This window comes from Euphorbia lathyris, chromosome 5 (assembly GCF_963576675.1).
Source record: "Euphorbia lathyris chromosome 5, ddEupLath1.1, whole genome shotgun sequence".
NCBI classification, from domain to species: domain Eukaryota; kingdom Viridiplantae; phylum Streptophyta; class Magnoliopsida; order Malpighiales; family Euphorbiaceae; genus Euphorbia; species Euphorbia lathyris.
In genome coordinates this window covers 1085886-1137086 of record NC_088914.1, presented here as the reverse complement: position 1 = coordinate 1137086, position 51201 = coordinate 1085886, and the positions used below count along the sequence as shown (strand labels likewise).

Sequence of the window (51201 nt, the reverse complement as noted above, 5' to 3'; positions counted from 1 at the left end):
GGAACCTCTTCATTCAGTTGAATATCAATCTTGTCAGCCGGCAAATTATCAGTTGGCCTTTCAGAAATTTTTTCCCCCGACACTTCACTTTGCAGTTGAATATCAATCCTGTCAGCCGATAAATTATCAGTTGGCATTTCAGAAATTTGCCCCAACACTTGTTCACTTTGCAACTTCTCCATCGTATCCTTTAAGAAGGGAACCTCCTCAGTCGGTTGAATATCAACCTTGTCAGCCGATAAATTGTCAATCGGCATTTCAGGAATTTGCCCCGACACTTGCTCACTTTGCAACATCTCCACCCCCATAAATGTGCTATTTGAGGCAACAGCAGCATCAAAATTTGCTCTATAACCTTCCATTTCAGCTAATTCTCCCAAATTATCATGAACTGGACTCCTAAAATCCATCTCGACAGCAATATAATTCCTGTGGTCCGGAAAATTGATATTGTAAGACCCGAAGTGGTCTTCAGCCTGCTGATTAGCATTCTGGACTGGAAAAGGTTGTCCATCAGCATCATTTCTGGAGGTAACAGTGCCCATGCCCCCTTCCATTTCTCTACCTTCATTATCATTTCGCCTAGCAGAATTTTCGGCATTCACCAACTCAAAAGAGGCCTGATTATTATTATCATTTACACAAACCCTGAATCTACTTAGATCAAATGCTTTACTATGCAAAAGTGTCAGTTCCGCTGACATACCTGAAAGACAAAAGCTTACTTAATGCTGTGCCTGTTACACAGATTTTCATGTAAAAAGAACAATTTATAATTTCATACAAGAAAGAAAAGAAAGACTTGTGCAATCACAAGCCCTTATTGAATTCCGGTCACCGAAAATACTGTGCTCACCCACCACCAAAAAAATAATAATTAAATTGAACTGAACACAATGAACTCACCAGTTAATACTGGTTCACTATAAATTTCGTCTTCCAAGAATTGTCTCTGAATCATCAAAATTTCAGTCTGTGTGCAAGGAGCCTTTTTTCGTTGGCGACGAATGTGCTCAGTGCTGGTCAACTGTTGACGTATAGTACTTCATACAAAATCAGGAAAACTGATCAGAACTTTGCAACAGAATACAAACTATTGGACACTCAAGGATTTTATTGTTAATGATATCATCAGGACAAAATGAACTATTTAGGAAGTAGCAATCTAAAATACTTCCTGGAGACGGGAAAATATAGAAAAACATCATTCAGCTAATTCATACTCTTCTACTATACTTGTATGCCCTAAGCAAACTACAGAATAAATCAAGGACAGCTTGAAGAAATCAGCAGCATATTACATAAATCTGTTTAAAATCTCATACCATGTGAGTAGGTATTACGGATGGAAAAAAATGTAAAAGCTCTAGACTGATGTATTTGTGAGAAACATTCTTCACAGGCAAAGCAATACTCCCTCCGTTTCACAATAGATGTCTTTCTAGACAATTTTTTTGTTCCATAATACATGCCATTTTGATTTAATCACATTAATTGAGTTTTCCCATATATACCCCTATTTAAGTTGCCTTCTTATTTTGGGAATAGATAAGAATTAATTAGTGGATGCAATTAATACAAAGGTAACATAGTCTTTTAGTTAAAATTAATTACATTTCTTAATTATTGTGCCTTAACCTTAAAAGACATCTATTGTGAAACAGAAGGAGTATTGTAAAACAAATTCTCATATCTATACCCCTATTTAAGTTGCCTTTTTATTTTGGGAATAGATAAGAAGTAATTAGTGGATGCAATTAATAAAGGGTAACAAAATCTTTTAGTTAAAATTAATTACATTTCTTAATTCTTGTGCCTTAACCTTAAAAGACATCTATTGTGGAACAGAAGGAGTACTATAAAACAAATTCTCATAGAAAAGATTAGAAAATATATCCTGTATAAAAGGAAACATAGTAGGTAAGAATAAATGCAAAGCAAGACTTACTCGCCATGTAAAACCATTGAATCGTCAATAACCAACTTCCTCTTCACCGCACTAGGTCGAGATGCAGACTTTGCACGGGGTGCAGCCCGTGCACGCTTTGAAGGTCGTACTTCAGGTGCAGGTGGACTGGGCTTGATTTTCATTACTGACAAATTTCTTCCAACTGAAAGCTCGGAAAATTTCATCTTGTCAGCAAAATGTTAATGGGAAGCGACCATGAAAAGCAAATGGTCTAGGTAATTTCAAGGAAAAGGAGTCTTCTTTTCTTGAATTTATATTTACTTCTTTTTTCCCATTTTTTCAGCAATAATGCAGATAATTACAATTGTAAAGGGATCATCACAGATAAAATACCTAATATTGAAGACAGCAAGTCATCATCACCAGGAATAGATCCCACAGTTCCCATTGATCTAGCCACTCCAAATGAATCAGCTAAATTTAAACTTGGCACGGTTGAAGAAGTTTCAGCAAAAGAACGTTTTTGTCCAGTAATTCTCGTTCCAGCTTCACTTCCATCACCCTCTTCTTGGACTCCCTTATAAGGTGTCTCAATTAGCAAATCACGTGGCTGATGAAGAAGACTCTGAGGTGCAGAAAGCAACTTCTCCGGCGCAGGAAACTCAAATGGCATAGAAGTAATCAAATTTTCACTGTGGTTATCCTTATATATCGCATAATCCAGCTGCCCATCTTGTTTTCCTCCGTCTTCCAGAATTGCCCCATTTAAAGTCGGTTCAGACATCCTGATTTTCTCAGACTGTATACCTTCAAAGACATGGCACTCTTCACCTGAACAGTAAGGTAATAAATGGAATGAACTACAAAGAATCAAGCTGCAGTGCACAAAACTAATTAACATCTAAATGCATACATATAGCTCACAGAACAAACCTTGCACCTTAGTGGAATTTTCCAAAACACGCCCTTCCTCCCTCTGAGCTGAATTCTCAGCATCCACTGATTGCAGTTCTGGAGCAACAAAAGAACTGTTCACTGGAGAAGATCCATTAAGCTGGCTTGGTTGGGAACTGCATGGCCTGAGAAAACCTGAGAAAGTAGACACTGTCTGTGCATTATCCTTATCGTAGTCATTTTGTATTTCACGATCTACCAGCCCCTGACAATCCTGAGCTTCAACATTTACACACTCTTGAGCACTAAACAATTCCAATGACTGGAAAGCATTTACTAGTGTAGCATTGCCATTTGAATGTGGTACTTCGAAGTCGCAACCAATTTTAACATTATCAGTTTCTTGTAATCTGACTCCAAATACCTCATGCTCTCCGTTGATTTGATCTATAGAAGACATAGTCTGCTCATTATTGCAAGAAACAACTTGACTTCTATCTTCAAACTTGTCCAACTCACCCACAGTGCAAACACTCTGATCTGCAGGAATGTGTTCTGCTGTCGCTGCTGTACAAAGGAACTCTCCTTCTGGAGCTGCCTGGTAGATCTCCAGCTCACCAGAAAGACTGTTGTTCTCAGCGGGCGTGCTCACCACAGTATCATGATTCACAGCATCACCCAAAGACAACTCTATAGCATTCTCCTGGTGAGTAAAATCTGACTCACTGGTTGTATTATTTGTCTTTACAACATCACCCGAAGACAACTCCATAGCATTCTCGTGGTGAGTAAAATCTGACTCGCTGGTTCTATTATTTGTCTTTACAACATCACCCAAAGACAAATCCATAGCATCCTCCTGGTGAGTAAAATCTGACTCACTGGTTTTATTATTTGTCTTTTCAACATCACCCAAAGACAACTCCATAGCATCCTCCTGGTGATTAAAATCCGACTCGCTGGTTTTATTATCTGTCTTTACAATATCACCCAAAGACAACTCCATAGCATCCTCCTGGTGATTAAAATCTGACTCACTGGTTTTATTATCTGTCTTTTCCATCAATTCTCTCAAATTATGCTCTTCTGGTTCTAAATGATCATCACATGCCAAACCCTCCTTAACACTGTTAACATTTGGCACTTCCACTAATCCCGGAGTACATGGGGCATCAGCATAATCAACAGCATCAAAATCATCAGCAAGATCAAGCATCTATTGACAATGGAGAACCATTTTCGTTAGACTGGGGAAGTGCATATCCTCCCATAACAAGAAAATTATCATTCCTTGTTTTTAACAAAAAGAAACATAGACAGGAGGATAAGTACTAAATAGTCTAGTATTTTTAGCAATAAAGTTATTTCGGATATTCATATCAACCTTGTCTGTAGTACCATCCATATCTCCTGAAGATCCGCTCATCCTTCCAGGACTTGCATATGTGTCTGGATATGGCGTTGAAACAGACGCCTGAGCATCATTTCTGCAATCAGAGATGGCAACCATGGTACATAAGAATTCTACATCATGCAAATGATCGTATAAACCAACAGCCAAACCAAGTATTAAAAAACATTTCAAAGATCAACTGTCAGAATTCTTTACATTGTTAATCATCCTGCAAACATCGTAATAGAATATTACCCACCACAACAATAACCTCAACATTGATTTTACCTCTCCACCACGAGCCAAAAAGCAATTGAAATTACAGGTGACCCATCCTTTGTTGCCTACCAGACAGTGAACTAATGATTCTATTCTAATTCTACTGATATGAACCCAAATAGTTCATATTTTTAGTACCATAATGACTTGTTTTATTAAATAATCCGAATATTCATTAATGAATTCAAGTATCATATCTTCATTACGTGTTTTATTTTACTTTCCAGGTAATTAAGAAGATTTAGGATGAACTTGCAACTAAAAGTGCAAAAGAACCAAGCTTATGAAGAAAGTTGAAATTGCAGATTGCGCGAGAGCGCAATTTCCAGATTTTGCAAAATTCACAGATGCTGCAGCAAACATTTTCCTTCCTAGATTTAAATATCATAACATTCCAGAAACATTCCAAAAGACTTATCTTCTTCCAAAAATGACATCTTATCATCCCAAAAGACATGTCCTTCTAGAAAGGATCTTGAAAAGACATGTCCCAATAAAGGAGTGCTTTCATTTTCTTATTTAAAGAAGCCATATACAGAGAAAAATATCTGAGAAAAAGATACAGAGAATTACATCAAAGAATTATTATAGAAGAATCAGAGAACTCATCAGTTACAGTTGAATTTTGGAAACAGAGATATCAAGGAAGAAGAAGAAGAAGACTACATGTAAAGGATAGAGAGATCATCCTTCTCCCTTTAACTTCATTCTTTCTTTCTTGAATCTCTACATTTATGTTTAGTGTTATGTTGATGTTTACAATTTTTCAATCAAATCAACATTCAGGTGTTCTTCATTACTACATAAATTCCATTACAGAGTTTCCTTATATGAATGTCAATCTTTTCATATATTGATATTCTTAAGTTAGGAAACACATTGAGAGATTGATCCTAACTAAGATTATAAGGAATTGATCATTCGGTATTCGTTAGAGAGATCAAGTTTGTTGAATGATTGTCATATGTTAACTTGTATACTTGTAATTTATGTCGAGAGAGTAAATTGGAACTATAATTAACTTAGCCTGTAATGTCAGAATAAATATTTATAAAAACATACTTTAAGCACATCCATTCCATTTAATTTCTATAAAAATAGTTCATTTATCAAAGTTGTTCTTAGTTTACTGTAGTTTGGTTTAGTTTATTAGATTCCATTGAAATCCAGATTTAATGTAAACAAAAGAAACAGATAAAAATGATAGTGAGTAATAACTTTGTTCCTCATGGGATCGATATCTTTTATTACTACAAAAAAACCATGCACTTGCGGAAATTCCTTAACAAGTTTTTGCATTCTAGACTGTAATTACCAACTTCCAAACAGAATCCAACAGAAAAAACTGAAAGATCCAGAATCCGATATATCACAAATTTCAGAGGTTTAATTAGCAAGTTGTCTATGGAAAGCAGCCCAACAAGTAACCAACCAATAAAAGCACAGTCAATTAACATGCATAGAATATCCACAGTCAATATTTATAAGTCCATTCAATAACACAAATCTGTTGTCCTTAATTGAAGACTTCAAAACATACAAGCTCATGACAACACTAAAAATGATTTCAATCTATGCAGGATAAAAGCTATCTACATATGAACAAAAATCAACACAAATGAATGCGTCTTATGAATGAGAAATCAAATACCACGCATGGACACCAAACCCAACAAAATAAAAGTTATTTGCACGGGTATGGAAGTCTTACTCTGGAACCTCATCTTGTCCCGTAGCTTCAGCCTTGTCCAGATACAGGTCCTGTTCATGATCAGCCAAAGAGGAGAATATAAATAACCAACATGCATGATAAACTGTAAGCTCATTCCATGGGCCGTTTGTTTTGGGGGTTTCGGGAAAAGGGAAAGGGGAGGTTTCATTCCTTTTGTTGGCGTTTGTTTTATCAATTCAATCATTCCCTTTACCCTCTTTTAGTTTTGGGTTTACCTCTAACTCTTCTAATCCCATTCCTCCAACCCCCCTAAGCTTTTCCATTCCCTTTCCACTCTCTCTCACTAATTTGAACATCTACTCTACTTATAAATTTTCATTTTAGTCTCTATTTTATTTTTAATTTTTATTTTGGTCCATATATTTATTTATTTTTACTTTTTTAATCCTCGGATTAATTTCACTTTTGATCCTTATACTTATATATTATTTATTTATTCTCAAAAAATATTTTTGACTAATTTTTACTTTTTGATTATTATTTTGATCCTTATATTTATTTATTTATATTTTTTTACCCCTAGACTAATCTCACTTTTGATCCTTATACTTATTTGTTTTTACTTTTTTATCCTGAAAAATAGTTTTGACATATTTTTCTTTTATCATATTATTCGGTTTTGGTATTTATTTTTAATTATTTTAAAATAATTATTTTCTTTTTAAAATAGAATAGTTATTTCTTTGATTTATTTTATTTCAGTTTCTTCAATTTCATCGTCTTTTGATTTTAATGGTTGAATAAATTGATTTTCGTTCTACATGTGATTAATTTATTAATATAAACACATGTATGTATAGAAATTATTGTTAAAAACACAACTATAGTTTATTACCTCATTTGAACCAAACAGCCACAAAGGGAAAATCATAGGTATATCATTCCCTTTGTGGAACAGAAACAAACATAGAAGGGAATTCAGGGTCATTCCATTCCTTTCTCCTTGTTTCCCTTTCATGATTCCATTCCGTTACCCCTATGCGAACCAATCGCCCCCTTATTTGTATAAAAACTTCACAAGGAAGAATACCCAAAAGTAATTATGAATACTTCCCTATAGACCAAATTCTACTCGTTTATCCAATTAGTTTCAAACATAAATAAATCTTAAGACAAATCAACAGCACTACCTCTTCAAGGTCCAATCCAACTTGAGATGTATCACCATCACCAAAGCGCTCTGAAACCAAATTATAATTCATATAATAAATGTCTTCGGCTAGCTGTATAATAATCAAAACTAAGTAAGATGACCAGTAAATGTATGCACTGACCATCCAAGCCAAATTGTGACGTTGAGTAAACAACACCATCCATGGTGTCTTGGAGTGTAATCTGCTCCCTCGTACTAATGTGATGGTCAACATAGTTACTGCAAAATATATACCAGGAATTATAATTAAGACCCATAACGAATGGAGAAGACAAAGCAATGATGCAAAAAGCCAGGCATTCAAAACAAAGGATAATGAATTATATTCATATGAATATCCAATTGTTTGAGCTAGGTAATTCAAATGGACAGATGATGTTTTCAAAGCCATTGATAGAATTTAGTGCATTAAAAGAGGACCTCGAAATTGAAAGCCTATACTACCATATCAGTTTATGCATGTCTACTGTCGATAAAACAGTTCAAATTGACATGATTTGGAAATAACAAGGACTTAGAGTTACTAGGATAACTATAGAGCGCCCTAAAGCTCTCCATGAGACACCCACCAAAAGTTCCAAACTTGTAACTATTGGTGGACAGTAAGTAACATATATATCATAGTTATTAAAGGTGCATGGCGCACTAAGGTGCTAGGGGTCCTAGAGCCTTGGCGCACGGCGATGGCGCGCGCCATAGCGAGACAAGGCGCACTTACAAAAACAAAAATTATAAAACTAACATAAAAATGCAATGAATAATAAATCATGACAATATTAAGCATAAATAAGTTTCAAAATGCAAAATAAACCTCATGTTAGAAAGCTAAAGTTGAATACTAAATCCTAAGTTCTACTCCTCATCAAAACTCTCCAAATTAATCACTCATGTTGAATTTAAATTCCCTCAGCTGTGTTTCTGTTTGAATTCGTTTTTTGTGTTTTGTTCTACTAAACTTCTTCCTGCCTCTTCTAATTAATTCAAATGTATAATCTCTCTCTTCATTTTTAATTTTTTTTTTCTCATTTTGGACCCTTCAAAACACTTGACTGTCAAAAAAACCATAAAACTGCCCCTAACTCACCAAGGCGCGCCTTAGTGCGCCTTTGGCAACTGCCCCTTGGCGCAAAACGGCGCACCAATGGAAAAAAGAAGGTTTTCTCAAATAGCATAAAGGTCCTTATTTTAAAGCAATCATAAACAGATGGTAAAAGTGAGGAGAAAGCATCTTATACAATCAAAGCAAAAGCGCATGTGATCACAAAATCACAACAAAGTCGATCGGGAAGTTCTACAAGAGCAGTAAACAACCAATCATGATATTCAGTAGCAAATATAGGATGATGAACAAACAAATGTAGCATGTAGCCAAACATGAAGCATCTGAGCAAGCTAAGATGCATGAATAAGAAAACAAAGTTGAACCAGACAGACAATTTATACATTTGTGGAAACTAGAAATGAGGAAGTAGTAGCAAACAAGGTAAAGTAGAGAGGAGAAATGAAATGTTTTGGATGTGTGCTTCATTGATTTGCAAAGCTCTTAGGTCCCGTTTGGTACGCCGTAATGGATCTTGTAATGGAATGCCCATTACGATGAACACTCATTACCATGTTTGGATTGCCATATTATTTTTGTTGTAATGGAATCATAAATACATCATTCAATTTTTCTTTATAAATTGATGTAATGACCATTACATAAATAATAGGCATGCATCCCAATTACAACTAACTCTTGTATTTTTATTTTTAATACTTATCATGCACAATTCTTATTAAATGATAAAACAAAAAACTAGAAAAACATGAAAAATGGAAAAAAAAACATGATAATTGAAAAACACGAAAAAATGAAAAACGCAAAAACACACAAAAAAAAACAGAGCTTGCAATTTGTGTTTTTCTCACTTTTAACATTTTCATGTTTTTTGTTGATTTTAATTGTGTAAATAAATTTTTATGATTATACCTCATCAAAAAAAAATTAATTTATCAACCAAACATGGTAATGGAATCAATATTCCATTACATTACATTACAAGTTTGATTATATTACAACTTTGATTACATTACATTGCATTACGGCATACCAAACGGACCCTTAGTACATAAAGTCAGCATATAAAGTAAATTCCAACACAAAATGATGTAGGGGAAAGTAATGAATATAAATTTAGCAGGTCTACTGGTCTAGCCGACTAGGTCTTTGCAAAGCCTCGTATAGTATAGAATCTAGGAAACAATCTTTTAGAAAGTACTTTAAGATCAAGGGTCAGTTAAGCTTAGCAAGAGAACATTACTCCCTCTATCATACTCCTATATATGAACGAAAAGAAGAACAAAAAATACACAACAAACGATATAAGATGAAATAAGTTCCAAAGTGATCACCACTTCATGTCATATATGCAATTGTTAAATTACCGAACATTAAACCTATTCTAAAACAGATATTAGATTTAGCCATCAACATTTTCTGGTTCGAAACTAACCCTTGATACATATCATTGTCTGGCAGCTCAAAATCTTCAAGATCAAAAGTCTCTGGGAGAGTAATTGAGTGATACGGAGCAGTTGATTCTTCTGGTGGTAAATCAACTGCAGTGGAGCGAAAGGCTTGCTTTATCTTCAGCAAAGCCTCACTGCAGTCATCAAAAAGGTAATTGACCTTTCTAGAATATATCCTCACCACACCAAGCAGAAGATGACTGGATAACCTAAGTGCAATTGGTACATCAGGAAAAAGAATTGAATCTGCAAGAGAAAAAAAAGGAACAGAGTGAAACAAAATGAGAATTAATCATCAGGACAGGCACTAGTTAGCAAGCATAATAGATTTTAAATACCCAATCATTGAATTTTCGCTGGTTTCAAATGGAATGTAAGATTTTAAATAATACCATAATCTCACTAAACATAACGGTTACCCAAATTTTCCATTTCCTGCATACAACTTTTTTTATCCCAGAATTGACCTTGTCAAAAATAGCCATAACAATCAGATAACATATACCACATCAATGACATGGTTAACCAAAGAACTTAGTCAAGTAAGTTTTTTTTTTTTTTTTTTGAAATAATGTAAAGTTTTATTGCTAAGAAATGGTGGTGGACATGTCCACTCACTCCGAACAGAGGCAGAATTGACCGCTTTTGCTAAAGCATGGACAGTCGAATTCGCTGAACGCTTAATAAAGGAGATAGAGCACAGCTCTAAATCTCATAATAAATGAATACAATTAAAAATAATGTCAACTAAATACGAAAGACTTTCTAAACTCATTTGAATTGTCTTGACTATGACGAGACAATCCAACTGAATTTGAATTTTCTCACCGGGACGATGCACATCTTAATCCAAATTAAAGTTTCTTTGATAGTCATGGCCTCGGGTAGCTTAGAACTTAGATTTCCTTGAAAAACTCTCATCTTAACTAGAATGCAAAAAAAAACTTTTGATGCAAGAATTGAAAAGAAAACAAGAAACTTGTCAAAGGACAAGACAAAACCAAACTTGTCAAATGACAAGACCCATATCTGTTGAACAGCAACGGAGATGAAAGAACTCCAAATTCCCCTTTTAGTCAACCTTGTTTAACTCATCTTCTTCTCTATTGGGCATTCATCTATTTTTCTCTCATCTTCATGCTGCTTCTTAGAGCTCTGAATCCTTAGAGCAGCTGATTGAATCCTTAATTATTGCTTCTTAAACCAATAAACAATTTTTTCAAATAAGAGGAAGATAGAATGGACCTGAGGCTTTATTAGTCAAGTAAGTTTAGTAATACTATGATTGCCATTGCAAGACTAATGATGCATCAATAAGCAAGCAGTAAGTTTTATTGGCAATAAATAACCATGAAACCTCCATCAATTGTTTACCGCATTTCATGTTAGACTTAGTAATGAACACTCTTGGCGAGACCGCTTCCTTCATTTAGAAACCAGAATTGTAAAATCATAAACATGAAACCAATTTAAAAAAGCCACCCAGCAATGAAGTGGGAAAAAAAAAACTAATACAGTAAAAATTCTATATAGGAATACTCTATATTCTATATAGAAATAACTTCTATTTTGTTATAAAAAAACTCGGTCCCAACTTGGTAATAACCTCTATTTAGTAATAACATCACAATTGTTATACAAATAGATCAGTCCCAAGTGTATTCCTATATAGAGATTTTACCGTAGTTGTAATTAACCATATTATATAATGAGAACTTACCCACAGAAACACCGATATCTGTGTCAGCAACCTGGTTCTTCCGGAGCTTTCTCTCCAAATGAGCAGCAATCCATATCGTTCCTAAAGGCCCTTTCTTGGCCAATATAAACTGTGAATAAAACATGTTCACACAAACTAAAAAAAAATCTAATTGTCCCACAACAGAACGGTCTAGCTGCTAAGTTCCCTAAAAATTGCAGTAACGTCTAAAATCCATCAATAAATTAAAATCTACAGCGAAACCCCCAATTCACAACCTATCCTAAGTACAACACTTGAAACAAAACCAACTTGCCTAATTTACGAATAAAAACCCTAATTTAAATACAGAACCAGCTTCCTCCAAATTCTCCCAAAAACCAAATCTAATCAACTTCGATAAGCGCAACTATAACACTTGGAATTCAAAATTGAACACTGAAACCCTAATCTCAATCCAACGGAAATAATGAAATTTCCCAAAACGAAAACCCTAATTCCCAGCTGTATCTCGAATAAGACTTGAGAGAGCTGAAGAAAACCCCAAATTCGCCCAATAAATGCTCAACTACCACGGCACCGGAGACACCTGGAAACAGAAGAGAGAAGCTTCATGTTGAGGAAATCCAGCTAGTTGACCAAATTAAGAAGACGAACGAGGAGCACAGAGGAAGAGAAATTGAGTTGGTGATGAAGTGAAATAGCGGAACCCTAGCTTCTTCCAAGATGAATCAAAGTGGTGTGGAGGAAGCATATGTAGAAATCAGCAGTTGTTGCAGGAGGTGGATGAATTTGAAGTGAATAGAAGTAGAAAAAACTGATATGACAGAGGAGAGAGAGGGAGAGATCGGAGAAAAAGCGAGGGAATTTGAAAATACAAAAATGAAAATTGAAGGAAAGAGAGGCAAAAGCTCGAAATGAAAGAGGAGGAGAGGAAAGAAGCGATCTTTGGATTTCAGATGTATTTTGATTTTATTTATTTTTTTTTGGAACAACAAAATTCAGATTTTAACTCTATGTTTTATTTATTTATTATTATTGAGTCCGAAACTCAACTGTAAATTAATTGGTCAGAATATATCTATAAATCAAGAGTTTCGGTTTTGCTCTTTTTTTATTTTTTTTTTATCTTCAATTTGGTGAATGCAGTCACATGGCACGTGACTGCACCAGCAGCAAATAATTCATAATTATAAATTATGAAAAACAAATTTTACTTTCCTTGTTGTATGATAATAAGACAGAAGGAGGGTCATCGAAGCCCCTCTAACTCACTCTGATATTTAAGTAAGCGTTTAGAGACTATTTGAGGATGAGTACATCAGTAAATCAAAATTAGAAAGTATTAGTTTATTGAACATGAATGGATGTATACTTTAGAGAATGTCTTACTCTATTTATAATGCGATCAGAACAGATGGAGGTGGTTATAAGCATTTGAGCTTGTTGTGTTATGTGTCACCTGTTGATAGGTGAATGTGCACTCATAGATCGGGATTCAGTATCAATCAAACCGACTAGGTCCGTGATTGACAGGATTGGGCATGGTTATGTTGTAACAAGTTGAGTTTGATTGGGTCGATGTTGATCTCCCGAATCAAGACTGTAAGATTGGGTCGTTTGGAGAACTGATCCTCTATGATGATTCCATGTATGTGTTGATTATGAGTGATGGTTTGGGCTTTATAGATGTCATGTGAACATGTTTATATCCGTCTAATATCAGATTCCAATCATAGTCGAGTTTAGCGTTATCTAGGCCGAGAAAGGCCTAGCTAACTGGCTCGGGGTGCTTTACTTATTTGTCTTTGCTGAATAAAAAAGGCATGGATCCCTATATGAATGGGTATAGTCTTGATGTTTTGGAGTTTCAAAAAAAAGAGGAAGGACTGATAAGGAGATTTGCAGGTTTTCTGTCGATTGATTTGTCCATCTTTTCGTCTGCTTTTAATTATGGATACGTTAGAGCGTGTTTATCTGTGTCTGGCGTCGTTCAAGCTGACAACGGTTTATCCATGCTTATCATGTATCGTGCTTCGCATTTTTTGAGGGGTGTGCTGGAAGCAGTAAATGATCATTGATCATTATTGTTTGGTAATGATGATGGTCATCCTTTCGATTCCTTCCTTAGCTGAATAAAAGGGGAAGAGGATGGTGGGTTTCATTTTACACTTTTTTTATCCATTGTTGCTTTTCTTGGTGTGTTTCTTACTCTTCTTTTTCTAGCAATTTGGTTGGGGTTTGAAAGTAAGCTTTCTTTGATTTTGCTTGTTTTTGCTTTTATAGTACTTCCAGTTTTGGTTATGGCGCCTAAGAAGCCTTTAGAGGCAGATAAATCATATAGGAATAAAGTAGCACATAAATCATTTAGGAAGAAAGCTAATCCTTGAGCTGAGGAACAACCCTCTTTGCTGACTATGAAAAAGTTATAGTCTTTTATTTCTGATCATCCTAACTTGCGACAGATGGATGTTTGTCTTCCCTCCACCTCCTATAGGGTAAATACCGCTCTTTTTCGACCGTGGTGGTATGATTGTCGGACCCTCTCCTCGTTCTGACAGCTAACCTATTAGAATAGCAGCCTTCGGGCTTTGCTTGCCCTTTCTAATAAAGAATTTTGGCTTGGACTGATGGTTATTTGTGTATCTATACCCAACATATGTGAGTTGGGTTTTCGTCGCCTAAACCGTTATCAGACCATGTTTCTTATGAGTCTGCAAAAGAGACATCCTTACGCTGATTTTCCAATTATAGGTGAATCTTTTACCTCTCGGGGATGATGAGCCTGGTGATGAATTTTCAGTTAAGTAGACTTGTTCAAGGACCCGATGGCCCATAGAGAATAGGATGGGCTTGATCATTGTAAATTTACATTTAACTCGGCCCGTCCCAAGCATGAAGATACCCATTGATTTCTGGGTTGGGCTTGATATCTATTATTAAAGCTCATATCAGCTCGGCCTAACCTGTAATTTATTTATATATACTATTATTTTATATGAATATAAAGGTACTGCAACAACAACTTATTCAAAATTTAGTTTTTTTTAAGAATAATGAGTATCGGCTTTAGAAGAACATTGTCAAAATTAATAACGTTTAGTTATATTAATAATGTCTAATAATAGTAATAAAAAGGTTAGTTACATATTAGTCACGAAAGAAAACTATTTACAACTTCCCAATACTTAAAAAGAATTTCTCAAAATGTCAAACTGAGGGAAATAAAAACGGTTTTAATCACTCAAATGATGCAATTGTTTTCTTTTTCTTTTTTTTTTAAATAAAAATAATTGAAAGCAGGGAATAACGGTGAATCATATTCTTTGTTTTATTGTTGGGGAAGATTTTTATGTGCAAAAACTGTCAATCAACTATTCCAAAATTGTTCTTTGTAAAAAAGACCTGCTTTTCTTAGTTTGAATCATTGTTAAAGACAACTACTGAATTTCCACTTCTTTGGTAACAATTTTTTCCCCTGCTTAGTTTATTACTTTAACAAATTGCTTCAAAAAATTATACATAATGAAAAAGTGATTGAATCACCATTGTTTTTGCAAAACTGCAGATATTCTTATTATCAGAAGATTAGATGGAAGATAAACAATAAACAAAGAATAATTGTCTACTGGCACATTGGTGCTTTATAAACTGATTTGAGATATTTCTCCCTTCCTAATTTGTAATTGTAATATTGGCTTTCATATATCATGAAAAACTAGTTTGTTTCAAAAATCACGCCTCCAATTCTAGACAGAGATCAGAGGCGATAGTCTTTTTATTTAATTATTTTTAATTAACAAAGGGAAAAGTTGCAGCATGATGAGTGTCTATAAATACTAGCAATCATATAAGCTGTAAATCAAATGAGTCATGGAACAAATAAAAAAAGGAGTGTTCAAATCCTTCTTTTTCTCAATGTCTAAAGATGAGGAAATGATTTTTTTTTCTTCTTTGTTCCGCCTGTCAACATAATCTAGGATTTGAAATAGCACTAGGATTATCTGTCCTTGCCAAATAGTTTTAAGTAATTTTTATGATATAAAATGACCAATTCAAAAGCAAATTAAGATTAACTTTGTTTATTAAAACAGTGCATGACTTGAATCTGTTAAAAACTGATGTAAATGTTAAAACAAATGTACAAAAACAAAAACAATAAAAATATAACGGGAAGACATAGACAATATTAATGTACATGCTACTGAATTTAAAAAAACAAGTATTAAAAGGTCTAAGTTTGAGGTAAAAGATGATTGAAAGCAAAGAATAATAACAGACATTGCAATCAAAATTCTCCCTTCCTAATTTGTAATTATAATAATTATATGACTAATGCGTTTATCGATAAGGAAGTTAATACAGAGTCTATAGCTCTAATTAAATTATCTAGATATGATTATGACACGTGGTATTAAACATCTTTGCTTTTACGCTAATTTTCCTAATTCATTTTTAGAAATTTGAGCTCTTAAACAATTGTTTATGACAGACAAACTGAATATCTGATATCAAGTCATTATTTGATTGGTTGGGATCTTCAATTTATTTCTTTTAATATGATGACTTAAATGTCAAATTATGATTTCAGAAGTTCCAAAACTATTTAATTATCAGTAAAAAATTTCTTGAATGTCATTGTTTGGTAGTTGTATGAATTTGAATAAAAATAAAAATATGATAACTTGGGTACCTGATGAATCAAACAAGTCAATTTTTATTTCAATGTTCTATATATATATATATATATATATAATATCAGTTTAGAAGAGTTGTTTTGGTGCAAATTCACACATTTTTGTATAAACTAAGTATATGCACATTGATGCTATGCAATTCAATAGCTTTAATTGACAAAGCAAATGAATAAAATTCAGATTGAGACAACAAAAAACCCAAACAAATAGTTGTAAAACAGATAACCATTTTGGAATAGAAATAATAGTAAAACATTGTGAAAACAACATGAAACATTGAAAACCATGGAAAAAAAAACAAAAATTCTAACAAAAAAAACAAAGTATAAATAAGAAACCAGAGAAAAAGAACATTCCTTGAATTCCTCCAGTCTTTACAAAAATGAACAGCTTGCAAAATAATAGTTTTCTTTGCTTGTGATGTTTCTGAAATGAAAAATGTCAATGAGAAACAACATACTAACATAAATTTGAAAGAAATAAAAGAGAGATGAGCAACTTAAAAGAAATATGGAAAAATAATGACTTCTCATCTATTATACGTATGACTGGTTTATTAAATACATGAATGGTGTGTTTTAATATTAAAATCAAATAATTCATTGCAGTAGTGCAAAATAAGAATGAGTTTTAAATTTAATAAAAGTTCCATTACAAATAGAACGAGTTTATTGATAACGAGGTTTAATTGAATTAAAGTAAAGCATCCTAGAAAAATTTAAAACACCACTCATCCTTTAAAAATTAAATAATAATTGGAAATCAATTACATATACTAAAGCAGTAACTCATTTGGCTGATTTGTCATCTCCTTAAGCATGCTTATGCTGATGTGTAATTTTTCTATTTTCCCATTCTTTTAATAATATTTTAATTTTTTATTTTAAATTTCAGCAAAAGCAATATCTTCTTTTGAATTCGAATTTGGATGGTTAAACTTCTTCTCCGCAAACCCCTCCCACGTTTCCCATAACTACCCTCATTGAAATTCTGAACTACTCCGCCCTCTTACTTAACCTAGACATTCTATAAACTGATTGAAACTCCTTTTGGAACAACCCCTTTCTCTCACACGTCCTAAACTGATCGGCCAACTCGCAAAAACCGAAACATCTTCCTCAAATTCGTCTTTTCAACTCATTCCATCATCATCATCATAATCAAGCTTGGATATCTAATTCGTTCTCGATGTCCATATTTAAGTTTTGGTTGCTTCAGATTGTAAGTCTCGTGTTTTTTATTTGTGAACTGAGATCTGATGAGGTCATATAATTTTGTAGAGCTTTACTATTTTATCTCTCAAAGTCCACTTTTGTTGTGAGTAGATAAAGCTACAAATCAAATTGGGAGTTCCACAGCCTCTCCAGCAATCCTTCGATATTGAGATGGTCAACTGTGTCAACATTTTTGGTCTGGTTAGATTGATTTTTGTTCCTATGTTTAACATGACATTTCCATTGGGGTGTGAGAATTCCTTTTAAAGGTATAATTTTACTATTTTATCTGTCGTAGCCCTCTCCGGTTTGTTACCTCCTTTTTCTCAGTTCTGGTTGCCTTGGATATTTGGTAACAACTATTTCTTTGATTTTGCTCATCACCTTTTGCAAGTTGGTTTCATCCAAATCTGCAATGAGTTTTTCCTTTTTCTTTTAATTGTGGCTTTGCTTCATTGTTTATTTTTTCTCTTTTCCCTTTGTTTATATTTTTCTCCTGTTTTTGCTTTCTTTGCTTCAATATTTTGATATTGCTGTTTGTGATATTGCCTCATTGGATATCTATATTTTGATTATATTAATATGAGTATATATATGCTTCACCATTTATTTAAACTATGGGTTTCCATTTGTAGAGCTCATGTCCATTCTGTTTCCGATTTAGCAAGCATGCAGTTGAGTTTGAAGAGAATGATCAATTCAACTTTCACTTGAATAAGGTAATATAAAATGTGTGCATTCCATGCTTTTATTTTTCCTTAGAAAATGAAAAGCTATTGTAAAAAATAAAGTGTGGACTTGGTTTTGAGAATGGATGAATTGTTAGCTGCATTTGAGATACTATAGAATGTGTTCAATTGTGTAGAACTAATAGTATTGTTAGAATTTAGTTTTTATTTTTGCTTGGCATTGGGTAATGGAAAACAAAACAATTAAATATAGTCAAAGGATATTTTTATATAGATATTGCATTGTTAGCATGTAATGTATTGTGTTTGCTTTCAATATGTATATTTATCATTTTTTTACCTGTGACCATTTTGCATTAAAGTCAGAGAGGGAGACACTAATGTTGCAAGGGCTGATAGTTATTATGTTCAACTATTTATGTGGTTGATTTTCGGTTTTTAGTTTCTCAGCATTCCGTTTGCTCTAAAAAATAAATCGTAGTCTTTTGTTTTTGCTATAACTAACAACAATGTTCTTTCTCTTCCTTTTCTGCATTTGCTATGATTTTATTTATATATGTATTAGTGAGAAATGTGTTTTTAGTAAATTTGACCAAAGAGAAATATTGAACCATATAGAAGTAGGATGTGTTGTGGGAGGAATATATTACAGTGAACAGAGACACTGTTAAAGGGCATTTAATTCTTTTTCTTTCTCTTTGCATTAGCTCTTAGTGTTTGTTTTCTACATTATCAACATATTATTCAGTTTTGCCAAAGTTTCTAAATGAGAGATACCAACAAATTTCACATTGTTGTTATTTATTCAATACAAGTGATTTCAACTATTTCTCTTTCCACTATATGTCAAAGCATATACCAAATGCATATGAGAAAAAATATATATTATGGATTTTGGTTTTCTATGATCAATTTCATTCTGATTAGTATCTGACCTCTACCCATTGTGAAGGAATTTTACTGGTTCAACTTTGTTGTATAATTTTATAAAAAAATGCATTGGAGGAATATCAAGAATTAGAAGCAGCATTTCTCATGCTCTTATGCAATTTAATTTTGGATTGGTTACATGAAGTTCACAATTATTATAAAAAAATACAGTTATCTCACAACTTTGTAATTAATTCTAAATTTGTCAAAGATTGCTTAATTCATATTATATATATCATGAATAGATATATCCTTTAGATATGGTGAATTTCATGGACTTTCATCATCTTCTCTAATTACAGACGCTATGGATAAGGAGAGGAAAAGAACCTGCAAATAGCAATGCAAACAAATGATTCTTTTGTTGAACCAGTCACCCAATATCCTTGAATGTTGGTTCTTGAAATTTGAAAACTTAAATTAAAAAAAAGGTTGTTAGAGTTTAGAACAGATTCTATCACTTATTTTTGTGATTGTTTGATTCTATTAGGAAATTTCTCCTTAACCTTGAAGATCTAATAGTGAAATAGTGGTAGGAAAGAAAGGCAGTGAAGGAAAGAGGAATCAAAGAAAAGAAGATGAAATGTACCGCAAAATGAGGGTGGGTTTGATATTATAAGAATTACAAAAGAATGGGAGATGAAAAAGTAAGAAGCAGGTCAATGTTAAAAATTATGAATTTTAAAATATTGCCTTAACTGTTTTAGTTTGGCAAAAAGTAAGATAAAAATTAATTTATTGATAAAGCACATCAAAACGCCTTCATTATGTGTAAATATAATAATTTTCTTTTTAATTTTTAGCTTTTTTGATACTTAACACTAATAAAATCAATTATGATACTACAATAATTTTCATTGAGAAATCCAAACTTATGTGTTGTCATTTTATTGTAATATTTCATGGTATTTAGTTTAATTTTTAAAAAATCAAATGTAGAATTCCAATGACTTCAAAAGTACTATTGATTATGTAAATTGAAATGTGTTTGTTATTATTTATAAAAAACCTAAATAATAGAATCTCTTAATCAGCTTCAGATTAATAGAATCTCATATTACAACTTTACGGGATAAAACAGGTTAACAGTACATAATTTAACATCCTTCAGTTCTTTCAATTTGAAAATTCATAGAACTAAGAGTTTAAATTCTAACTTGATAGGGCATTTTATTATTTTAAACATCAGAATTCTTCAATTTTAATTTGATGAGACATTATAGTATTCTAAATATCAGAATATCTTCATATTTTTTGAAATAATTTTTATGTTCATAGAATTAAGCTCTCTAAATTGTATGTACAGTTGATCATTCTAATCTTTAATATTTATAATTCCATTACAATATTAAAAAACTATCACTGCTTAATTAAAGTAATAAAAATTAAGAAAATTATATAACCCATGCATAAAGTATAAATTAATAAATGTATTTAATACTATGCAATAAAATGTATATCAAATAGCTGCATCAAAAAATTGAAAAATGTAAAAATCTAGAAAGAGAAGATGAACTACAATTTATTATAAAATTGTATGTACTATCTTTTTTAGGATGTCAGGAAAAAAAGAGGAATTATAATTTTAAAATTATCTTACAAATTTTATTGGATATATATTAATTTCTCGAAATAATTTAAAAAATAGTAAAAATATGCAATCCGTGCATCGCACGGGCCTTCCGCTAGTTAGTAGTAAAAGATGGAACATTAATGTTTGTTAGTAATATTTTTGTTTTGTTGTATTTTTTTAGGTTAAAATCATGGCAACGCTAATACATTTTAATGGAATTTGGATAACTGAAAACAAATTTGAAAATTTTCATAAGTGATGGAATTGTACTGCCCGAACAAAGTGGGTTTGAAATGTTGCATATCATTTTATCGAACCATTTGAAGATTAACATGGATAAAACAACAATGAAGATCAAATACCAAGTTTGAATTATTTGCTATTTTGGGGTTTTACTTTTGTTTGTTTTCTTAATATTTACTTACATTAATTTTTGTGATAATTATAAAATTAAGACTAAAATTTTATGTGTTATCCATTTAAAACAACGAAAAGAAGGCCAGTCTCCAATGAGTATATCAAATGATATGAATTTGTCATTTTATTTGCAAATGAAGAATGGAGTTAAGAATGTTATGAAATATCCGTTATGTATAAGTATCGAGGAAAATCATGAGATGGACATGAGCTTCTATCAACATTTACCCGTATCCATGCACAAGTTGAAAGGTAAAAGGAAGTTATAATGAATGACTATAAATTACACAGTTGTTTTGCTGTAAAAAATGGATTTATAGTAATTTCTAATTTGAATGAAACAGTAAATAGTAGCATATTGAATTTATGAAATTTCAAACAACGATGTTTAATGTTCTCGGGACTTACATTTAAAACAACAATCGCATACCTTATTCATGTTCATTGAAGCATAATCTTGACGGATGCTACGTAAATCATTCCTAATTTCTACCATATACTGATGGAAAAAAGCTTGCACAGAAACAATCTGAATCCTGAGCTCATTTACTACAGACGTAATTTCAGTTACTTTCTCATTCAACAACATGAATTTTTGAGTGTTGGTATCCCCATTTGACTGTGAGAATTCTCCTTGACTACTTGAATGACTTTGAATACTATCATACTTGACCTTTTTTCAAACGAACAAGCATCATTGATGTGTTGAAAATGATGTTATGGAGACAAATCTATATCCTTCCCTTCACTGAACATGCCATCTAGATGTAGCAATTCTTTTTCCTAAATAGTAACTGCTATGTTTTTTATTTTTAACTATAAAGACAAAATTTAAAATAGAATTAAAAATAAGTAAGAATCATTTTAATAAAATAGTAAAATGATTATAAAATAATATGTTATCAAATAAAACAAAATTACATCTTACCAATGAGATGGGAGACCAAATATATCTCTATATAACTCTTTCATGTTTGGTTTTCCATTAGTTCTCCATTTAAGAATTCGTGGGATTTTTGAACCAGTTATATATGCAAACTTACCATCCACTGCCCCACAACATTCATATAACCAAACATGCAGTACTAATGGACAACCGATAATGTTGAACTTTATCGGAAAACCAGGATGAACATAACCACTCCTATTGGACCTACCTGTGTATTTCTCCTTCATAGACTGATAAGTGTAATCAAAGGATATCTTTCCCCCAGGATAATCATTCCATTTATGACTTTGTATTATATCAAAATTAATATCGGGTATGCTTTGGTTTGGATGGTTAGATAACAAAAAATGGTGCAAAAAAACAGGAACACAATTTTCACGGCATCCTCGTCACAATCCCATCTTTTGGTTTTTAAAAACTCTCGCATATAAAGCTTTGTGACCTTGTCTAAATCGTTAAAATATTTAACCCTTAACCTATGAGATTCACTCAATGTTTGGGTATTTTCAACACGTTCCGTGCATTTTAAGCCATCGGCTATCGCAAATTCCCCTATCCCAAACCTTAACATGTTCCCACAAACATTAAACCACATCTCTTGATCATTATACTGATTAACCTCCCGTAATAATAAAGCATGTAGAACTTGAGGTTGAACAACTAAATTATCTAAGTTTAAGAAATGACCAAAACAACTATCAACAAACATAACTAACTGATTGGAAGTTAATACTTGTTTAATTTCATGAATAGCATCAATGATTATTGTAGTTGAGACGCATCATGTAATAGAAATTTTCTAGTTTAATAAAAAAAATCTCATTCCCGTATTAAATAAAAAGTAAATTACAGTTCATTTAAACAATATTTACTCTAGAAAACGAAAAAAATAATCATAAGAATCAGGAAGTCCTAACCCTCAATTCTTCTTTTCTTCTCAGACACCATTGTTTTCGTTCCATCATATTCCATTTATGAGGTGACATGTCCTTTTCCATATCCTTTGTATCTGGTGCTTTAGAGATCAAGGCATTATTAGTTTTCTGTATTTTTAAAAATGCTCCAGAAAGTCGCTTTTGTTTCATTTTGCCTATTTTATTGCAGGCAGGTGAATTTTTCTTTGGTGAATAACCTTGATTGTCCATATCTACATTCAATTTATCAAGAGAACTAGTTTAAAATAGCATCAATAGATCTTAAGAATCCTTAAAATTCAGAGACAGGCTTTATGAAACAACATCGTAATAGATTTTTATTGCTATAGTACGAGTTTATGAATTTTTAAAACACCCTGTTATAAGAAAGCCAACAAACATAAATAAAATAAATACTCAAAATACTCGAGACTGATTAGTACTTAACCAAAATTATGTTTATTAAAACAGTGCATGACTCGAATCCCTGAAAAACTAATGTAAATGTTAAAACAAATGTACAAAAATAATGAAAAGAAAAGTATAAGGCCTAATACATCACCAGCTCCCTGAACTTGTCCATAATAGTAGATTGGCTCCCTGAACTTTACAAGTGTCTCGCCAGCTCCCTAAACTTGCTTATTTCGTATCACCAGCTCCCTAAACTTGTCCATAAAAATTTATTAACTCCATGAACTTTGCAAATGTCTCACCAGCTCCCTAAACTTGCTTATTCCATAACAATTAAATACAAAAATCATAATACTAATTCGGATTAAGGTGCAAAAATACCCCTAACGTTTAGTGTCATGAGCAATTTTACCCCTAACATCTAAAATGATGCAATTTTATCCCTAACATTAGTAGCCAAGACCAAATTTATAGATTTGGTGAATTTTTTGAATTTTTTTATCCAATTCGTACAAAAGTCAGTATATTCTTTTTTATTTTTTTTTCACATCCCAACATATGTTTGTGATTTGTTACTGATAAAATGACGCACGTGTGAAGTGTAGATGATAAGATTAATGACCGAAAAGACAGTTTGATGAATTATTTCTCAAATTAACCCAATTTATCAATGTTAGGGGTAAAATTGTACCATTTTAGACGTTAGGGATAAAATTACTCATGACCCAAAACATTATTGGTATTTTTGCACCTTAATCCGAGTTAGTATTATGGCTTTTGTATTTAGTTATTACAGAATAAGCAAGTTTAGGGAGCTGGTGAGACACTTGCAAAGTTCAGGGAGCTAATCAATTTTTATGGACAATTTTAGGGAGCTGCTGATACGAAATAAGCAAGTTTAGGGAGCTGGTGAGACACTTGCAAAGTTCAGGGAGCCAATATACTATTATGTACAAGTTCATGGAGCTGGTGATGTATTAAGCCAAAGTATAATGGGAAGACACATACAATATTAATGTACATGTTAAATGCAAGCTGAATTTAAAAAACAAGTTGATATCAGAATATCATGAGAGTACCCGAACACTGCCTCTAATGACCTGTAAGACAGAAAATAGTTAGACATGGGGCCAAGACCCATTTTCTTGGAGCATTCAATGATAGTGTTGTTCTTTCGGAGTGCTCCCCTAGTTTCTTTCGGTTCCAATCTCTGTCGCTTCTAAGCTATCTATATGAGTTGGTGGATATGATTTTATATTTTAACATTGGGTTTAACTTATGGTCCTCCCATTTGCAGAAGTCCTTTGCCCGAGTCATTAGGTCTTTGAAGGGTTGGGGCTGGTTAGTTGTCAATTCTTGAGATAACTCCTTATCGAGGCAATTGGCTATCATAGTACTTACCATCCCTTCCATGTTTAGTACCTTGACTTGGATAGCAACATGCTTGAAGTGCTCCACATATTTTTTCAAGGTTTCATTCTCATAATGGACGAGGTAGTTAAGGTCCTGTATGATTTTGCTTTTAGGAATAAATGTCATGAAATGATCTGCAAATTGCCTCGCCATTTGCTTGGAACTTGTGATTGATCTTGTGTTGAGCTGCTCGTACCAGTAAGTGAAGATATCTTTCAAGGTTGTAGGGAAGAGGTGGAACATTATACTGTATGTGGCCTTTATAGTAGTTTTTATGGCACGCTTAAAGTTTTTTATGTGGGTAGTGGGATCGCCTATTCCATTGTATTCTTTCAACAATAGGTATTTGAACCCTCTTGGCATTGGCTCTATCATGATCCTCATACATAATGGTATTTCGATTTCCATTATTCCAGGGTGTTTTGAGTCAATACCTGCCTCGATAATGGTGTTCTTGAGCTCTGCTAGCTCTTTTCGAATCATTTTGTATTTGGCTTTAGAATCTTTGGCTCTTTTCATAGTGCCTCTCTCCTCAGGTGACCATCAATCCTGAGTCTTAAAGTAGGTCACCCTCTTCTTATCTTATTAGCTTGTAGACTAGGAATGGGCTGACCTGTGTTCTATGATATGAATCTAGAGTCCTCCTATTTAGCGAGGGTCATTTTTAATCTCTTACTCGGTTTGACCTCAAACGAGATTGAACATTGGCATTCCTCAAGTAATGTGCCAATAGAGTTCTAGATCTACAACATCTTAATAAGGAGCCCTTTTATTCCCCTTGATTGGACGTTGGAGCCTCTTGGTTGAGTCACCGACGATCCATCTCGATAATGACGACAACTTTAAATATTGTGATATTGGTAGAGCAAGTTGTGTTCTCAGATTTGTTACTTATTTGATGGTCTCTTCGGACATCTCTAATGTCACTTTTACTTTTGTCATTTTGATGACATGCACTTGTCACATTATATCGACCACCTCTTGGACCGATTTGAGGTTTTCCACCAATAGTCTAGAGATTGCACTCAACAGTCTTCATTGTTGTGGCTCTCAATTGTCAACATCTTTCTCTATTTTCAGGGCTAGATCATTATTGATCTGTTGTAGTCGGCGTGATTTTTCTTCCGTTATTATTTTGACTCCAAATGTATAGAGTGGGAAATGAATTGAACTATTCACACAAGTCATGACTATGCATGCCTACACTCACTGCACCAATTTGATGTGGCTAATAAGATAAAAGCAATGTCAAATAATGGGTCAGAGTCCGACTAACCCATTCTGATGCCTAAGCAACTTCTAGGGACAATTTAAATATGACCACAATAGTAAATCAAAACTAGATGGTATAAGCTTATTGAATATGAATGAATGTGTACCTTGGAGGATTGCTTGCTCTATTTATAATATGAACGAAATAAAGGAAGAAGTTATAAGCCTTGGAGTGTGTTGTGCTACATGTCTCCTATTGATTGGCGAACGTGCGCCCATATGTCGAGGTTCGATATCCTTCAATCCCACTAAATTTATGATTGACGGGATTTGACATGATTATGCTGTAACATACCAATCTTTGACTAGGTTGATATTGATTTCCCGAATCAAGACTGAGAGACTAGGTTGTTTGGATAATTGATCCTCTATGATGATTCCATTTATGCTATGATTCCGAGTGATGGCTCGAGCTTCATAGATGCCATGTGGACGTGTTTATATCCGTCTGATTGATATCATATTCTATGTATGTTATTTCTATAAATTGATCATAAGTGTATATTATATGATTTATAGATTTCACTTGTACCGACATGGGTAGCGTTGAAATAAAACCATTTTAAGTTAAAGTTAGAGAAAGAACTTCTTCAGTTGATGTAAAAACACAAGAAGAAATAACTTCCTCAAGCCTTAAACTCTTTTTGTTCACTCTACCAACGAATGGGTCTAATTGAGGTGTCAACTCACCGGTGATTGAGACAACTAAGCAAGTCGATCTTTCCTTCTATATTTTGAATATGGGGTCCTCTTGTTTGGGGAGGGTAATTTTTATTCTATACCCAGTTTGACCTTAGGGGAGATTAATCATTGGCATTCCTCACGTTTAATGCCGACGGAGTTTTAGATCTATGACATCTTACTAGGAAGCCCTCTATTCCCCCCGAATGGACACTAGAGCCTCTTCACTGATTCACTAACAATCTGTCCCGATGATGATGATAGCTTCAGATGGTGTGATGTCCGGTAGATCAAACTGTGTTGTCAAATTTGTTAATATATATGATGATATATTTGGGTATCTCTAATTTCTCTTTTATCTCTACTATTTTGATGACATACTCGTGTCGCATTATGCTAACGACAAATTGGACCGATCCGAGATTTTCCACCAACCGTCTAGAGATTGCTCCCAATAGTCTCTGTTGTTGTAGCCCTAAAACATCAGCATCTTTCTCCATTTATAGGGCTAGATCATTATTGACCTATTGCAGTTAGTGTGTTTCTTTTTCCGCCATTCTTTGGACTCTAGATGCAGGGAATGGGAAATGAATTGAACTATTCACACAAGTCATGACTATGCATGCCTACACTCACCGCACCAATTTGATGTGGCTAGATCTTGTATGTCCTCAAGTAAGCATGTAATAAGACAAATGCAGGGTCAAACGAGGGCCAGAGTCTGGCTAACCTGCTCTAATGCCTAAGTCAACTTATAGGGATGATTTAAGGATGAACACAATAACAAATTAAAACTAAAGAGTACACACTTATTGAATACGAACGAATGTGTACCTTGAAGGATGCCTTACACTATTCATAATGTGATCGGAACAAATGAAGAGGTTATAAGCCTTCAAGCATGTTATGATGCATATCTCCTATTGATAGGCGAATGTACACCCATATATCGGGGTTCAGTATCCTTCAATCCCACTAGGTCTATGAATGACGGGATTGGGTATGATTATATTGTAACATGTTGATCTTTGACTGGTTCGATATTGATCTCCCGGATCAAAATTGGGAGACTGGGTTGTTTGGATAATTGATTCTCTATGATGATTCCATTTATGCCATGATTCCAAGTGATGGCTCGAGCTTTATAAATGCAATGTGGATGTGTTTATATCCATCTGACTGATATCATATTCTATGTATGTTATTTTTGTAAATTGATCATAAGAGTATTGCATGATTTATATATTTCACTTGTACCGAAGTGGGTAACATTGAAATAAAACCATTTTAAGTTAAATTTAGAGAAAGAACTTATTCGGTTGATGTAATAACACAATAAGAAATAACTTCTTCAAGCCTCAAACGCTTTTTGTTCGCTCTACCAACAAACGTGTCTAATTGAGGTGTCAATTCACTAGTGATTGAGAGAACTAAGTAAGCTGATATTTCCTCTCGTGATTTGAATCTGGGGTCCTATTGTTTGGGGAGGATCATTTTTATTCTCTTACCCAGTTTGACATCAGTGGAGATTGATCATTGGCATTCCTCACGTTTCGTGCCGACAGAGTTTTATATATATAACGTCTTATTGGGAAGCCCTCTATTACCCTCAATTAGCCACCAAAGCCTCTTTACCGGTTCACCAACGATCCGTCCCACTAATGATGACAACTTTAGACTGTGTGATGTCCGGTAGAGCAAGTTGTGTTCTCAAATCTATTAATATATTTGATGGTCTCTTCATGTAGCTCTAATTTCTCTTTTACCTCTACTATATTTCGATGACATGCTTTATCATATTATACTAACGACATCTTGGACCGATCCGAGGTTTTCCGCCAATCGTCTAGAGATTGCACCCAAGAGTCTCTATTGGTGTGGCCCTAAAGCGTCATCATCTTCCTCAATTTCTAGGGCTATATCATTATTGATTTGTTACAGTTGGTGTGTTTCTTCTTTCGTTGTTCGTTAGACTCTAGATGCATGGAGTGGGAAAAGAATTGAACTATTCAAATGAGTCATGAATATGTCTGTCCAGACTCACCACACCAATTTGATATGGCCAAATCATATAGGTCCTCAAACAAGCCCACAATAAGAAAAAAGCAGGGTCAAATGAGGGGCCATAGTCCGACTAATATGTTGTGATGTCTAAGTCAACTTCCATGGATGATTTAAGGACGAACATAATAGCAAATCAAAACTAGAGAGTATAAGCTTATTGAATATGAATGAATGTTCCCCTTGGAGGGTGCCTTACGCTATTTATAATATGATCGGAACAGAGAGAGAGGTTATAAGCCTTGGAGTGTGTTGTGCTATGCGTCGCATATTGATAGATGAATGTGCACCCATAGATAAGGGTTCAGTATCTTTCAATCCCACTAGATCCGTGATTGACGAGATTGAACATGATTATGCTATAGCATATTGTTCTTTGACTCAATGGATGTTGACTCACGGATTAAGACTATAAGACTGGGACGTTTGGATAATTGATCCTCTGTGATGATTCTATGTGTGCCCTGATTCCGAGTGATGACTCGGGCTTTATAGATGCCACATGAATGTGTTTATATCCGTCTGACTGATATCATATTCTATGTTTGTTATTTTAGTAAATTGATCATAAGTGTATTATATGATTTATATATTTCACTTGTACCGAAGTGGGTAACGCTGAAATAAAAACATTTTAAGTTAAACTTAGAGAAAAAACTTATTCGACTGATGTAAAAACGGAAGAAGAAAAAACTTCTTTAAGCCTCAAGCACTATTTTTTCGCTCTACCAGCGAATAGGTCTAACTGAGGTGTCAACTCACCGGTGAATGAGACAGCTAAGCAAGCCGATCTTTCCCGTCATCCAAAATATTTCCCCTTTGCAATTTATCTTACTGCTCTTACTGCTGTTGTACGACCTTTATTTACTTAACCTTTCTCGTTATCTTTTCCCGTTAGCATAAGTTCTTAGTCTACATAGATGGTTCCTTGAAGCTAATAGTGGGCCTAAACAAAACACAATCCTAAAAAACGACAGTAAAATAAACATAACCGAATCCCATGTAAAAAATAAAGAGACCTATAAATATATATTTTCAATACATGTAAATTTATTTTAAAATCGTAAGACCTGATAGATTAGAGTGTTATTTAACTCTGATCTACTCAAAATTTTGTTATTTGGCCACTGACTTATTATTCGGTCACATTTGACCATAAACTATCATAATTGGTGATATTTCACCTAATTTGGATGAAAACTTGACAAAACGGTTATCCCTTTAATATGTAGTGATATTTTAACACATAGACTTGACACGTCACACGTTTTAAAACTTATTTGCCACATAGATTTTTTTACGTGAAAATAATTAATTAAATTAAAAAATAAAAAAATAAAAAAAAATCCCTAAACTAAAATTTATCAAGTTTAAGTGTCAAAATATCGTCACATACCAATAGTATACCATTCTTGTTAAGCTTTCATCCAAATTGGATGAAATTTCACCAATTGAAAAAAAAAAAAAAACTAAATATAACCAAATAATAAATCATATGTCAAATAACAGAATTTTGAATAGATTGAGCACACTACTTTTACATAAAAGTTGGTAAATTTTCTAGCTTTCCAATTTGCTTTTTAGTTAGTTTCTTTCATTTTGTATCATTCAAATAACAAGTACAAAATAATTCATAATCAGACCTATGTGATTGTTGAACCCACTTGTATCATTCTCTTCCATTTGAAGTGAATTTAATCAATCATTATTAAATCCAGCTTTACTAAAATCCTAGGAGATTAAAATCATTATAAGATTTGAATTTAATAATTTTAAATCTAATGAGACTAATCAAATTCATTTGATCAGTTAGTGACCACGTAGTTTTTATCGGTTTAAACAAATATGGAATTTAGAACCACTGCAAGCATAAGAGAAGCTATTGCAATTAAAGTTAATCATCCCAAAACAAATATAGAAATTAGAACCACCACAACCATAAGAGAAGCTATTGCAATTAAAGTTAATCATCCCATTACTTCTAGGTTGGACAATAGACAAGTCACATATGTACATGGAAACGAAACTTAAAAGAAATTGATAAAGGACGGCCCGGTCGCGTTACGCGTCCCCGCTGAGCGAGGGTCCGGGGAGGGGTCCCACCACAAGGGTGTATTGGGGGCAAGCCTTCCCTTGCCAATTTAATTGGCAAGAGGCCGCTCCTAAGACTCGAACCCGTGACCTCTGGTCACACAGCAACAACGTTTTACCGTTGCGCCAAGGCTCGCCCTCTACTTAAAAGAAATTGATATTTGTAAAAAATATAGAAAATGTGGAGGATACATGTAAAAATCATGAGATCCAATAAATAAATTAAATTTTTAACCAAAACGGACAATATCTATATAATATTTAAAATCAAAGACAATGCACAAAATAAATCATTAACTTAATATATCTTTAACCTCGTGTACATATAAAAGACGATGCCTAATATCAAAGGCAAGTAACGAGTACAAAATAAATCATTAGCCTAATACATCTTTAGTTTAGTTCCACATACTTGTCCAAAAAAAATTAACAACCTCTCATACTTTGAAAACGTTCTATTTACTCAATGAATTTACTTAAATTGAGCTATTAAATATCTTTGACTAATTTATCCCTGTAAACTTGCTTACAATAATCTATTGCCTCCAAATTTATTTAAAGTGCATGCACATCAAATCATCCAAAATATCATCTTACTCTACCATGTGAATTTGCTCATTCACCGTTAGATATAGGCTTATTAAATCTAAACCTCAGGATGCTTTTAATCTCCACCTTAGGATTCTAATAAGCCTAGATTTAATGGTGAATGAGCAAATTCTACATGCTCATTAAGGTGCATGTGATCAAGACTAATTTTAAAAAGTCAATAGATCAATTTCAACAAATTCAGAAGGTAAATACAACATTTTTAAAGTATAAAAAAACAGTCCAGACTTTTCTTTGTATTTTAGAAATGTATTAGGCCTAAATCATAATATCCTCCATTTATCATTTACATATTAAATTATTTTATTGCAATATATTTCTGAGAGCTTTATACTGATGTATACCACATATGGCATTTAGTTTAGTTCCAAAGAATTGTGTATAAAATAAATAATTTTTATCCATTTGCTTTTACAGTACAAAAACAAAATTCCATGAGATCCTGTACGTCCCCAGGGCAGGTGAACTTAGCCAGGCCTCTGTGATTGTTGTTGATCCTCACTTGTATCTTCCTCTTCCATTTGACTCCCCAATTTTACTATGTCTTGCACAAGAATTTTTCCATCTGTATAAACAAATTTGGAGTTTAGAACCACTTCAACCATAAGAGAAGCTATTGCAGTTAAAATTAATCTTCCCGTTACATCTGACAATAGACAAGTCACGTAAATGGAAATCGATATTTGTAAAATTATAAGGATAAAGGTACTAAAATAGCCTATGGTTTTTGGAGAAGTATCAATTTAGGCTCCACGTACAAAATAACACTAATTTAGGCCTAACGGAACGTGACACGTCATTCATATTACTCCGTTAAGTTCTGTCATTTGTACGTGGAAAGAGAAATCAGAACTTAGCGGAGTAATATTAATGACGTGTCATGTTCCGTTATCGAGACTTAAATTGGTACCTTTTTAAAGGTTAAGCCTATATTAGTGTTATTTTACACGTGGAACCTAAAACTTCCCCAAAAATCATATGCCTATTTTGGTACCTTATCCCAAAAAAAATATAGCAAAAGTGTAAAAAATACAAATTACATACAAGCCGCATAATAGAAAGAAAAACAGTCCTTTTGAAAGCTTGTAGAAGATGATCTAGAAAATATTAGGTATTTACTAAACATGTGATTAGCATATTAATACTCCACCCATTCTGAATTATATGTCTTAGAAAAATTCTGAATTATAAATCGTTTTTACTTAATTTTACTCATTTTTACTCTTACTACAAACTATGTTGCACGGAAACTCTTTTTCATTCACGTTTCCGCGTTTCGTATCCGTTTCCGTTTCTTTTCTGTTTCCATTACCGTTTTCTAGCTAATTTTTATTAGAAATAACGTTTCCCGGTATCCGTTTCCGTTTCCGTTTCGTTTCCCGTTTCCGTGCATCATAGACTACAAATTCTCACTTTGATCTTTTCAAGAATATGTACATACAGTTTATGAAAGAATATTGGACGAGAGAATAGAGAGAAGATTGTACCGCTTTACATATTTATCTATTTTAATTGTATTGTAATTAATGAGAAAAGAGTGAATATTGTGTGATAATTAGTCATTAAAGATGAGATTATAGAGTAGCATTGTCTTTTTAAACCTTATTTAATGACTTCTTGATTTACAAAATTCTCTTAAACGACTTACATTTCAGGATGAAATAAAAACCCACATGATTTTATAGATTTGCAAATAGAAGAATGTGTTTTTTTTTCCCAAAAGAGGACACGTACTTTACACAGGTACAATTAGCAAAATGAGTAATTTGACTAACACCGTGTCAATCTAGTCAACATGTCATATCAATATAAGTCAACATTCCATTGTACCACACTAGCAAAGTCAACAAGTCAATGTGCACTTTATCAAAGTCAATATGACACGTCATCAAAGACTAACACTGGCGGTCAAATTTCCTCTTTTTGCTAAATAGTTAAAACACATGCCTTTTTGGAAAAATAAAATAAAATCATGTTCCTCTATTTACAAACTAATGAAACTATAGTGAAATGTTTCGTATAAGTTTCCGAAAGTTCTAGTTTTGAAAATGTGTTCTAAAATCAAAGTTTCTGTGTAACATAACATAGCTCTATGCTCAAAATGCTTTTGACCAATTTTGCAAGTGGTACTACTTTCAAGGTTTTATATATGATAACTGTACTTCAAAACATAAATTTTTCATCGGCATGTAACATCAAAAGCTATTTTCAACATATTCATAATAACAACTATGAAACTATATCATCCTTTGTAATGGGATAAGGTGTAAAAATAACCCTAATATTGACAGACACGGTTAACGTCTAAAATTGTGAAATTTTACCCCTAGCATTGGACTCAAACGCAAATTTACCCCTAACGTTGGCAAGTTGGATCAATTTGAGAAATAGTTCATCAAACAGTTTTCTCATTCATGAATCGTGTCATCTACACTTCACATGTGCGTCATTTATCACTCATAATAGACCACAACCATATCAATAAATGTCAAAAAAATTAAAAAATTATATTGTAGTTCGTACGAGTTGGACAAAAAAATCCAAATATTTCATCGAATTTAAAAATATTAATCTCAAATTCTATTATTAAATCATAAAAAATGTGAAATTTTTTTTTAGAACCAAATGATAACCAATTGGTGCAGAATAAGGAACAAATATATATGTGTCTTATAACGATCTCAGAAATTGATCAAACTTGCCAACGTTAGGGGTAAAATTGCTCCTGACGGTCAAAGTTAGGAGTATTTTTGCACTTCATCCCTATTATAATTAAAAGCTTTTATACATTAAGTGATTTAAAAAACGGAACAATTCGTTACTGACCTCTATCTTTGGAGAGGCTGCTTATAAGTTCTTGGATACCCTCTTTGTCCAAGTGATCTTTGAGGTATGCAGCAGCAGATGCGACTTCCTCTGGAGTCACTTTCCCGTCATAATCCCTGTCATCACAAGGAAAATGGTAAATCTACTGGGAAAGTACAAACGTGTTTGATGCAAACTCTCACCAGACAGATTAAAAGAACAATAACAAACAGCGAACAAATAAACAAACACAATATCAATCAAGGAACAGAGAGAAGTTTAACTTATTAATCCGAAATTGCAAAATGAATGAATAAGAAAGAATGAATAAGAACGAATGAACGAAGCAGCGTCCCAGGGTAAATCTCCCTCTCCTCCCATAGCAAAGGCACACAACTGGAGGAAAATAACCACTGCTCCGTCAAACGAAGGCTCTCTATAACTTATAGCTCTCTTTCTCTCGAAAGCACTAGCCGACTTTGCTAGCTAACCCTTACTTTCCATACCACGTATCCCTTCCTCTTTTTTGAATACACATTCCATATCTATGGGACATGAGCTAGGAAGCACCGTACGGGTGCGGGTGCGGGTGCAGGTGCGGCAAACGACATTTAAAATACGAGAAATAACACTCATTAGTTGTTATAAGCCATAAATAGCATCCACAATAAGCCATTGATTCATCAAAAAGAAACATTTAATACTTCAAACTATTTAGACTACCAAAAAAGGGGAGGTGCTATATTCTTTTCATTAGATTTTGATTTCTTTTTTTTTTATTAGGGTTTTATTTTATTTTTGTATATATCAACCCCTCTTCTTTGTAAAATTGTTAAAAAAATACCTTTTATTTTCTACTTAATTAACTTAGAACAGTGTAGTGTCCCAGAAGTGTCCCCATTAAAAAAGAAAAAGAGGGGACACTTATTTTGGAGTGTCGGGTGTGTGTCCCCGGAGTGTCCAACACTTGTACGTTAACCTCCTAGAAGTGTGGGTGCTTCCTAGGCCATGATGAGTGACTTAACTGCATTAAAATCTTCCTATTCACATTCCCTCCCTATCGTTGTTCAACTCTTATAAGCCATTTCCTGGGAACATGTGAAGATTATGAGCATATATACAGAGATCCTTCTAGTCAAATAGCAAGCAGTCCTTGGTGATGTGAAAACTAATGGAAAGCGTGTTTAGAGGCAGAAAGGCAAGAGCAATGCAAATAAAAGAGGTCCGACTAAATCTGAGAAAATGAATCTTTACAAAATATTTTTGAGAAATTCTGTAACAACAAAAAAAATGTTCAGCTTAAAATTCTAAGTTGAAACTTTTACTTATTAGTTTAAGATAGTTTTAATCCGATTGGAACTTTTTAACCTCTTTGTGTAATAGCTATTATAGAACACTTTTTAAAATAGAAAGTAAAAAACATTTTAAGTACTTAATAATAGGCCTAATACATCCCTAGCCCCCTATACTTGTCCAAAAAAGTCAACTGCCCCCCTATACTTTTAAAATGTTCTATTTACCTCATGAACTTGTTTAAAGTGACCTATTAACCCCCTAAAATCCACGTGACGGAGTAAGGAGAGATTTTGGAAAAGTTGAAATGGATACACTTTAAGAAAATTCAGGGGGCTAATAGATACCTTTCAGAGAGTCAATGAGTCACTTTATGCAAGTTCAGAGGTAAATAGAATTTTTTCAAAGTACAGAGGCAATTGACTTTTTTGGACAAGTACATGGTGCTAAAGATGTATTAAGCCTACTGAATATGTTATCAAACAACCATATAAATATTAAGAAATACATGGTATCCCCACGTAATCTGAAAGACTACATGAATAAATACATATAACTTAAGAGGAATACACAGATATAGTCAATATCATCTAATAGCTGCACAAGTGAACTGAAATTTCTATAAAACGCGAACTATCTAACCCAAATAATCTGCTATTAAATATGCCTATCATCATCGTGTTCAAATATTTATTTCAACTCGCCGAATATATATACACACACACAAGGTTTTACCTACAATTAAGGAAACATAGTGGCCCTACTAGCAGCCCTATAGCTGTCACAGCACCTTAAGCATGCTATATATTTATTAGTATCCCCCTCCAGCTGGAGCATAGATATTAAGAAATACATGGGATACCATGTAACAGAAAGACCACATAAATATAATTCATTTAAAGGGTAAGGGCCAAATTTGACTCTAACGTTTCCAAGCAAGATCAATTTTAGCACTACCTTACTGAAAATTAGAAAAAGCTAGTTTGAATGTTATTTAATTGTCAAATCGGACCTTCCAAACTTCAATTATGTCTAATATAATTAATGTGTTAACTAACACAGTTACAAAAAAAACTGTTAAAATGCTAAGACTTCCACATATGAGTTGATCACAATTTTTTTTTGTCAAAAGTGTCAAAATGTTTCCAGTGTTACTAATATAGGCCCTGTTTGGTAAAGAGCGTTTTGGGATAAAAAGAGCGGTTTTGACCAACTTTAGAGGTTTGACCACTGAAACCGTTAATTGGAGTGTTTGGTGGAGAGAGGTTTGGGAGAGAGTTTTGGGATGAAAACGCTAATTTAGAAAAAGCTCTTAAAATGAGCTTTTTCAATTAGCGTTTTGCAATATTAAAATTATTGGACTTCTTTAACCCTAATAGATAGACTCCCTCTTCTCCTGCGCCAAAATTAATGCCCTTATTCGTCTTTTTGCACAAACCGCTATTATCAATCAGCTAATTTTTACCAAACAGGTCTACACAAACAGCTAATCAAATCAGCTGCTAACAACAGTTAACAGCTAATTCCCAAACAGGGCCATAGTTACAAATGGGCGGCCCGGTGCATTACGCGTCCCCGCTAAGCGAGGGTCCGGGGAGGGGTTCCACCACAAGGGTGTACTGGGGCAAGCCTTCCCTTGCCAATTTATTTGGCAAGAGGCCGCTCCTAAGACTCAAACCCGTGACCTTCGGTCACACGACAACAACGTTTTTCCAGTGTTACTAATATAGTTACAAATAACCAACAAAAAATGTACGAAACTGCTTCGGTTACCAACAAACTTGTTTGGAAGGTTTGTCTGCAAGATCAATTTTTTAGCCCTAGGTTACCGAAATTTTGAGAAAAGCTGGTTTGCACCATTTCATATGTTACGGCTAAATCTGCACTTCTTCAAAAATGTTAGGGTCAAATTTGATCTTTATCCCTTCATTTAACTTAAGAGGAATACACATATATACAAGGTTTTCCCCACAATTAAGGAAACATAGGGACTAGCAGCCGTATAGCTGTCACAGCAGCCTTAACAGCCTAAGCATGTTATAGATTTATTACAAACCCCAAAAATAGCGAATAATGAATAGCCCAACGGATGTGATGTAACTAGACTAGCCATATAATATTTAACAAATTGCAATCATGAAAGCATCTCAACATTCAATTCAAATAACACTAAATATTTCAACAAGCATACTTGAAAAATTGTGCAGCAATTTTTACCACCTGTCAGTATATAAAAGTTATGAGAAACAACGGACAAACCTATCAAGCAAACGCCATCTATCTCCAATTTTGGCATCCACATCATCAATTTCTTTTTCAAGATTTTGAAGCATAGCATCTACCTGAAGTATGCAAAGACCATAGAAAATTGTCATTTTTATATCACAGTTATAGATTGAATGCACGAGAAATCAAACTCCCTGATGGGGATAGTGGATTAGGAATGTCACTAGAAAAAATATGGAAAATGAATCTAATACAAATAAAAATTTCACTTACTCTATCAATCAGTTTTGAGGAAACCTTGTCAGCTACTGGTACCTCAATAGCCTGCTCACTCTCTTCTCTAGCAGCCTTGTATGCCTTCTTAGCATCTTTTACATCTTCTGTCCCTTCCTTGTCCACCACACTGTTGTACAGGTCTATCTGGAAATAGACAATATACAGCAGCAAGCAAAAGAGTGAAACAGAGGAAATACAATTTGGCTAGATTTTTTGGATCCTCAGTTTCTCAAAATGCAGAGCCGAAGGAATTAAGATGGAATTAAGATATCAAGATATTCACTGAACATATATTGTAGCAACACTTTTAGTAGTCAAAAGGATAACTCTAATGGAAACCATAGAAACAGCATTATGACACATATAACATGGCTTAAATTTGATAACACAAATAAGCTCATCCCCAAAGGCTCACATTCTAAATTAAAGCGCACACATAGCACCCATGTCCGAGGAATGGGAGGAAACAGATATGCAGCCAAATAGCTCCAATAGTAGATCTTTCTCATGAGATACACATATGACACTACTCATGAGAAACAATTATTCTGCCCAATGAAGGATAATAGTGCTTCTCATGGGATATATACAAATAGAGCACAAGTGTCAACAATGAGATATTATCAAGCCACGTAAGTGCTACCACTAAATTGTTGAAACAAATGAGAATCATAATTTTTTTTAAACATGTTTAGTACTTAAATGCCATAATATATTAGTGCGTGCAACAGAGAACAAGTAATCGTACCTCCTTCTTAACAAGTTTCAGGAACTCTTCACGCTCTCTACTGACAGACTGAAATAAGTAGCACAAAAGCAAATAAGTGTATAAATACATTCCACGAGAGTAATAGAAATATAAAATAAAGTCATGTATCTGGTACTTACGGAAGCTGAGGCTAAAACCGCTAATGCACGGCTAAGGTCACAAAGCTGCTCGTGTTTCTCCAATGTTTTTGCTCTAGCCTGTTCATTGGCTTCTCTAGCTGTCGGGATATTCATCTCTTCTAAAGCCACATCCTTTCGGCTACCAATAGATTCCTTCATCTTGGCCTGCTCCTCTTCTTCTTCCTCTTCCTCCTCCTGTATGTTAAGTTATTCAGAACTAATAATAAAATAACAAAGCATTTCAAGAGCTTGCAAAACATAGCATCAGCAAATTTGAAGTTTATGAAAACTGAAATATATGCGCTCCATAGAACATGCTGAAATAAGAACCCAATCCCTGAGCAATGGTGAAAGTCATGACTTGCAACTTCAGGTTTTCATATATAAATTCAAAAGCATAGATCTGTCTCAAAAACTCCCTTCCAAATCCTACTTCAATGACACTAGGTGGACAATGACCTTTTAAAATATAGAGAAATAAGCAACAAGACATGCTTATCAAAGACTAAATTTATGAGAAGATACCCAAACAAATACAGAGATATTCAACAAAATTATTGGGAAAAAGAAGAATGAGAAATATCCAATATTGACAAATACAATCAGTAAAAGACCAACAAGAAAATAGAAATCTATTAGAAGTGCTATTATAAAATATATGGATGCACATCAAACAGATCTATAATATTCAACTTCACGAAGGCAGCAATTTGGCAAAAAGATTTTGGGAGAGGGAAGGTCAGAGAAATTCCCAAGCACGTACAGCATAACATGACCAGTGTTCTAAAAATCAGCCAAGGCGGCGCCTAGGCGAGGAGTTTTAGAACACCGTCCCGATTTCCTCAAGTTGGACGGCATAAATCGGTTTACCGATTTTTTACCGCCCACGCGGGTCTAGGCGGTCCTTTTGAAAAAATTGACCCTTAAATTTTATGTCAATTTTTCTAATTTTAAATAAAATATTAAATAACAAAAAACTAAAAAAAATACCTTAAACTACCAAATGTATTTTTAAGGGTTAAGGTGCAAAAATACCCCTAACGTTTTGGGTCAGGAGCAATTTTACCCCTAACGTCTAAAATGGTGCAATTTTACCCCTAACGTTGGAAGCCAAGAGCAATTTTACCCCTAACGTTGATAAATTGGGTTAATTTGAGAAATAATTCATCAAACTGTTTTCTCGATCATGAATCTTGTATCTACACTTTACAAGTGCATCATTTTATCAGTAACAAATCACAAACATATAGGGATGTGAAAAAATATAACAAATAAAATAAAATAAAGTTATATGTTTTTTGTACGAATTAGACAAAAAAAATCAAAAAATTCACCGAATTTATAAATATTAATCTCCAATTCTATTATTAAATTACAAAAAAACATGAAATCCTTTGTTTTAGAACGAATTGATATGCAATTGGTGCAAAATAAGGAACAAAAATATATGTGTTTTATAATAGGGGTAAAATTGACCCAAATTATCAACGTTAGGGGTAAAATTGCTCTTGGCTACAAACGTTAGGGGTAAAATTGCACCATTTTGGACGTTAGGGGTAAAATTGCTCCTGACAAAAAACATTAGGGGTATTTTTGCACCTTAACCCTATTTTTAATAATATTAATTTTATTTTTTTGACACATTTTTGTTGACCCATTTTTTATTTTTTTTAAAGACATTAATGTAAATAATATTAAAATATATATGTTTTTCTATCCTAGATATTTTATATTACTATTTTTACATAGTATGATTCATATTTTAATCGTATTTATATGATAATTTATTTAATAAAAAATAGAAAAGTACAAAAAATACAAATCCGAAGGGCCCTGTCCGCCCGATTAGCGTCTAGCGTCTTTTACAACCTTGAACATGACTAACCTTTATCAGCTCTTCCTGCATTTCTAGGAACTCCAACTTCCTTCTCCTCCTTTCTGACAATGAATCTTCAGATGGCAAGGTAGTAACTCCAACAGTGTCCACCACTTCATCTGGAAGAGATGAAAGTGTGGCCTGAACAGCTTCCTCAGGCCTAACTTTACCAGAAACAGAGAAGGCTCTGCAGATGGTATATAAAGGGAAAAATATTAAGATTTTATCCATGTCTGAAGATAAAATAACATGCTTAGTAGTTACCTAGACAGAATCAACAGAGAAGATGGAACAGAATGATTCAGAGACAAATCCAGCCAATCACGAAGCTGCATAGAGTAATTTTCACTAATATGTCAGGATAATGTGAAGCATCTCTACCCATTATCAGAAATGCAATATAAGTATACACCAAATTAACAGTAACTAAAAGTAACGGAATTTGCTTTCATTGGCATAGCATCTAATCTAAGAATACTCAACAGCATTCACTACCAAAAATGTAAAACTTACTCGCAGAAAGGCAAAAACTAGATACCAGCTTCACTAGTAGAAGCCGCCAAATAAATGCTATTCCTTGATAGAGTATATATTCAATATAAGAGGAATAGTTTTGACTGCTTTAGCAAGTCATATCAAGAGATTTTTACAGGAAAAGAAGTCAAAATAGAGATGCAACTCATAGACATCGGGATATTAAACCAGGTAGGTAAAGGAAAATGAGACAAAATGGAAACTCAGTGCAGGTACTGGAACATGGAAATTGATATAATCTATAGCAACTTAATACATAGTATTTCTATATACTTCTTAATGTAGTAGCTTGGCTTAAGAGGCTGTAAGTTACATAGTTTCTTACTGCTGAATAGTGCTGATATAGAAGAAAATGCTCATGGACATATTTTCCATGGAAAATGGTTTTTTGTGTAGACTTTGTTTCTGAGACAATTTTCTACTTGTAATTATTTCTTGACTTTCCAGACTTTTGTTTCTGAAATGAATAATTCCACATGCAATAAAGATTGCACACTCTCAGAAAGTTCCAAGATAATAAACGGTTACTAACCTGCTGTCGCATTTCCTCAATTGAAAGCAATCCAAGCAATCCTCGATCTCTACAAGCTTGACGAAGCTCACCTTCCGAAAGTGACTCCACACCCTCAGCTTGAATCATTTTATCATCATTCTTGATCCTGCAAAAATTCAAACAACTTTAAAGTTCTTTATCTAAAAAGTTCAATCATTCACTTCACGAGTTACATCATTGCACCTCTTCTACGGTATCTTGAACCTAAATTATGATCTTCAAAATTGTCAAAAATTTCAAGGAATCTCCCTCAAGTACTTTTCTTAAGGCATGAGCAACCACATTTGTTGCAATGCAAATAATCACTGCATTATGGATTTCATCATTTACATTTTCTGAATCATTTAAGAAATGCCCAGAAACATCCATTAAGATGTAGACTAAATGAGTTGAACAGTTGTTTTGAGCAATAGCAGAAATTCCACATTATTTCTTCCATTACCCATGTTAGCAAAATGCACATATGAGTATTCTTTTAGCGTTTATTTCAGACAAAAAGCAAACTTCAAATCAAAAGAAGGAATTCAGTGGAACTTATTTCTCATCTATCAAGCATTTTGCTTCCACTTGAATACAGGATGTGGATGTGGTACTCATTATCCATTTTGTTTGTGTTCCTGCCAGTAACACAACACTTCACTAGTATAACGAAATATTTTGAAAAAATGAATAAAGGCACATTTACAACTCTTTTTTTTAATTATTAAAAAAAAGTGTATAGATAAAAATTACATGAGATTAGAAAGACTTGTTGGTCAGTTTGTAAACTACATTGACTGACAATGTCGGAACCTGTATTAATAATTCCAATAATGAGTAAAAGAAGCGCAGCCTTATATCACACTTTTCATAATGTATTCTCTTCAAATTAGACCCCTAAGAAGATAGCTTTGACCTTCTTTACAAAATCCATCCCATGCATATTAACGGTTACAAGCCCCTCCAAAGCTATAGTCTCAACAAAGAAATTTGGGAACCCTCAACATTTGTTGAAGACCCTATTATCTGAGACAGACCAATAATAAAAAGAAATTTTAAAAATATATATATATCTTACTCTTGCAGTCTCCTTCGAAGCATGAAACGTAGATATGCATCAGTCCCATATGGGCTGATACCCATATATTTGCACATGTTTACTAATCGAGGCCTGGATTTAACAAACAAATTGATTAACCGATTAATCCAGTATCATGGTATTATGAAAAGTAAGCAGTTCAGGTAATGGGCAAAGACACTTCCAAATATTCAGAAAAGAACAACATAAAAACCTGCTGATATTATCCAAAGTAAGCTCGTCATTGAATAACTTGGCAAAGCCCAAGATTTCTTCATTTAAAACTCCTGCACCAGTTCTGACCTGTTTTGATGGGGACAACAAAAGAAGGAAAATTAACATTAAGAATCATCCTTTTCAGAAACTCTATTTTTGGGGGATAGAAAAACCACAAGAAAATTGCCTTATTCATAAATTCAGCAAGATCTTCAGCCGTTTTCTTAATATCCCCACTTCGTACATTCTGGACTTCTTTTGCCATTTCTTTAACAGTGTCTTGAAGAAACTTGGCATACTCTATTCTCGCATTTAGCTTCCTTTTCAGTTCCTCCTACAAATTAAGCATCGTGAGATTTACTTTACAATGGAAGTGCTAACATACAATGAAATATGAGTGCAGATACTACATAAATCTGCATTATTTGTATGCACTTAAATTGTGGATATACTTCCATATTCTCAACTCTTGGCAAGTAACAAACAGCGCATGTTAAAAACAGTTAGTGACACTTTTGCCAGAACACTAATTAGGACTAAGTAGCAATGGTAGAGCTAGCTTATACAACTGCACATGTCAACACAATTGAAACTAATGTAGATACAAGTCAGCTCAATGGAAAAATTGTGAACAACAATATAAAATGAAAAATAGCATTATGTCTTAAGAGATGATTCACAAAATGACATGTAAAATTCAAAAGAAAATATATAAATTTTAAACTTTAACCCAAGATTTTCAGCAGCAGGTTACTTGTTGCTTAACTAAAGCAAAATACTTCCCATAATAATAATAACAATACAATAAAAAATAGGGAAAGTACAAAAATAAACCTTATGTTTGGTCGATTTGCAAACATAATCCCCACGGTTTAAATTTTGACAAAGAGGTACCTTGAGGTTGATTCCGTTAGCAAAGACGGTCCAAATTGACTAAGGGTTGGCAGTCAAAGTCAAAGGTCGGAGGGGTATTTTTGCCCTTTCATTTATTTTATATTTTATAATTTATTTTATTTTTAAAATCCTACATCTTACCCAATCCCCAACTGACACCTCACCCTCTCCACTTTCTCTCGCATATCTCTCTCCTTTACTAAATACTACACACTCTCTCTTCAATCTCTCCTCCTTCTCTTGCCTATCTCTCTCTTCAGTCAATATCTATCAAATTCGATAGTGTTGAATGCTAAATATTGATCCAGCACAGGATTCACTGGAAGTTATCAAACCATCTGAAGATGTTGTTTCTAGCAAGACAGCAATGGAGCTTCATCAACTTCAAATTTTCGTAGTTCCGACAAGTCCAAAGTCGAGAACGACAGTTAATGATGATGACATAGCAAGTGATGCAAGTTCAGATTTGTTTGAGATAGAGAGCTTCTCTACTCGAACAGCATATCAAATGTACAATACTAATAAGAGACTCAATGGATGACATTTCTTCCAATAACAATGGAAGACGTTTCTATTGCAGGCAGTCTGGATGAGACTGTGATGACACCGTCTTCAGTAACAACACAAACAGAATGCTATGAACCAAGTGAAGTGTAACAACAGCTGAGGCATTCGAAAGAGGAAGCTGTCACGAATTTCTCAGTCACAGCATCAGAAGCTGATCAGGAGTTTGGAGTGATAGGGCAATACAATATATTAAAGAAGACTAGTGGTGACAACAGCAATGGAGGATAGGGAAAAGGAGAAGAGGAAGCACAGGAGGAGGAGGCAGGTTGTTGAGCTGTCCACATGAGAAGGCGGTGAGTGTAGGGCCGAAGCCGGTAAAATGGGGAGGAGAAAACAACACCATGGAGCATGTGAATAGTAGGCCACCCATTGCTAATAAGCCACAATTAGCAACGTCTCTCTTACCTCCTCCTTTTGCTCCTTAATTAACACTTCTTCATACATGTGCTCTTGTTTTTTCCTCTGCCCTCAATATTCATTTTTTATTTTTTTATTTTTTTCAATTCCAAATTTTCTTAGAGTTACATTTAAAAGAAATATTTCATTTTTTGTTATGAACTCGGAAATCAGCAATGAACAATTTTGTTTTATTATGTAAAGAGGGTAATTGCAATCTGTTTCACAGGTCACATATTTATCAGAGGAGAGATATAAGTGGGAGAATGATGAGAGATTGAAGAGAGAGAGTAGTATTTAGTAGAGGAGAGAGATATGTGAGAGAAAGAGGAGAGGATGAGGTGTCAATTGGAGATTGGATAAGGTGTAGGATTTTAAAAATAAAATAAACGATAAAATATAAAATAAATGAAAGGACAAAAATGCCCCTCCGGCCCTTTGACTTCCATGACGTCTTTTTTAACACTATTAGTCAGTTTGGAATGTCTTTGCTAACGGAATCAACCTCAAGGTATCTGTTTGTCAACTTTTAAATCACGGGGATTATGTTTGCAAATCTACCAAACCACAAGGTTTATTTTTGTACTTTTCCCTAAAAGTATATAATTATGATAATGATAAAGATGATAATAATAGCAAATAAGTATACTGCATCGGCATTTAATGGCTGATTATTCCATTCAGAACCATGTCACAAGGAAATTAAAGGCTAATAGATAAAGCATCAAGAAATCAAGAGACAAACTAAAGATTAGATATGAAACTAAAATAAAAATAAATTTTTACTTGATAAACAACTACATAAAGAGTAAAGACAAATAGATGTATCATAACTCTCCTCCAAGCCTATTAATATAATCAGTAGGATTGCACAGCTTAAAAAGGAAGAATATCTACCTGTTCTTTCATCTTGTCCTGGAAAGTTGATGGCAGCATGTTGGGAAATAATTTTAGGAATACTGGAAGCAAGAATTCCATGAATGGAACTATAAGAAAAACAGCAAAAGGAACTAGCCTAAATATATCAGCAGTTGTTCGTGTTAGTTGTTGCCTTTCCCTTCTAGAAAGACCCTTCCCATTGGCAAGTTTCACCAGTAATCTTGAGCTGATCCTAACATCAGCCCACAATAGTTTCGTACCCAACCAGTAGTGTTGCATAGTAGACTTAAACTCATCCTTCCAGTGTCGCAATTTCTTAGCCCAGTCTTCCCTAAGGAAAATAAAATAAAATGACAAGTACTTGATGATTTCAATCCATCCATACTAAAAGCAAATGGAGCAAGTTATACCTGCTCATTGAAGCAACAGCTCTCAAACCAGGACCAATACCCAGAAGCATAGCCCACATTCTCTGCATAATTGATTTAGAACTCTTTTGTGATTCTTGCACGTTCTTAGCTTTTGCCTTGGCTTTTACCTCACTCAAATCTTCAACAGCTTCATCACACTCCTCTGGTGAAGCTTCCTTCACCTGTTTGGAAGTCTGTTGTACATTTCTGTCGCTACTATTGGAAAATTTAGGTTGGCCGGCTGTGGCAGTTGAAGAAAAATGAACAGATTGTGACCACCTAATTCCCAAAGGAGAAACAAAATCTTCCCTTCTAATTCTGGAACCTAAAGTTGAAAATCCACAAGAGCCATGCCTATTAGAACCTGCAGCTAAAAGAGATAAGACTTCATCCCTGGCAACGGACGACAAATCCCCGTCACATTTGCTATCACTATTTCTAAATGGGTGGTTGGAAACCCATTTTGATCCTTCCAAGTCACTAGATCGGGATGGCTGCTCATGCACCAAACTTGGTAAAGCCTGACTTATGTAAGTTGTTTGATTCAAGGAACTGATGAGGGATCCCCTCCTCCGAAGAAGTGCTCTTGAAGCCATTATTATAAAATTCAGTCTCTAATGGGAGATGAATGGTGAGACATCTGATGCACCCACAATACTTAGCCAGCTTCTACAAAACCATATAAATTAAGCAGAAAGTATGAGCTAATTAACGCTTTGATTAATGTTTAAAATACAAATTTTTATCAGCACTACTTCTAGCTAAACATATATATAGTCTCCAGTTATATCAACAAAAGAATTAATAACCAACCAAAAGCTTATGCAATTTGTCAAATTTTTTCTTCTAACAAATTACATGTTAGTGGTTGACGAAACAGACCAATACAATAAGTTCAATGAAAAGGCGATTTTCTCCCTCTTGACTCCCATATAACTAAAAGTTCAATACGGAACAAATTATGTGTTTTCTCTTATGCCAATTCCACAGCAGTAAAGCAGGGGTACTAAAAGGCTTGTACAAAATACCACGGGGTAAGGGAACCTGAAACATATATTTTAGACTAAGAAGATTTGTTCATGTTCATTCACCAGATATAATTATGCAGCGATAATATTTTGAAGATTATAGCAGGTCTACAGACATCGTACTAATTATAGCAGGTCTGCAAATAGAAAATAATTTAAATAGAACAAGACGAGCTAGTCATTGTACTACTACTAACTAAACAATCAGTTACAGAAATACAGACATTGATCCAGAAATGTTGGCATATAAAATCCCCGATACCCGTAGCCTAATCATCAGGTCCTCAGAACGAGACCTCATAGGAAATCCCCATTGTTAAATTGAATAACGAAAAACTTGAAATTAAACATGTAAGTGCACTATAAAACACTTGGACGCTGAATGGAGAGATCAAAAAAGGAAAAAACAAATAGTTAGAATGATAAAATAGAAATAGGCATTAAAGCTCCAACAAAAGCAAATGAACATGCTAATAATCTACAATGTTCTAGACGAATCAACAAGTATATGAATAGAGAAGGAAGAAGAATCAAATCAGAGAAAACATTCAACAAATTTGTACATGTTCAGTCACCAGATATAATTATGCAGCGATAATATCTTGAAGATTATAGCAGGTCTGCTTTAATGCCATTATGTAATTGATTGGTGCAAAGCTGCAAATAGAAAATAATTTAAATAGAACAAGACGAGCTAGTCATTGTACTAACTAAACAATCAGTTACAGAAATACAGACACGATCCAGAAATGTCGGCATACACAACTCAATCCCCGAAATCCGTAGCCTAATCATCAGGTCCTCAGAACGAGACCTCATAGAAAATCCCCATTTTTAACTTGAATAAAGAAAAACTTAAAATTAAATATGTAAGTGCACTATAAAACACTTGGACGCTAAATGGAGAGATCAAAAAAGGAAAAAACAAATAGTTAGAATGATAAAATAGAAATAGGCATTAAAGCTCCAACAAAAGCATTGAACAACGCTAATAATCTACAATGTTCTAGACGAATCACAAGTAAATGAATAGAGAATGAAGAAGAATCAAATCAGAGAAAACATTCAACAAATTTGTACATGTTCATTCACCAGATATAATTAATATCTTGAAGATTATAGCAGGTCTACTTTAATGCCATTATATAATTGAATGGTGCATAGCTGCAATTAGAAAAGGACGAGCTAGTTATTGTACTAAACAATCAGTTACAGAAATACTGCTGCAGCGTTTATAAAATACAGACATCGATCCAAGAAATGATGGCATACACAACTCAATCACCGAAATCCGTAGCCTAATCATCAGGTCCTCAGAACGAGACCTCATAGAAAATCCTCATTTTTAACTTGAATAACGAAAAACTTAAAATTAAATATGTAAGTGAACTATAAAACACTTGGACGCTGAATGGAGAGATCAAAAAAGGAAAAAACAAATAGTTAGAACGATAAAATAGAAATAGGCATTAAAGCTCCAACAAAAGCAAATGAACAGGCTAATAATCTACAATGTTCTAGACGAATCACAAGTAAATGAATAAATAGAGAAGGAAGAAGAATCAAATCAGAGAAAACATCCAGCGATAATATCTTGAAGATTATAGCAGGTCTACTTTAATGCCATTATGTAATTGATTGGTGCATAGCTGCAAATAGAAAATAAATTAAACAAAAAAAGATGAGCTAGTCATTGTACTAAACAATCAGTTATAGAAACACTGCTGCTGACAAAATACAGACATGGATCCCAGAAATGATGGCATATACAACTCAATCCCCGAAACCCGTAGCCTAATCCTCGGGTCTTCCCTCTTGTGCATTTGGATGCTAAGCCACCCGAAGTGTATTCCTTAATTTCGATGCCAGCAAGTGAAATTTTCGAGACCATTTGACACCCGGAATCAGAACGAGACCTCATAGAAAATCCCCATTTTTAACTTGAATAACGAAAAACTTAACATTAAACATGTAAGTGCACTAAAAACACTTGGACGCTGAATGGAGAGATCAAAAAAGGAAAAAAACAAAGGTGAATTGAGAGAAAAACAAATAGTTAAAATGATAAAATAGAAATAGGCATTAAAGCTCCAACAAAAGCATTGAACAAGGCTAATAATCTACAATGTTCTAGACGAATCGCAAGTAAATGAATAGAGAAGTAAGAAGAATCAAATCAAAACAAATTTTGTACATGTTCATTCACCAGGTACAATTATGCAGCGATAATATCTTGAAGATTATAGCAGGTCTACTTTAATGCCATTATGTAATTGATTGGTGCATAGCTGCAAATAGAAAATAATTTAAATAGAACAAGACGAGCTAGTCATTGTACTAACTAAACAATCAGTTACAGAAATACAGACATCGATCCAGAAACATTGGCATATAAAATCCCCGAAATCCGTAGCCTAATCATCAGGTCCTCAGAACGAGACCTCATAGGAAAACCCCATTTTTAACTTGAATAACGGAAAACTTAAAATTAAATATGTAAGTGAGCTATAAAACACTTGGACGCTGAATGGAGAGATCAAAAAAGGAAAAAACAAATAGTTAGAACGATAAAATAGAAATAGGCATTAAAGCTCCAACAAAAGCAAATGAACAGGCTAATAATATACAATGTTTCCAGACGAATCACAAGTAAATGAAGAAGAATCAAATCAGAGAAAACATTCAACAAATATGTACATGTTCATTCACCAGATATAATTATGCAGCGATAATGTCTTGAAGATTATAGCAGGTCTACTTTAATGCCATTATGTAATTGATTGGTGCATAGCTCCAATTAGAAAATAATTTAAATAGAACAAGACGAGCGAGTCATTGTACTAAACAATCAGTTACAGGAATACTGCTGCAGCGTTTATAAAATACAGACATCGATCCTAGAAATGATGGCATACACAACTCAATCCCCGAAATCCATAGCCTAATCATCAGGTCCTCAGAACGAGACCTCACAGAAAATCCCCATTTCTAACGTGAATAACGAAAAACTTGAAATTAAACATGCAAGTGCACTATAAAACACTTGGACGCTGAATGGAGAGATCAAAAAAGGAAAAAACAAATAGTTAGAACGATTAAATAGAAATAGGCATTAAAGCTCCAACAAAAGCAAATGAACAGGCTAATAATCTACAATGTTTCTAGACGAATCACAAGTAAATGAAGAAGAATCAAATCAGAGAAAACATTCAACGAACTTGGCGTACCTTTGAAAGCAGCAATCAACGAAGATTGGATTGTAAGAATGCGGAAGAACAGGACGGAGAAGATTGATGTAGCTTTTGGCGAGCGATAGTGAAGAATGATAACCGAGTCAGTCGAAGAAAAGAAAGTAAGAGAGAGACCATGGGCATGTATCGTATCGCAGTCGCCTCTACACATGGGAAATTATTGTCTGTGGAACGTGTAGATATCTATTGAAAGGCGTATCCGTTGATTATTAATGTTATAAAATATGAACCGTATGATTCAGATAATAATACGTGGCAGGACACGGTGGGGTGGAAAAGTCGCAATTGCAATAGCACCAGCGTGGAATATTATTGTGTTATTATATGATTCCATTTTCATTTTAGGTTTTATTTTATGAAATATGAAGAATAGACTGTGTTAATGATTTTTTTTTTTAAGATAATGGTGAGATTTAATTTGGGTTTTGCTAAATACCGCTCTTAAATTACTTATTACACCACCTGTTGACATTTCCGCCCTTTTTATTTTTTTTATCCAAAAATTCAAAATCCTCTCTCCCGAGCAAGAATTGGAATTTTACGAAAATGGAGTCGAGTATT

General features: G+C 33.7%; 2 protein-coding genes across 2 annotated transcripts in view; both read right to left on the bottom strand.

The window, feature by feature from the left end:
* LOC136229387 (sister chromatid cohesion 1 protein 4) overlaps window positions 1-12554 on the bottom strand; it is a 15822-nt gene extending 3268 nt beyond the window's left edge. Inside the window, exons 1-11 of the mRNA XM_066018141.1 lie at window positions 11592-12554; window positions 9856-10117; window positions 7482-7579; window positions 7338-7387; window positions 6187-6236; window positions 4188-4290; window positions 2843-4019; window positions 2303-2740; window positions 1949-2111; window positions 907-1043; window positions 1-706 (exon numbers count right to left, since the gene is read on the bottom strand). The exon at window positions 1-706 is cut by the window's left edge and continues 766 nt beyond it. Of these exons, the coding sequence (XP_065874213.1) occupies window positions 1-706; window positions 907-1043; window positions 1949-2111; window positions 2303-2740; window positions 2843-4019; window positions 4188-4290; window positions 6187-6236; window positions 7338-7387; window positions 7482-7579; window positions 9856-10117; window positions 11592-11715 (3308 nt within the window). The 5' untranslated portion in view covers window positions 11716-12554. The remainder of the gene's footprint in view (window positions 707-906; window positions 1044-1948; window positions 2112-2302; window positions 2741-2842; window positions 4020-4187; window positions 4291-6186; window positions 6237-7337; window positions 7388-7481; window positions 7580-9855; window positions 10118-11591) is intronic.
* Window positions 12555-31743: 19189 nt separating this feature from the next.
* LOC136229334 (uncharacterized) lies at window positions 31744-50776 on the bottom strand. Its single transcript, XM_066018048.1, has 15 exons — window positions 50617-50776; window positions 46362-47030; window positions 45970-46282; window positions 43403-43549; window positions 43214-43302; window positions 43000-43092; window positions 41922-42048; window positions 41120-41184; window positions 40865-41042; window positions 38980-39174; window positions 38840-38887; window positions 38089-38235; window positions 37849-37931; window positions 34318-34433; window positions 31744-32056 (listed from the first exon to the last, which is right to left on the bottom strand). The coding sequence occupies exons 2-15, from the start codon at window positions 46955-46957 to the stop codon at window positions 31959-31961; spliced, it is 2295 nt and encodes a 764-aa protein (XP_065874120.1). The 5' UTR covers window positions 46958-47030; window positions 50617-50776; the 3' UTR covers window positions 31744-31958.
* Window positions 50777-51201: the final 425 nt, after the last annotated feature.

Excerpts from the sequence above, each read along its gene's own strand:
- LOC136229334 (XM_066018048.1), bottom strand. The coding sequence starts at position 46,957 with ATGGCTTCAAGAGCACTTCTTCGGAGGAGGGGATCCCTCATCAGTTCC. Across the intron at positions 46,283-46,361 it reads GCTGTTGCTTCAATGAGCAG|GGAAGACTGGGCTAAGAAAT; the intron begins GTATAACTTGCT and ends TATTTTCCTTAG. Across the intron at positions 38,888-38,979 it reads CGGTTTTAGCCTCAGCTTCC|TCTGTCAGTAGAGAGCGTGA; the intron begins GTAAGTACCAGA and ends TACTTATTTCAG.